Raw genomic sequence first — 72,089 nt, 5'->3', positions numbered from 1 at the left:
CACCCTGCCGCCTTCTCCTGCTCTGGCATATCACATGGGCCCTTATACCCAGGGGTGTGCCTCCGTCCTTTTGAAATTCTAATGATAAACAAACACTCTGCCGTCACAGCCAGACCTAGGGCTCTCATTACCCTGGCTGGGGACCAGCTCCGAATCCCAAACCCTTCAGCGTGCCTGGCACTGAGTCCAGCCCCTTCTCAACCCCCCTGCCACCTGATTAGATCTCCTTTGACAATGCGGTGGGATGTGGCAGGGACATCTCTCTCTTCTCAGTTTGGCCATGAATGCGGCTTCCTTTCTCCTGGGGCTGAGAGAGCCGCCTCTCCACCCTATGAGCCAGGCTCACTTTTCTCTAAATCCCAAACACAAGCGAAACTTACCATGATGTCTCATAGAGGAAGTACTGTACCTTGATTCCAGAAATCAGCGTTCCAAAGCCCAGAGCTTTGGTCTAGTTAGGGACAGCTCAGCCTGTGGAAAGTCAACGTCATTTTAAAATAAACCAAAGGATGGATGACAACCCACGTAAAGGCCTATTGAGCCTAACCCTAGGACAATCTATGATGACTTCTAGGCTGCCCCTCCCAGCAGCAAGTGGGTCCAGTTCTTCATATTTCAAGAATCTCCCGAGGTACCAGGGTGGGTCAGTGGATTGAGCGTCCAACACTTGATTTCGGCTGGGGTCATGATCTCAGGGTCATGAGATGGAGCTCCGCATCGGGCTCTGCACTCAGCAAGGAGTCTGCAATACGTCCTACTTCTAATAAACACTGGACATATTGATTCTATGAAACCGTGCCCCTCTGTCAAGGTGTCCACATGGTTCCTCAACACTCACTGTGTGCTAGATTCCAGCAACCTGCGCTTGCCCTCCCCACAATTTGAGATGAATTTATTCATATGCAGATGCTGAGCCACCCAACAACCCAACAGTACAATGCGTGGGTTCCAACAGGGAACCACCACAGAGATGTGACCTTCGTGCTCAGTGTTTTGTGAACTGCCTACTGCTAAGGTGGGATTTCAGAGGCAGCTCGCACCCAGCAAGACCAGAAACAAACCCCCTTCCGTCTTCCATTCCCTTTCTCCAGGTGGATGACTCTGAAATTAAAGAGAAACAAAAAGGAGATGTCAATTATATCATGTCCTGACAGTTAAACACACTAGAAATGCAGAAATGCAATAAAATAATAGCATGAGGGGGGCACTTTAGTGGCTTAGTTGGTTAAATGTTCAACTCTTGGTTTCAGCTCAGATCGTGATTTCAGGTCCTGTGATTTCAGGGTCCTCTGCATCAGGCTCCACGCTCAGCACGAAGTCTGCTTGAAGATTGTCTTCCTCTCCTTCCATCCCTCCTATTGTGCACACTCTTTCTCAAATATATAAATAAATATTTTAAAAAATAATAATCGTTTGATATTTTATTTTTTAAAGGTTTCATTTATCTGAGAGAAAGAGCACAAGCAAGGGGTAGGGAGAAGGAGAAGCAGGCTCCTGACGAGCAGGGAGCCTGAAGTGGGGCCTTGATCTCAGGACCCTGGGGCCATGACCTGAGCTGAAGGCAGATACTAACCAATTGAGCCACTGGACCATCCATCTGAGATTTTAAATGTACAAATTTTACTGTTGATTTTATTAGGTAAGATGATAAAAGTTAAAAGTTCGCATCTTTTTAAGATAAACCATTTAGGTGAAAAATATCATGTTGTTTGACTTTAAAATATTGCAGTAAAAAAAGATATATTTTAATGGCAAAATGTCAATGACAGTTAAACCAGGATTTATGTGATACATTATTTTTTCTATTTTTCTCCATATAAGAAAAATTCACAAAGAGAAGTGATTTTTTTTAAAGCAGTTCTTATTTTTTAAGAATCGGTTCTTTTGGGGGGAACCAAGTGTTGGTCTATTGTTCTCTTCTCCTGATTGCAAAATTATGCAGTTTATCGTAGACTTTTTAGATTAGGGCACTGGGGGGCTCAGTGGTTGAGCATCTGCCTTTGGCTCAGGGCGTGATCCTGGGGTCCTGGGATTAAGTCCCACACTGGGCTCCCTGCAGGGAGCATGCTTCTCCCTCTGCCTTTATCTCTGCCTCTCTCTGTCTCTCATGATTAAATAAATAAAATCTTTATTATTTTTTTTTATTTATTTATTATGAGAGTCTCACAGAGAGAGAGAGAGAGAGAGAGAGAGAGAGGCAGAGACACAGGCAGAGGGAGAAGCAGGCTCCATGCACCGGGAGCCCGACGTGGGATTCGATCCCGGGTCTCCAGGATCGCGCCCTGGGCCAAAGGCAGGCGCCAAACCGCTGCGCCACCCAGGGATCCCTAAATAAAATCTTTAAAAAAAAATAGAATGTTTAGGTTTTACTGAAAACCCACAAGGAAGAGGATCAAAGTCACAATGTCAGTACTTGGGACAACTCAAGGATGGCCACTGTCAATATTTGGATGCATTTCCTTCTTTCTATGCATATTCCAAACCATTAGGAATCTTACTACCTAAGATGAATCCATGTAACTTGCCAATATTTGACCATGCTAACTGACAAAACAGAAATTCATATCGTCCAACTTATTCCATACAACATTAGGAAAACTGGATAGCCATACGCAAAAGAATGAAACTGGGCCCCTATCTTATACCACACTCAAAAATCAGCTAGAAATGGACCAAGACTTCCATGTAAGACCCAAAACTATAGAATCTGTAGAAGGAAACATAGTGGGTCAGCCCCTTGGCATCACTCTTGGGAATTTTTTAGATTATTTTTTTGGATTGGACACCAAGAGCAAAGGCAGCAGAAGCAAAAATAAACAAGTGGGACAACGTCAAACTGAAAAGTTACTGCACAGTGAAGGAAAACATTTACAGAATGAAAAGGCAAACTACAGAGTGGGAGATGATATTCGCAAGTCGTATTTCTGATAAGGATCTAATATCCAAAATATATAAAGAACTGAACTTACTAGAAAAAAAAAAAAAAACACTTGGAGGAATTAAACAATGGGCAGGACTAAATAGACATTTTTCCAAAAAAGACATACAAATGGCCAACAACAAGCACTTGAAAAGGTGCTTAACATCAGTAATCATCAGGAAAATGCAAATCATAACCACAATGAGGTATCACCTCACACCTGTTAGTATGGCTTTTATCAAAAAGACCAGCAATAGCAAGTGTCGGCAAGGATGTAGAACAAAGGCAACTCTGTTAGTGAGAATGTGAATTGGTGCAGACTATGGAAAACAGTAGAGAGTTTCCTCAAAAACATTAAGTAGCAACCCCACTATATAGCCAAAGGAAATGAAATCATGGTCACAAAGAGATATCGGCCCTCCCATGTTCATTTCTGCATTATTCACAGCAGCTTAGATATGGAAACAACCTAAGCATCTGTCAATGGATGAATGGATAAAGAAAATGTGGTATAATATTTGGAATGGAATATTGTTCAGCTGGAAGAGGAAGGACGTCTTGCTCTTTGCAACAACATGGTTGAAACTGGAGGAGATTATGCCAAGTGAAATAACACAGAGAAAGACAAATACTATATGATCTTACTTATATAGGGAATCTAAAAAAAAAGTCAAAGTCACAGCAATGGAGAGCAGAATGATCGTTATCAGAGATTAAGGGGGTGGGGGAAGAAAGATTTTGCTTAAAGGGTACAAGCTTTCAGCTCTAAGACAAGGTCTGGGAGTCTGATGTATGGCAGGACAGCATGGTGGTGACTATAGCTAATAATACTGCATTGAAATTTGCAAATGATAGAGTGTCTTAAGTGTCCCTTACTACAATAAAAGAAAAAAAATGAAAGCATGTGACATGATGGATGTGTTTATTAATTGGATTGTGGAAAAAAAATAATTGGATTGTGGACACCATTTCATAATTCACTCATATGCCAACTCATCACAGTGTACGCTTTTTATATCTTATTTAAAGCTAAAAAAAAAAAAAGAACCCCATGGAGACTGTGAACATGGTCATATTAAAATGATAGCATTCTTGGGGCACCTGGCTGGCTCAGTCTGTGGAGTATGAGACTCTTGATCTTGGGGTTGTGAGTTCGAGCCCCATGCTAGGTATAGAGACTGCTTAGAAATAAAAATCCTTAAAAAAATGGGGGGCTCATGGATGACTCAATCGGTTAAGCATCTGACTCCTGATTTCAGCTCAGGTCATGATCTCAAGGTTGTGAGATCAACTTCCACATTGGGCTCCAAGCTGGATGTGGAGACTGCTTAAGACTTTCTCTCTCTCTCTCTCTCTCTCTCTCTCTCTTTTTCTCTCCTTCTCTCCCTTAGCTCCTCCCCAGCTCAGTACACGTAGGCACACTTTCTTACACCAAATAAAATAAAATAATAGCATTCTTTATATCATGATTCAAATCTTATTTTTTGTGTCCCTTAGCAAAGTTTGATGTTCCATTTATATGACCTAATAAGATCTGATTTCAGCTATACTGTAGATAGTTACAATTTTTTAAGATCGTATTCTTTTATTTTTTTTAAGACTTTATTTATTTATTCATGAGAGACACAGAGAGACAGGCAGAGACATAAGCAGGCTCCATGCAGGGAGCCCGATGTGGGATTTGATCCCAGGATCGCGGGATCATGACCCGAGCCGAAGGCAGACACTCAACCACTGAGCCACCCAGGAGTCCCTAAGATAGCATTTTTACATTATGTTTTAGGAGGTCATTTTCCCACACCCAGGAAAACTGTATACACACTCACAGAGACATAAACACAAACATACACATATACACATACGCATATAGCTGTTATTTTAAACTTTTGCACACCATAATCCCGTTACCCTTATTAGTTCTAGTGGCTTTTCCATTGCATCGCCAACTATGATCAATGATAAATTCGGCTTCCTTCCAGTGATTATATCTTACTTACGAAAGTGGCTAGAGCTTTCAGAAGAGCATTGAATAATAGCAATGCTTTGTTGTGTAGCAAAAGGAAGATAAATAAAATCTTAAAAAAAATTCTTCCCAAGAAAATAAGGGTGATCCCTCAGGTTCGCACATCATAGAGAGCTGTTATTTGGGAATGCTGGCCTGAGCGGACAATGGGATGCTGTGAAGTTCTGGTGTGATGGGAGGAACGGGATATGCAGAGCTAGGAAAGGCACTGAAAAGGTGTGCATGCTCACCTATTGGGAACTTGTCCTATCACACCCTGCCCCAGAAGTTTCTCTTCTGGCCCTAGGAGAGGAGTTTAAAAAAAGCTGGGCACATTTGTCACCCTGGCTGGTGGCCTGGGATGGATGCTTTTCCAGGCAGCACCACACCGGGGTCCCTCTGAGAGGTTGAACAGCCTTGGTAATCGTTCTTGATGATGTTGTCGAAATATTTGTGCTCTTGGGCACTGCTTGGGCTTGAAAGCCTAGTAGATGTCAGGGTTTCTGCGTGTGTGGAGTTGACAGTGTCAGCAGCTACAAAACACAGGAATTCAAAAACACGGAGTGACCATTCTAAAAACCCATACGACACACTATTTTTCCTACACACCTTCCCACCCTCTTGCCTGGGTATCTGTTGTCACTTCTCTTCAGAGTGGAAAACCCACTAGCAGCTCAGCACTGGTACCATCCGTCCCTTCCAGAGTCCAAGTGTTGCTCAAGTGTTCACTGATAAAAGGGAAAAATAGCTCTTGATAATCCTAATAGGCTTCTCGGTGGCCAATAGCAGTTTGAAAGAATTTAAACAATTACAGAGCAAGCTGGATTCTTCAAACAAATGTGAGTCGCAAGATTTGTCCCATTAATTTTTTTAAATGTATAAAAACAAAGTCATACTTAATTATGCATGTTGCTCAGCAAATTTCCTTAATATGAAAGTGACACAAAATAGAAAACTTATCAATAATACACGGGCACAAATTCAATATTTATATCGTTATTTTTTTTCCTGCAAGTACTGGATTGTCTACACTGCCCGCGGTCTTGGGTCTCCTTGGGGAGGGGAATCAGGGTGTTTTTCAAGTATTCATTTTTGTAATATAAATACTTGAGAGCCAATTAATATTTCAACTTTCATCCATCACTAGGGTATTAGAATGAATCTGACAATCAGATTTGCTGGAGAGGGCGACACATACACCGCAGAAGAGCAGGAGCAGAGAGAGACAAGAGGCATCCGTGCCCCTAAGGACTTCTCACTTGGGAGCCTTCAAGTCAAAATCTATCTTCCTCTCTCCCTCTCTCCCTCCCTCCCTCCCTCCCTCCCTCCCTCCCTCCCTCCCTCCCTCCCTTCCTTCCTTCCTTCCTTCCTTCCTTCCTTCCTTCCTTCTTTCCTTCTTGCTTTCTTTTAAAAGCTTTATTATATCCTGCCTCGTATTGCTCTGAAGGACAGAGGGCTTGGGTCCCCTCGCGGTCCCTAGCAGGGGACACACCCTGTCCTCCCCAGGCAGAAGCTGCACAGCCTCATGGTGGTGCTTCACCAAGGAACATTTACTGACACAAAGGGGTTCTCAGGAAATCTGGGCAAAATAGAAAATCAGGCTACACATAAATGCAGAATAAAGGGGAGAAGGGGGATGTTTGGGTGGAAAGCCAGAGTTTCATCATTTGAGCAATTTCCAAAGGAAAATATGAGCCAATTCAACAGCCCACCCCTCCATGCCCTCTTCCCTCTGCCGGAGTCTTCACAGGAAGAGACTTACCCAGCAAGACTGGATATCTACCCCGGGGTCTTGCAGAGCCCTCACAGAAGCCAGGTAGGGCCTCAGGAAACTTCTAGAAATGTGGGGAATGTTGCCTTGTGTGGGTGGTACTTCTCTCCTTCTCTGTTCCCCCTCCCCCCTTTCCCCTCCCTTCCCTGCCTCTCTCCTCCCTTCCCTCCCCTCTGAGACCTTCCTGATTAGACTCCGAGGAAACAGATCCTCTAGGATTCTATATGTTTTCTTTCACCACAAATCCCAGTACTTCAAAGCCAGAAAACAGTGTAGGGATCACCTTGACCAACTTCCCCCTTTTTACACCCTGCACCCCACACTCCCCGCAGAAAGGAAAAGAATAAAAAATAAAATGATAGACTATCTAGGACTGAATTTAAATCCTCGTCTTGCCAGCGGCTCTCACAATCCTGTGCTGTAGGCGCAAGTGGCTGAACCAGCACTTGGCTAATTGTGGAGACAATTAGCATTTGTTACTTCTTTTAATGAGCCAAGTGGATAATTGTTTCTGGCCAGAGCCACTGGGGACAAGACCAGTTGTCTGTGTTTCTAATTTCTGGGTTAAATCTATGCTAATGAAGCTCTCCCAGTGGAGGCAAGCCTGGGATTGACAAAATGTCCTAAACACCGCCCAAATCTTCTGAGGACACCAAATTCGAGACCCACAGCCACCCCTCCCCTCTTCCTGTGCATGGTGACTGGATGCTCCTGCAGCTCCCAAAAATTGGGGGTGGTGCTGAAGTTGGGGGGTAGGGCCACCTGTGCTGCAGGTACCTGGGGAGCACGGTTCACCTTGGCCCTGCTCAGCTCCCCTCCTCAGCATTTGGATTAAGGTTTGCTTGGTTGCATTTTCTTTTTACCTCTCAAGCTGTCTGACACCCCCAGTATAGGCTGCATTCTGTTCTTGGCTCTGGGGGGTTTGCCCCCACATGGATTTGATGAGGCAGTGAGCCCCACTGGCAATCCTAAGGAAGCCCTTACTGTGAACACACTGGTATTTCTGGGTAAAGTTTGGTAAAGGTTATGCATTTTGTGTTGTTTCCTGTTAAAACAATGTGAAGGGTTCAGAACACGCCACCCCAAAACATGACACTTGGGCATGTGGATTATTTTGAGGCAAAGGTGAGGGAGAACCAGCAAACACAGGAAAAGTTCTTTACCTCCGCCTGACTCCCTATAATAAAGTATGTGTTTCCCCTTTTGCAGAGGACATTTACATTTATAAAGGAAATTTCCATTAGTGAATATACCAGAAAGAGAGCCACTGGGTGTGGTCTTTCATCAGAGCCGCCCTTATCTGCACAACAAGGTCCCTGGGATTTATGGGCTATTTTCATTTCCTTTCCCAGCCTATAATCTGCCTCCTTCCACATCAGGCCACCAGACAAGCCCTTTCCTTTGTTCCAGATGGTGTGTAAATTCCAATCACCTGAGAATCATCTTGGGTCTCACATCTTTGTGAGCCCCCCATGGGTATATGCATAATAAAAGTTGGGGGTTTTCCTCCTATTAATCTGTTTTATGTCAACTTAATTCCTAAACTGGCCACAGAACCTAGAAGAGTAGAAGGAAGTTTTTTTCCTCCCCTACAGTTTCCAGGAAGCCAGACATACCAATTCCTTCTTTATTAAATAGTTGGATTACTCAATTATGCCAAAAATTGAGAAAATATTTGCTATGGATAGTTTCAAACTATTGAACTCTTAATTTTTTTGAAAGATTTTATTTATTTATTTGAGAGAGTGAGTGAGCAGAAGCAGGGGGAGGGGCAGAGGGAGAAGCAGGCTCTCCGCTGAGCAGGAAGCCCCAAAACTGACCAGGGAGCCCAAAGTGGGGCTTAATCCCAGGACCCTGAGATCATGACCTGAGCCGAAGGCAGGTGAGCCTGCCTGAGCCACCCAGGAGCCCCTATTGAACTCTTTTTTAAAAGTTGGCTGGAGGATGGATGAATCAGGTGTGTGCATGCATGTGTGGCGATGAGGGGCAAGGGGTTTCGGGTATATACCAGCTGCATCATTTGTCCGGGTAGTTAAACCTGCGCTTGTGACTTCACCTTGTTTTCCTTTCCTTCTCATCTGCAGCCTTAAAGCAATGGGGAAACAAGGCATTGCTCACTGCAGTGCTTGTGTGTGATTAATTGGCAACCCAACGAACTTTTCTAACATATCCATCACCTAGAAATAGTGGAACTGAGAGAAGGGTATAGATAAACTTTTGGAAACACCTACTATGTACTGGGTGCACCATCACATTGTCTCATTTAACTCTCAAGGGTGTCTTGGATACAGGTGTTAATATTGTCTTTTTAAAGATGTGGAATTGGGACGCCTGGGTGGCTCAGCGGTTGGGCGCCTGCCTTTGGCTCAGGTTGTGATCCCCAGATCCGGGATCAAGTCCCGCATTAGGCTCCCTGCGAGGAGCCTGCTTCTCCCTCTGCCTTTGTCTCTGCCTCTCCTCTCAATCTGTGTCTCTCATGAATAAATAAATAAATCTTAAAAAAAATAAAGATGTGGAATTTGAGGATCAGGGAGGTTATTGGTCTAAGGTTACACAGCTAATGGGTAGTCAATAGAGGATTTGAATCCATGCAATTGGGTGTCTTTGTGTGCAGAGTTCTGTCTACCCTAAAACTAAGACCCAGATGTCAGAAGGACCTTCTGGTCTTCCAGCATTCCTGCAAGCTCCCAGGGGCTCCCCTCCCAGAGTCTCTGCTGCCTAATTGCCTGGGAGTCTGTGTGAGCTGCTTCTGTTCCTTCCCTCAGTACACTGATGCAACGCAGCAGCTTCAGTTGGGTAAGCTATTCACTCATACCAGCATTTTGTGGGTTTAGCAACTTGACTAATAGTCAGGTTAGGGGGTGGGATCACAAGCCCACAAGCCACAGCTCTTTTCCTCCTCTCCCACCCCTCCTGATCTTGCCCCTCACTGCTCATCCCAGAGGCTCCTGATCCAGGCACTTTGTCCACACTGGGGATGAGAACATGCCAAGAAATACAGGATAGCCTTCCCTTGGGGGTTCCCAAACAGACTCAAAAGAGCGAAAACTATCCTGTCCTTAAAGAAAAGTAACAGATGGGCCATTTGTCTAAACTGCCAAGTATGGTCTCATCTATACGCTACAGCAATAAGGTGCTGACTAAACTTTCCTTTTCAGAGACTGGCTGTTCCAACCAGAGGTCAGGGATTGCTTCTCTGGGTAGAGAAAGCTGGACGCAGTATTTGAGATACTTATATTAAAATTTCTTTGTTTATCTGAAAATAAAATTCAGCTGGATATTCTATATTTTATCCAGCAGTCCTAAGACAGAGGCATAAGAAGAGTAGTTTAATTTCATGGAGGGTGGACTTAGAGATGCAGAATTTGATTGTGTTGCATTGCATAACTGTTGGGAGAGAAAGAGTTTCTTAAATCTTTTGGATTCATTTTCCGTGAGTTCATCATTTTAAAAGCATTAAAAATACAGCTGAGCCTGGGCACCTGGGTGGCTCAGTTGGTTAAGCATCTGCCTTCAGCTCGGGTCATGATCTCAGGGTCCTGAGATGGAGCCTCGCATCCAGTTTCCTTGCCCAGCAAGGAGCGTGCTTCTCCCTCTCTCTGCTCTTGCTCTCTCCCTCTGTCTCTTTCAAATAAATAAATAAAATCTTTTACGAAATACGGCTGAACGTGTTGCACTAATTGGAAAGATTGCTATCACAATATCCAAGGACAAACATTGCTATCACAATATCCAAGGAGGTTGTTAAGGAAGCTGAGGAAATTGCCTTTTCATAATGCTGTTAGCATTGATCAAAATGAGAAAAGAGCTCAACACCCAGGAAGTGCCCTGCTGAGGTAAAGAGGAGAAAAAGGTGAAAAAAAAAAAAAACAAATAGGGCAGATTCTTCTGCCTTGGAGCTTGCATCAGCTCTCGGCACCCCACAAAGCTGAGTTTTTTTGCCTCCTGGACCAGGTGAGCAGCCAATCAGCTCCTGAAGGGGAAAAAATGGAACTGGAAGGGCCCTGAATTTAGATGCTCAGTATCTAAATGTTGAGTGTGGCTGCACTAAGTGCATCAGGAAGGCTAATGCTTTGTAGACAAAATAGCCAACGTCTAATGCATGGTGGTGATCAGCAAACTAGTAAATGGTACAAGTACTTAGACTTCTGGTTCCAATTTCCTGATGCCCATAAATGCTGCTGGCCACACGCAGCAGGACCTTCACTTGCATTTCCTTTTCAGTTTCTAAAGCTAATGATTTTTCCCATTAGGTTTATAAAGGTAATGCATGCTCATTATGGAAAACACAGAATGTTCCAAAAAGAATGTAACGTTCTGTAAATATCTGTGAAATCCATCTGATCCAGTGTATCAAAAAAATGGGGTGCTTGGCTGGTTTACTCGGTGGAATGTGTGACTCTTGATCTTGAGATTGTGAGTTTGAGCCCCACATTGGATGTAGAGATTACCTACAATAAATTCTTTTTTCCAAAAGAGACTGTTAAAAAAAAAAAAAAAAAAAAAAACAACCAGTAACAATACCACCAAAGCTAGCTTGGTAAAGAATATCTATATTCCCAATACTCAAGACACTTTTAACCTCAGATCCATTTCTTTCCAGTCTTTTTTATTTTTGTTTTTGTTTTTTTGTTTTTCTTTTTCAGTCTTTTTAATTTTTTTTAAAAATGTTTTTCCAGTCTTTTTTAAATGCTGGTTTGTGTAGTGCGTACATTATTGTGTTCCACTTTTTTTTTTTTTTTTTACACATTGCTTAGAACTCTTCTTAAACATCGTCTTAAGTAGCAATGGCATACTGGAAATAAAGTTAACGGTGAGATTAGCAGAGACATGTAGAAGAAATCGTTAAAAACAAGACAGCATGCTCAGAATGGAGTCGCTTAGGCTAAGCCCTGCGACATGAAGCCGAAACCTAACTTAAGCCTCACATCACCAAACTAAGACTTAATTACGGTTTTTGAGTCTCCCAGAAATAGAATCTTAAGCCAATCCATCAGGAATCGCCTGATCCGCACTAGCCAGATAGATAATCCGCCGTCCTCTCAATGAAAGTGACCTTGGGATAGCCAACCTGATTTTGTGCCCAGCATCATTTCCTCCGTGCACCTCGCTTCTGCCTAGGAGTCTTTTGTTTTGTGCTGCTCCTCGGAGCTCCTCTCTGTCTGCTAGATTGGATGCTGCCTGACTTGTGGAGCCTTGAGAAAAGCTAATAAGAGCTTTACAATTTCCTCAGTTGAATCCTTTTAGGCAAGATCCACTATTCCCACAGATACCTGTGAATACTTAGGAAAGACACTCATCCAACTTTTTTCTTTAATAATACATTTATTTTTTATTGTTGTTCAATTTGCCAACATACAGAATAACACCCAGTGCTCATCCCGTCAAGTGCCCCCCTCAGTGCCCGTCACCCATTCACCACCACCCCCCGCCCTCCTCCCCTTCCACCACCCCTAGTCCAACTTTGATTATGATAACATCTCCCATTGGAGGCTGCAGACTTCGTCATGAGCTCTTTGAAGGGGTCGCCTTTCCTATAGATCCCAAAACACACGAGAAAATTAGCACTTTTCTTCGGTTTCTGGAATTAGGCAGTTCCACTTTCTGTCCCTCCTCCTCTTGGGATAGGAAATTTAGCCTCATTGCCTAAAAAAATCAAGTAGACAAATTCCTATTTATGCACGAACATGAATGTGCACAAATATGCACAAATATTTGTGTTCTTCATACTTTCAAAAGTATCAAATAAAAAAATCATTTAAATGTTCAGCATTAAGGGGTTTGGCTAAGTAAATTACAGAAGATGTAAATAATCCTCTCAGTAATGGAAAATTATTCAGCCATCAAAAACAACGATTATGAAGAACATTTGTTGATGTTAATTTTTGTGTTTTAGGTAAGTTGTATGCCCAACATAGGACTTGAACTTGTGACTGATATCAAGAATCACAGGTTTGCTCTAGTGAGCCAGCCAGAGGCCCCTACTGATGCTAATTCTTTGAAAACCTGAATACCCAGTTTCTGTAAGCAAGCATTTAGATTTTATATGCATATGAAAAGGGACTGGAGCCAAATTTAAGAATAATAATACCCAAGAGATGAGGTGGTAGGTGTTTTTCTTCTTACATTCTGGGTTGTCTAAATCGTCTTTCTTATTTGCGGTAATCCTGCCTTTGTTTGTTTTCTCCGCTTACCTTCCGGGGTTGTCAGGTCAAAGCATTAAACTGCCAGACCCCTGGATAAGCACCCCAGACTTTTCTCATTGTCAACCACATCAAGTATCCTACAAGCCTAAACACCCATGAGAGGGACTTTTGCCAATTGCAAAGCACTGTTTGTTCTTGGGCAAACTATTTAGTCTGGTTATCATTAGAAAATTTGTTTGCACAGACCTGGCTGTTGCAGCTCCTAAAATTGACTCTTGCTAATGCGACACGGAAAAAGAAAGAGTGCAAACAATGCAGAATTGGAGGTGAGCTCTTGCCTCTGCAAGTCCAGCGCGGGTGGAGGAGGGTGGCCCCTCCACCCGCACATGCCCTTTGATGGGGGACACTGGGGCGACACCCTTCCTGAGGGACACCTTTCCTCTTTTCTTTCCTATGCTTGCCTGTGGCTGCCAAGGCACCTCACAATGGGGTAATGGAGAATTGCAAGAAGCTGGAAAGAGTGAGGAGCCCCATGGGAGAGACTGAATGTGCCGGAGATGCAGGGAGGATGAGTCAACAACCCAAATTAACATATCCAGAAAGAAAGTTGAGCTTGAGTTGGACTTGAGTCAGTGTTTTCACACCAGTGGGTTAATCTGGTCTTTGAGGCCCAGTCTAGAGGTCATGTTTTGCAGGTGGAAGCCTGGTGCTCCTAAGTGACCCTTTACAACATGGGACAGAAATGCAGACAAAGACTAGGAAGAGAAGGCATGGTTCTGGAATCAGAGCTCCAACAGATGGGCCGAAGTCCTGTGTAGAGCATGGAGAGGGAGAGTAGAAAGAACCAGAGCATTGGGCCTGGAGTTCCAACCACCCCCCAGCCCCAACCCCCTTGTCCCATGACAGCCTGCATTATTGCTCGCCTGCCCTGTCCGAAGCTTATCCATGGGCGCCAGCAGCCATGGTGGCAGCCACTTTGCTGGGTCCTCTGTTTCCAGTGCCCCTGCCAGTGCGCTCAGGACAGGACCTGCTTTGCTCAGTGAAAAGTGAGCACAAGTGATGGGACATGCCACTCCCCAGCTGAAACTCTAAGGGGAAGCTTTCTTGCTCGAAGAATTTCTTCTTTGTCATGACAACCCTTCCACCCCGAATCAGCTACTCCCTCAGCATCTGGGTGTAGACGACCTAGAGCCACAACCAACTCTGCCAACGTGTAACTTGTGTGAGAAACGGAACTTTGTGGTTATAAGGGACAGGTCTGGGTGTTATTTTGTTGCCAAGGACCTATCTTAAAAACGCTTTATCCTTTTTTTTTTTTTTTTTTTAAAGATTTTACTTAGTTATTCATGAGAGACACACACAGAGAAAGGCAGAGACATAGGCAGAGGGAGAAGCAGGCTACATGCAGGGAGCCCGATGTGGGACTCGATCCCGGGACCCTGGGATCACGTCCTGAGCCAAAGAAGATGCTCAACCACTGAGCCACCCAGGTGCCCCCCAAATGCTCCCTCCTTAAGGCAGTTTCTTTGTCTCTGACAAAGCCTTGAATAGGCCTACCTTGAATGGCTCTTTTGAGAAGTGGATAGAGTAATGGTGGGAACACATTTGGCCAAAAAACATGGAGAAATAAAGGGTGACAATGTCCCCTGGACACTGTGTTCTGGCAACTGAAAGAGAGGGCCAGTGGCCAGAGTTCAAACTGTTTCTGTTTTGTTTTCCCCGGGATCATAATTTCTCCCTCTCCTTGGAAAATATTGATCTAGAAATGAAACACTTAAAACCCGTGCATTTTATTTTTTTGATGTGTTGGAGAAATGCAATCTTCCTGAGGGAAAAGGCGGTCACTGTGGTTGAAATGGCCCTCTTCTTGCTAGCCTGAGCCTGACCTCCCTCCAGCAAGAAATTGCACAATCCTTTGAGGCCTTCCACCCAGATTTCTTTATCGCAAACAGCCGAGCTAGGGAAACCTGCCTACATTGTATATAGCTGCTTCTGCAAAGAGTAGCTGAAGCTGCCTCGCTTATGTGAGGTGCACGACTGTCCCCCCAAAGACCTCACACTTACGGCTGCACCATGTTCATGGCCGATACCTTCCTGTCTGGCCCTTGCTTTGGCATAGTATTGTCTTCCTTACCTCGCCCCTGCAAGGGGACCTTGTTTTAGAGCCGGACTCTCCTGGGAGAGATCTCATTGCTAGATTCTTCTTCCAAAACCCCAGCCTGATCAGAGTTGTGGGACCAAAGTCTTTGCTTGCTCCCCATTGTCCTTGTCCATGAACATCTCTACCTGCTTCCTTAGGTCTTGGGGATTCTTTTTTTTTTTTTTTTTTTAAGATTTTATTTATTTATTTGCCAGAGCAAGCGAGCAAGAGAGAGAATGCAGGAGGAGTAGCAAGGAGAAGCAAACTCCCCACAGAGCAGAGTCCGATGTGGGGCTTGATCCCACAACCCCAGGATCATGACCTGAGCCGAAGGCAGATAGATGCTCGCTCGACTGACTGAGCCTCCCAGGCACCCTGGGTCTCGGAGATTCTCTTCAACTCTTATGGGTTCCTGCCCATGCAGAATTCTGCTCACCCATTAGGATGCATTCTCCTGCATCACAGTCTTTTCTAATCTCCCATTATACTTGATTTCTCTCAACCATGAAAACTACCTTGCCTTCACACATCCTTTTATTTTATTTTTTTTAAGATTTATTTATTTATTCATGAGAGATACAGAGAGAGAAAGAGGCAGAGACAAACAGAGGGAGAAGTAGGCTCTTCGCAGGAGCCCCACATGGGACTTGATCCCGAATCCTGGGATCACGACCTGAGCCGAAGGCAGAGGCTCAACCACTGAACCACCCAGATGTCCCCACACATCCTTTTAGTAAATTTTATAATCATGGTAAAAAATTTGGAAATTAAAGAAAATTATGGAGAAAGCAGTAAAATGGAAACATAACCAGGCCACAGGAGAGGACCATGGTAACGTGAAGTGCATCCTTCCCCTGCAGGGGGTGAGGACTAAACAGTGATAATCCTCAGGGTTGGTGGAGAAGCGCAAAGTCAGAATCATCAGAGGGGGTGGTACCTTGGAAGGCAACAGGGGAATGTAGACAATTGTAAGCTATTAAAATGGAAAATTGTCTACATTCCTTAGTGTGGTGATTCCACTTATCAGAATTTACCCCATGGAAATAATAGCAGAAATACACAAAAGTATCGCTTTGAGAAACCTCATTGCACCATCATTTTTAATTGCATAAAAAAATTGGAAGCAACCTAACGGTCCATCGGTTGGGAATTCGTTTAATCCATTAGGAAACATCCATCCAGTGAAATGCTGTGAAGTCGTTAACAAGAAGACAGAGTGCAGTTTGGAGATATAGTGTGATCCATACTGCGGTCCTGGAATTTTTTTTAAAATGTGCATTATTTTTACTTACCTAAAGCCAATTCTAAAGTCCCTTGCCTTGATCGTTGTCGCAAACAGAAAAAATTTCATATGCATAGAAAAATTTTTCCGGCATGAGGTATAGCGATGATTAATGGTGGCTATCTCACAGGGATGAAATTGAGAGATATTCTTTTTCTGATCTGTACGTTCCTGTATTTTGTAATAGTAAATAAAACCGTACAGTCCCATGCTAGAATAACAGTAACAAAAATCCTTGCCTGCAGCTGATTGAGTGGAATAATTTATACGTTTTTCAAAGGCCTTCCATAAAAACATAAAAAGCCTCTTTGTAAACAAAACTGTGTATTTCAATTTGCACCTAGAAGTGAGGGTTAGCTGGATAAGTTAAAGACAATGAAATCCACGGCGATGCTCAGATGAAAAAAATAGAATAAATAAAAACAATAAAAGAGGAAAAAAGCTAAGCGTGTTCTTTAAGGACAGTATTTTACCGTTGTACTCTACGGCACATAATAAGGTGTGAGATTATGCATTTTTGTAGGACAGTTGTTTTAGGAGATCATATGTTAAAATTAAAAGCCTTTTAGGCAGCCCTGGTGGCGCAGCGGCGCATGATCCTGGAGACCGGGGATCGAGTCCCATGTCGGGCTTCCTGCATGGAGCCTGCTTCTCCCTCTGTCTGTGTCTCTGCCCCGCTCTCTCTCTCTGAATAAATAAATAAATCTTTAAAAAAAAAAGCCTTTTGAATTTTATTCCAAAAATAAAAAATAAACTAAAAAATGAAATCCTGAACAAAGCAAAACAAAAGTATTTTTTTAAAAAAAACAATGAAATCCTAAGTGGGCCTCATAAACTATATATAAATGCTTCTGGGAACTCTGTGAATCGGAGCTCTGAGGAGTCTGGTGACCTGGAGTGTGAAGGGGTCGATGCTGAGTCTCTGCTGTTGCTGTCCCTTCCCTGTACCCACACCCTCCCACCCCCGCACAGTACAGCCTGGTCACATTTTGTGGCCTCTCTTGGAGGTAAAGTTTCTGCTTGTTTAAAGCAGTCAGCCCCACCCCCACCCCCCACCCCCGCCGGTCAACACCCCTCAATCATCACACACACGGACAAGAATTTGCATCGAGATGTTTGAAAGGTAAACAGCAGTGTTGCAGCTCTGGGCGCCGAGAGGCCGGGCCGGGTGGTGTGGACTCTGTCAAGAGGCCTTATCGCTAATGGCAGGGCATTCTCACTGCGGGGCCCTTGTCATCTGCGATCGCTCAAACATCCATCCAGTGTCAGTGCTGCAGCCGCAGAGACTCCCAAGAGCAGGATCACCAGCAGAGCCAGCCTCACGCAGCACGCACCGCTCCGAGCCTGAGCATCGGTCAACCTCTTGGCCAGGTTACATAGTTTAAACCTGCGGGGTGCCCGTGTGCTTCCTCCCCCACCCCCCCCCAACTCTGCAAGTGTTCAGACTAGTACTTTCTATGGTGATGGTCTTTTCCGAGTCACACCCCCCCCTCCACCTGCTTCAGCCAAAGAAGCCTTGGCTCAAAGGAGAACCCTCAACATTCACTGCAGACGCTCTTCCAGATGCTGTGGATTTGTAGGGCGGATGGGCTCAGTTTCCAACCCTTGCTGAAAACCTAAGAGAACATAGCGATGAGCAGCAAACCGACTCCCCCCCGACTTTTCTGGCGTGACCGGGAGCTGCAAAATTAATTAATGGCGTTTTCTCAAGGGAGCTGCTGAGGATCCCTTTCAAGTTTCTGGGTTGCAGGGCATTCACAGATGCTAAGTAGGGCTCAGCCCAGGCCCTTTGAGGTTTTTGTCTCACAGGCTGGAAGGGCAGCGTGATTTAGGATGGTCAGCAGGGGGGAGAGTGGTAAACCTCAACCTGTTCCTTAAACAAATAAACAAAACCACCCCAAGCTTGGACAAACCCGTGCCTTTTGCACCTGGTAGACCTAGACCTAAGCGGCAGAGGTTTGGGGTGGGGGGTCCCCAAGGGGCAGAAATGGACTCTGCTAGTACAGCTAGAATGACAAGACAATTCATTTTTGTTTAAAGCTGCTCTGAAAGAGGTTTATTTATTATTTTTGTTTTGTAGGGCTCTTGGATGGGGTTGGGGGCAGGAACTCTACCCACATCAATAGTCAGGTGTTTCTCTTTGCACTCACTTCCTTCCGTGAGCACAGACCACAGATCCTTAATCAAAAACCCTTCCTCATCTGCCTCTTGCTCTTCTCCCTGCAGAGTAGACACCCTGGTGCAGAGGCTGAGCTCTATCACCACTCTGCTTTTTCGGAGTCCTCACAAGGTCCTCAAACAACCCCCTTCGCAGAGGCAGAGGGTTCTGGGAGTCGGGATGAAAACTGTCCTTATGTTATTTCTTTTTTTTTTTTTTTTAAGATTTTATTTATTTATTCATGAGAGACACAGACAGAGGGAGAGGCAGAGACACAGACAGAGGGAGAAGCAGGCTCCATACAGGGAGCCCGACATGGGACTTAGGTTATTTCTGATGCTGGAGTCATTGCCTGGAGGACAGTGGAGTGAGTTGTAGAGGTGGGGTCATAACCCGGAGAAAGGCTGAATTCAGATCCTGAGATAGCTGTCTACGAGGTGTTGGCTTTGGTGTCTTGGGTAAATACCTCTGTGTAGTATTTTTCAACAGGTTGACTGGGAGACTCTGTATACAGCCCCATGGGCACATCACGCTCAACCTCACAGTCATGCACACGCATACACACACAGACGGACATGCACCCACACCCCCGCGCCCCCATACTACTCATCCCACACATATAAGGTTTCTATGCTCAAGTAAGTTTGGAAAATTCTGCAAAGGGCAATAAGGCTTTGCATCTTGTGAGTGATGATTCACAGCAAGAGCCCTGGGAAGTCCTGCAGTAAGGAGGCCTGAGCTGCTAACTTGCTCACCCGGTGTGGCCCAAGTACACTGGGCCGTGTCCCGTTTCCATACGCCCCGTGCAGTTTCAGTGAAGCACACTGAGCAAGCTGCTAGTGGAGTATAGCTGCCTGCCTTCTTGGACTTGCATTTTGCTTTCAGACTCTAGGGGTTATATCATTCTTCTGCCCCAAAGGGTCACTGACCCTTCATATTCCACTGTGTGCGCCCAGTCCAGCCACGTGCACCTGTGTGGGGGATGGGGGGCAGTTCCTCCCTGTGTTTATGGAGGGAGCCCCCACAACATTGATAGAGCCAATATTCCACGGGCTGGAGGTCACACAGACCGGCACCCCATTTCTTTGGTAACAATGTCCCCATTGGGCCTCCCCGCCGCTGAAGAGAAAATGCAGTGACAACCTTGCTGAGCACTCTTTCCCCCTGCCTCTTCTTTCTGAGGCCATGCTCCTCGAGTTCAGCTGGATGCATGATGGTTGCACCAGGGTGGAGAGCGACGCCAGCCTGGGGACCGACGACACCAGTGAAAGGCGGCCGTCCTGTGTGCCCAGTGGCGGGAAGAGATGTCCCGGAGCCTGCCTCCGAAGGCCAGAACCGGCACCTGGGATCAGGAGCCAGAAATCAGGATCCTCAACACCCATTGTTGAGCAGCATGTGGTGGCTCTTAAATTGAAGGGAAAGGGAATTGTTACTGTGCATCCTCCCTGACGAGAGAGAGAGAGAGAGAGAGAGAGAGAGAGAGAGAAACACATTTATAAAAGAGTTGCTCAACTCCACATTCAAAGACCCGGACAGAGAAGGGCAAAGCTGCCTGGGGCACCCCTGTGTACCCCTAGAGGTGAATTTCTGGGTCCCTCTAGGGGGGCCTTGTCCCTGAGTGGTGCTGCTGTTTTCTGGTGGACAAAAGCCACACCGCGTCTTTGCACCCGGAGCAGAATCCGTGAATACGGCCTACCGGGCCCGGGAGCAGACTCCAAGCGGGGTGCCCTGGGGGTACCAGCTCAGTAGCTCCAGAATGTGGTGTAAACGCACCTGTCTCTCCCTTCCAGGACCATGGAACATCTTGGTTATGGAAACAGGTATGAGCCAGGAAGATGGTAATAAATAACGCGTAATACACAGGATTAAAGGAACGCAGTGGAGACTTAGACAGACCCGGCTTTTATTTCCAACTCAGAAGCTTATAAATCTGCAACCGTAAAACGCTCTAAGCCTCAATTTTCCCAACTGTAAAATGGGCCTCCCTTTATGCTAGCTTCTCCTCCAGCTGTGGCAAGGCGTGAGTGAGGTAGACGTGTGAGCTCGCATTCAGTGCCTGCCACGTGGCAGGTGTTTCATGAATAAACTATTACGCACATGTTGGTCATATACAGCACACAGTCGGTGTCAACACATGCTTATTTTTTTAAAAACGATTTTATCTATTTATTCATGAGAGACACAGAGAGAGGCAGAGACACAGGCAGAGGAAGAAGCAGGCTCCATGCATGGAGCCGATGTGGGACTCGATCCTGGGTCTCCAGGATCACGCCCTGGGCTGAAGGCAGACACTAAACCACTGAGCCCCCCAGGGATCCCAAACACATGCTTATTTCTATGGGTTTCTAGGTAAGCTCACACTCACACAAAGAGCCGAAGTCCTCCCTGCAGCTTACCCGTCAAAGAGTCTTGATTGTTTGTTTTTCGGGAGATGTGTTTGCATTTATGATTCATGAGTGGGTGAAGGGATCTTGTCTGCATTTTCCCCGAGGAAGCCAGAACTGGAGTCGACGCTGTGCTTGTTTACTCTGCCGTCTATAGGATCCCCCGAATACTGCAGGATTGCCTCGCAAGGAGACCAGGCCGGGTCAGCACAGCAGAGGCTCGGACCCGCGGCCCAGGTGAACTCGCCAGCCTGCCCCAGGCAAGATCGGCCCAGCAGCTTTCAGAAGCAGAGAGAGGAAGCCCGTGGCTTCTCTTTGTTTTGTGGTTGTTGTTTGGAGCCGGTTGGAGGACCTTAGGGGAGATAATGGCCCAAGGAAGGCTTAGGCTTAGGCATCCCTTTGTTAAGGTTTATTTTGAGCCGCTGGGAGAGACCCTTTGTTGTCCTGTTTGCTCTCAGTACTTCAAAGCAGGAGGGGTTTTCTTGGGGACAGAAGAGGAGGTTACCAGAGCCCTAAGCAGCCGGAGGGAGGGTGACTGGAGTTGGTGAGTGGACGGGGCTCAGGGATTCCTTATTGAGAAGCAGCTAAGGGAGGGAAGCAAAAAAGAAACAATTTGATCTCGTACTTAACAGTAAGAGATTATCTGATACTTGAGTTCAAAGACTTGCTAAGGAAAAAGATGGGGTTGACTTCTGGAAACAAGCCACCTCACGCTTTGGAGTGCAAAACAATCACCTGGCGGGGCACACGGGGCGGTGTGGGGGGGTGTTGTTTCAAAGGCCATTCCCAGGACCCTTTAGAGGGGGACTACTGTTTTGTTAGGTCTCTAGGAATCTGCATTTTATTCTGAGCACCCCGGGAGGGTGGTGCGGGGTGGGGGTGGGGTCCTTGACAAGGCTCCCCTGACACAATCAGAGGTATTTGGGGTCCTGGGGCACCTCTGTTGCCTGCTGGCCAAAGGCAGCTGCTAATTTTCTGGATTACTTTGCTCTGGATTCCTAACCCCCTGTGGCTCCTGGGAAATGCTTGCCTGGTTAAAGGGAGATTGAACAAAGGGGGATAAAGGAGAAGCCAGACCCTTTTATCCCTCCTGGAGAAATAGCTCCCAGCCCCCTGGCAGCTTGGCTAGCTAAAGTCAGGCCTGCTGCGTTGGCCCTGGGAAGGAGAAAACGGGATTGGTCCCCACAGGTGAACGACTCAGGGCTTGGGCCTCGGGATCGCTGGGAGCTCATCCCCTCTGTGAGCCTGCAGTGCCCCCACATGGAAATGGGCCTCCCCCGAGCTGCCCTCCTGCAGGAACAGCTGCTCCACGGGCCCAGGTGCTCCACGGGCCCAGGACCTCGCCTGAAGAGTCAGGTGGATGCGCACAGCAGAGGTCTGTAAGCGGCAAGAGCTCCAAACTTCAAGAATAACTGGAAAGATTCAGGGTGTATTCAGCAGACACAGGCTGCTCTCAACTGGGGAAAGAGATATTATGAGCTTATAGTTACATACAGATTGCACCACAAACTTAGTCACAATTATAAGTAGCTTCAAAGTGATCAACATGATGCTTTGACATAACTTTCAATTCACTATGAGAAAGGGACAGGCCGGCGGGGGGAGGGGGGTGGGTGGGCAGCTAGGTAGGGAGTGATAGGCAGGGGGCTACAGGATCAAGCTCACAGAAATCCCAAAAATGCTGAAGTGTAAGGAAACCAGAGGGGTGCCTGGGTGGCTCAGTGGTTGAATATCTGCCTTTGGCTCAAATTGTGATCCCAAGGTCCCGGGATCGAGTCCCACATTGGGCTACCTGCATGGAGCCTGCTTCTCCCTCTGCCTGTGTCTCTGTGTGTGTGTCTCTCATAAATAAATAAGTAAAATCTAAAAAAAAAAAAAACAAAAAACAAAAAAAAAAACAAAAACAAAAAAAAAAAGATAAGACAACAAAATCAGACCACGCTGCCCTAGGCGTGTGTATTGGGGATGTGCGTCTTTTTTTTTTTTTTATGACAATCACTTGTGATCAACAAAGAATAACCAAGAATAACCAGACTCTAAGAAACGTAAGCCATTAAGGATGTTATCACCAGTCCTTCCTCAACCCAAGATGTCACAAGAATGCTAAGGCCACCAGCTCACTGGTCAGTTCTAAATAAAAGACCGTCAGAGGAGGCCTTGGTAACTCTGTCAGGACCCCTCTCACTCCTGAGAGCTTTTTCTGTATCCTTGCTTAATAAACTTCTATTGCTTTACTCATTTTTCTTCGTCCACGAGATTCATTCTTCGACTCCGTGAGACAAGAACCTTGCTGGCCCGCTTCAACTACTCACTAGGGAAATGGTGAGACTCTTTTGTGACAAGTGGGTAGGGGTGATGTGTTTTCCAAGTGTTTTGCTGACCTGATGTGTTGTTTGGGAAAGAAAGGATCATGATAAAATGTCTGGATTAAACTGAGTGAAATAGAGTTGTCTGTTGCGGGACTTTTCTTAGAAATCTGTGGATTTGGCCACGAGACCCTTTGGCAAAGGTCATCATTCAACGTCAGTGTTTCCTGGGCCAGTTTTGAGAATGCTAGGCCACATGACTCCAAAGGTCTCCTTTGGCTCTTACAACCCACAGGTGGCATAGAAGTGAAAAGGTGAGGAAGCACACAAACGCCCCTGTTTGTGCAACAGGAGGATAGACGGGATATCTGAAAACTTGCACGCACCTACAGACATAATAAAACAATAAATGTTAAAAAAAATCCATATGTACCATTTATAAAATAATTGCCTCTCCAGAGAATGCAACGGAGTAAAGAAAATGGGCTTTACATGTCCTCAAGAATCAAAATAAAAATCAGCCCTACTCATACTCCTCGTCTACAAACTACAAAAAGAAATTATGCTACCATGAGAAAAAAAAAGACCCTTTTTCAGTAAATGCCAAGTCTCATTGATGGAGAAAATAAGCCTGGTGATCTTCTGTGCCTTCTGTGTACTAAATCTCAAGACAGCATACATGGTAATACCAGCTGTGATTGGACTCCCGGGAACAAGGGGGCCACTCCTCGGAAGAGTGCAAATAGCATCACTTCTCCTACAGCAGCAGCATCCTGAGGTTTCCAAGGAAGCCAGGGAAGGGAGCTGAGATGAAATTATCTTCCACTTTCCTTCATTCTTCTTTTTGTTTTCCATTTTTCTTTTCTCTTTATAGGCAGTGATTTGGAAAACTCAGACTCCCTGTCAATAAAAGGTGACAAATAGGGATCATTACATGCCAAATTTAGTAAAAATAAAATTGAGAGAAGACAGCTTTAGTGAAGCTAGAATTACAGCAGGGTTAATTTAAATTTAAATTTTGCCAGGGAGATGAGAATATTCATTCTAGTTAGAAAATAGGCAAAGAACCTCTGATCTCTTCCTTACCTTATAATGTTAGCACATAGCAGAAATTCATCAACTGATATGCCTTAAATATGAAATAATATTTTACTGCAATGGAGAAAAGCTATTTTTTTCGAAGAACACTTGATATCAATCTCAAAGCAGTAATTAGCATCATACTTAGAACTGCAGTCTCTAGGAAGATCCGTGAAAGGTAAGACCAGGAGAGGATGCCTATGGCCACCACCCCTCTTCAACATTGTCCTAGACTTTGAAGTCAATGTAATAAGACATGTGAAAGAAATAACTTACAAGAGAAATTGTTTATTGTTAAGGGACTATATCTATCAGAAATCCCAAGGTATCCAACTGAAATTAGAATTAAAACTAGAAAAAAGAACATCTGATAAAGGACTGGTATTCAACATATTCAAAGAAGTCTTAAAACTCAACAATAAGAAAGCAAAAGACCTTACGCAAAAAAATGCACTAAAGACCCTAACAGACACTTCGCCAGAAAAGGTATACAGGTGGCAAATAAGCATATAAAAATATGCTCCTCATCATGAGTCATTAGAGAGTGCAAATTAAAACCAGGGTGACACAGCACTCCAGAACAATCAGAACGGCCCAAATCCAGAACACTGCCAACACCAAATACTGGCAAAGAGGTGGAGCAACAGGCACTCTCATTCATTGCTGATGGGAATGCAAAATGGTACATGATGGGGGAAGAGAGAGCTAGCTGAGGACAAAGCACAACCCTGGGACAGCACATTGACAAGTCCTTGAAACACGCACAGTGACCTTCTTCTACAGACTCAACTGCCTCAATACTAATACTCTGCTAAGGGCAAAAGACAATCTTAGCTAGACACCCAGGATCCTGTAAGTCTACTTTAACATATAAAAATTCCTTTAGAAATTTCCTTTATCTCTAAACCCCCAAGTTACGTGTTGGTGATCATCCCCCAAGCACATGGCTCTTGGATACACACCTGAAGGGTCTTGTGACTCAGGTTTTATTAGATGGTAATAAGTGACCTTTTCCCAACAATAGCCAGCACCCTCAAGGTCCTGGAAACCTTGCTTCCAAAATTCCTTAGAGAGTACGCTATCCTCAAACCTCTCCCAACTCCCAGGTACATAATCAGCCTCCCCTCACAGGCCCAGGGCAGCAGCTCTTCCTGCCCACGGGTCCTGTCCTCCTGCTTTATTAAAACCACCATTTTGCACCAAAGACGTCTCAAGAATTCTTTCTTGGCCATCGGCTTCTGACCTCACCCCACCAAACCTCACCTCTATTCCAAAACTTCGTCAGTACAGTACTTTGGAAGACAGTCTAACAGTTTCTTACAGACTAAACATATTTTTACCATATAATCCAGCTTTTGTATTTATCTAAAGGTGTTGAAAACTTAAAGTCCACACAACAATGTGCACACAGATGTTTCTAGAGGCCTTATTTATGATTGCCAAAACTTGGAAGCAAGAAATGTGTCCTTCAGTAGGTGAATGGTGCCTCCAGACCAGGGAATGTTATTCAGTGCTAAAAAGAAATGAATTATCAAACCACAAAAAGACATGGAGGAAACTTAAATTTGTATTGATAGGTGAAGGGAGACAATAGAAAAGATTACAGACTATATGATCCCAACTATATCACATTCTGGAAAAGGCAAAAAAAGAGACAGTACAAAGCTCAGTGATTGTCAGGGATTGGGGGAGGGAGACATGAATAGGCAGTGGATTAAGGACAGTGAAATCATTCTGTATGGCACTAAAATGACAGATGCATCTCACTGTAGCTGTGTCCCAACCCAAAGAATGGACCACACCAAGAATGAACTCTAATGTAAACTATGGACTTTGGGTGATAATAATATATCAGTGTGGGATACTTAAGTGGGGGAGACTATGTATGTTTTGAGGGCAGGAGTCTATGAGAACTCTGTACTTTCTGCTCAATATTGCTGTAACCCTAATACTGCTCTAAAACAGAAAGTCTTTTTTTTTAAAGTAGGTTGTAAGATGTAATTAAATGGTTATGAACAAGTTATTAACCTTCTTATTCCTTTGAAATTGTATTTATGTTAAGTAATTCTACATCCAATGTGGGGTTCAAACTCATAACCCTGAGACCAAGAATCACATGTTCTTCTGACTCAGCCAGGTAGGCACCCCTATTAACTTCCCTTAAAAAAAAAAAAAGATTTATTTATTTATTTATTTATTTATTTATTTATTTATTTATGATAGACATAGAGAGAGAGAGAGGCAGAGATACAGGCAGAGGGAGAAGCAGGCTCCATGCCGGGAGCTCGACACTGGCCTGGATCCCGGGACTCCAGGATCGCGCCCTGGGCCAAAGGCAGGCGCCAAACTGCCGGGCCACCCAGGGATCCCTATTAACTTCCTTATTAATGACCATTAATGACTTAGAAGCAGAAAGACCCACTGCATATATGTGTCTACATGTGTGTATGTACATACAAACATATATTATGTATACATGTACAAATATATAGGTATGTGTATATATACATATCATATATCCAGGAATAAACTTAGCAAAAAAATATAAGTACTTATTCAAGAAAAGCAAAAGTAAACTATAAAAGACATCTAAAGATAAAAAACTGGAGAGATTTGGAAAAAGCTGCCATATTTCTGGAGGAAAAATTTATCTGAGTTGTAAATATCACATTTTTATCCCAAATTAACTATAGGTCCAATGAAAATCCTCTAACTTTCTATTGGATTTTTTAAATATATATTTGAAGGCGATTTCAAAGATAATCTGAAAAAATAGACAGAACTCTTAACTCATATTATAAACCTAGAATGATTAAAAATAAGCACAACTAAATAAAGGAGGCTGCTCAGCCAGACAGGAGACATAGAAAACTTGACATGAAAACAGTAACATCATAAATTAGTGGAGAAAGAATTATTTGATAAATAATGCTGGGAACAGGGTTAGTCACCTAAAATGCTTTAAAAAGTAAAATTCGGTCCTTATCTGATGCAGTCTAAAATAAACTTCAATTAAAGTAATAAATTAAAGAGCTTTAAAAATAAAAATTAAAAACTGTCATATATCCAGTTAGGAGAAGCTATCTAGAAGCACATGCATGAGAGGATTTATAAATGCGAAGATCGATCCTTTAAGAATCAGAAAAAGTTAAATGCATAAAAAAAGAACTCTGCAAATGAACTTAAGCTACAGTCAGGATCTAACTTATAGCCTAGAATTCTTTTAGCGTCTACTAAGAAAAAATAAAGACATAAAGCATTCAAGAAAGGATGTTAGAGCCAAGTTCAGGAACAAATAGGAGAAAATAGGAGATAGGAAATCATGAAGGCAAATGCACATATTAATAAATTAAAAGGGAAAAAGTTTGACAAATACCTCTTTCTCTGAGAAACAGTTAACAATGCAGAGAACACTAGACCATATTCATACCACGAGCATAGGGAGGCTGTCCATTTTTTTGCCCATTGCATCCTCAACACCTGAGAAAATGCCCAGAATTTAGTAGGTCCTTGATAAATAATTTCTGAAGGAATGGAAATAGATATACCATTTGAGAAAGATAATGAGAGGATTAAAGACAAGATAATCATACAAAATCAAGAAGAGAAAAACGGAGATGACATGACAGGAAGGCTAAAACCTACAATATTTCCTTAAATTTGAAAACCTTCACGAAATAGAAAAGAATGTTTATCATAAGGAAGTCAGCAAGAAAAAAAACATCCTAAACTAATATCCACGGGAAACTTGGCGTCAATGATGTCCACGTGAGAAAATGGGGCTAGGCTGCTCAACATGTGACAAGGATTTCAAAAATTGGAGAAACCACCAATATCCATGCAATGTAAACTGTCCCAACATACATTTTTAAGAGTGTGCATGGAGGTGGGTGAAGGGAAGAATTCATGCTATAAATGTGATAAGGAATATATTTATGGCATTATAAACGTTAGCTCTCTCTAAGCTCATGCTTCAAATGTTTTGACTACCATAAAATAGAAGTTTTTTTTTTTTAATGTGTCAGGAAATGCCATAAAGAGTGATGAGTGAAGTGACAAACTTGGAGACCACTGGCCATGCCATCAGATCATCAGAGAAAGAAAAACAGGGCCTGCAGGACGGCAGCTGGCATTTCTGGAAGTCTCCCTATACTTCTCAACCTGTGTAAGTGCTTCCTGGGTGTTGTCTCATGAAAAGAATCCATGCAATAAAGAGGAGATGCAAACATTATCATCACATGCTTCAAACATCAACACCACCAGAGACTTCAGAAATATTAAAACTCAAGACCAAATTTGGAAAGATGAAGATAAAAGATAATACTCAGGGTCAACCAGAGTGATAGGAAATAGCACTCAAATACAATGCTTGTTCAAGGTGGATTTTTTTAAAAATATTTTATTTATTGATTCATGGAAGACATACAGAGAGAGGCAGAGACACAGGCAGAGGGAGAGCAGGCTCCCTATGGGGAGCCCCATACAGAACTCGATCCCAGGACCCCGGGATGACAGCCTGAGCTGAAGGCAGACACTCAACCACTGAGCCACCCAGGCATCCCCCGTTCAAGGTAAAGTTGAACAATTTTTGCAGGGGGCACTTTGGCGATTTGTATCACAGGCCTTAAAAATGGTCATAGCTCTTGTCCCCCAAATTCCACTTTTTGGAATAACGCCTTTTATCCAGTAATACTGTCTCTTGGAATAACCAGATGCACACCCAAAAATGCACCAAAGATGTTCATTGTAGCAAGGCTTATACTCAGATACATGGGATCATGTCTGACACTTTATTGTTATAAGTGTCTCAGAATGCTTTTGATCTCATTTTCTCATTTCATTCTCAAAAATCTCTTGATGATAAATTTATTATGCCCATTTCAAAATTTCAAAAATGGTACATTAGGAACTTACTTAAAGTCGGAAACTTAGAAATGGGGCTCATGGACTGAGCCCAGGCTTCTGAGGCCTGGTCCGGTGTCCTTTCTGCAAGATCACATGGCTTCTATCATGCTAGGGTCTTAGAGGTGAGTCTTAGAAATGACCTGGTTCACACAAATCCCTAAGTTGGATGAGTGGCTTGGGCTCACAACGAGTAAGTCGGCCCCATGAGCCAGTGATGGAACTTGGCCGCTCTTACCTAATACAATATTCTCAGGTCTGCCTTAAGTGTTTCTCTCAGAACAAGGTATGGAATGATTTCAAGTAGTGCCTGGACCATAAAGAAAAGATGTGGGGGAAACTAAGAGGCAAGCAAGATCTTCCAGAATATTGTTTCTGCAGTATATCCAGCTCCATCACTACCTCTCTGCCAGCATCATCCAAAGTTCCTCTTCCAAATGTCCACTGATGCAGGTATGGCCTCATCTCTGACCTAGTGAATATTCTTTTAGCAGATTGGTAGAAATACTCTTTGGGAAATATGAGGTCAAGGATTGTCAGTTCCTTTATACCAGTGAGTCTTAAACTTCTTTGTGTTTAAGAATCACCTGAGGGATCCCTGGGTGGCACAGCGGTTTGGCGCCTGCTTTTGGCCCAGGGCGCGATCCTGGAGACCCGGGATCGAATCCCACGTCGGGCTCCCGGTGCATGGAGCCGGCTTCTCCCTCTGCCTGTGTCTCTGCCTCTCTCTCTCTCTCTGTGACTATCATAAATAAATAAAAATTAAAAAAAAAAAGAATCACCTGAAAGCTTTGTGAAAAATGCAGAATCCAGGGCTCTGTCAGTAATGGTTCTGATCCAATGGCTTTGGAGAGTAGTTTTAAACAGTTGGCCTGGCTCAACCAGAGGCAAAAAGTCCAAAGAGCCAACTGAAGCAATGTTTCATACTTCCTATTATATCTTGATTTATAATCATAATTTTAGGCAACTCTCCTGAGCCTGATGGGCGTTTTAATCCAGCCATTAGGATGATTTTCTTCCTGTGTCTTCAATGCATTTTATTTTTATTTTTACATTTTAAAAATAATTACTAATATATATTTTTAAAGATTTTATTTATATATTCATGAGAAACAGAGAGAGAGAGGCAGAGACACAGGCAGAGGGAGAAGCAGGCTCCTTGCAGGGAGCCCGATGTGGGACTCGATCCCGGGTCTCCAGAATCATGCCCTGGGCCGAAGGTGGCGCTAAACCACTGAGCCACCTGGGCTGCCCTCTTCAATGCATTTTAAAGCACTGTTGTTGCTTATACTTCCAAGACCTAGACTTGGTCAGTTTATCGATGCTGCCTGTAACAGCGGACTTAACTCCACTCCTTCCTTCATTTTGGTGTTTGGAAGAGAAATTACATTATATGCCCATATCAGCCATTAGCTCATGCCACAGGCAATTCATTCATCCAACACATGTTGAATGGCAGCTCCTAGCGGTGCAGAAACTATATTATAGGACTGAAATGGACTTTCTTTGTGGAAGACTAAGATTGATATGGCTCCTGACCAGTACAGCACCACCCACTCTTCCAGCTTCATGGGTGTATGACCAGTACCATCTCACGGGTCCCCAGGAAGTCCCGGCATTTGGTTTAATGCTCTGCTGTCATGGTCTTGAAATGTTTAATGCCTTTTAAACAGGAGGCTCTGCTTCTGCTATCCACTGGACCCTGAAAACTCTAGAGCCGACCCTGCAAATTATATAGCAGGTCCTGCTGGTTAGACTCAGAAGGTTGCATGTGAGATATTCAAGAAGGGAAATTACATTTGGGGCCCTGGTGGCTGGTGGTGGCACGAGGACTGCTCAGCCTGGGCAGTGTGTCTTTGCTGCACAACACTCTTCTGGTTGAACATAACAATGCTTCTCTTGTTTTCCCAGTAATGAGTCCAAAATCAGTTTTATTTTGGAACATCTTAAGTGAAGACAGAATAAGTAAGTTCTTAGAATGGGAAGACCCCAGGGGACAGGTAAGATGTCCAGCTCTTCCCTGCCACAACCGCTCCTATCTCTCCTATTTTAGCCTGTGAAGGTCAGAGCTTCATTAGCAACCAACGCTCTTGAATATAAAATACAGGTGTGGCTTTGTACCACGCAAATACGGCTGCGTTCTCTGATTGCTTGGCTGTAGAGCAATCCACCCAGCACAGCTTAAACAAAGAGCAGGAGCACCTCCAAAACCCAAAAGAAGTTACAGCCAACCCAGCCCTGAGAGGCCCTGGGATCGAGATTTAGGAAGCAATTGGAGCCCAGGTGACCACTCCCTCCAACTCTGTCTGGGGAGCCATCTGGTCCCTCTCCCCTGATTTTTGCCACATGCCATCTCTGTTTCTCCTTCCCTCTGAGGACAAGCTCTTTCTATCCCACTTACACATGGCAGAAATGTAGCCAACTGAGCCACAGCTTTCATGACCTCCCAGCTCAAGTGACCTTCATGAAGCACACAGAGCCCCGAGGTACCAATTCTAAACTTCTAAGAGAGGAAATCAGATTGGTGCTTTGATCACGAATTGCCATCTGAGCCTGGCAATGGTGTTAGTGGGAGTGACCAGAACCACGATCCACTCAGAATGGTTCATAGGAGCAGCCTCTGTGGGAAGGAGGCGGATGAGAAGTCCGTCCAGTGGATTCACATGCTACCTGGGGTCACAAAGGAAGGGTGGGATCAACATGAAGTTTCGGATGGTGCCTAGGCTCTGGGGGAGGGTGGGCTATGGGTGGAGCCCACTCCAGCTATAATTTACAAGCAGTGTATAGTTTTGGGGTTGCGGGATGAGCTCACATGTGCTTGTTTGGGTTGTGCTTGCAAATAAAGAAGCTAATGAACTAAAAAAGATCACGAATCAATGGTACTGCATCAAGATCATGAATCAATGGTACTGCGTGATGAGCAGAGGACTATGACTAATAAGAATTTAAGGACATTGAGGTGGAAAGTTTACTTTTTATCTGGATGGTGAGTGCACAGGTGTTTATCTTATTACTAGCTTTCTGCCTGCACATGTGTGTGGGTTTTTTTTTAAAGATTTTATTTATTTATTTATTTATTTATTTATTTATTTATTTATTTATTTATGACACAGAGAGAAAGGCAGAGACGTAGGTAGAGGGAGAAGTAGGCTCCAGGCAGGGAGCCCGACGTGGGACTTGATCCTGAGACCGTGGATCACGCCATGAGCCAGGGGCAGGCGCTCAACCGCTGAGCCACCCAGGTGTCCCTGCACATGGGTTTCTCACACATGCACACACTGCCCTGAGGTCAGCCAGAGCTAGTAATTCCCTAAGGGAGGGCTAACTCAGAATTCCCTGAGTGACTGAGGCTCTGAGCCGGCCCTCTGAGGCGCAGCTCAGGGCTTCAGTGACCCTGCCTAGGGTGTCATCCAGGTGACCTGGGGCAGTGACCAGCAAGCCTACTGGGTAAGACTCCTGCTCACTGTGCTTTCACTGTGGCCTGGGAGCACTGCTGAAGAAGAAGCTTCTCGACAGGGCACTCTGCCTTCCATCCACTCTGCCTTGGCGGCCGGTGGCTCCTTTCTGCCTTGCTTCCTTCGAAGGAAAGGTGCATTCCTCACGTTCACATGTGTACCCCTCCTGTCCGGACTCAGGTTATCCTCCTAAGTTCCTTGTAACTTCTTCATGTAACCCAGGTACCCCTAGTTGCATGCTTCCTGGCAGACCAGGGGTGCTCTGACTCCAGGAAGGGAGGAATGCTGATGTCAGAGCGCCAGCCTCCTCCCTCGTTTGTCCCTTGCTCCCCTGACTCACAGTTTCAACCGTATTCTGTGGTGTGGAATGGGATAGATAAGGAAGGTGCTGGAATGGGGCCGGGGGCAGAAAAGTCACAGGAGGCTAGAAGCTCCATCTCTGAAATCAGCCCATCAGCCATCTGGAGAAGGCTGTGCAACTTCTTTCTCCTCCAGTCCCCTGCATTGTGGGGTGATTCAGGGAGCAGGAGATGCAAGCACTTCGTTCCCAAGAGCCGGGGCCCCAGACAGGGGAGGGCAATTTGGGGACCGGAGTCAGGACACGGGGAAGCCTCAGGCACTGCTGTCCCGCTGCTGACGGCCTCACTCAGATTGCTTTTCACCCCTCTTCATGTTTCCTGGTCTTGATATCAGACCCTGAGTGCATAATATGGCATAGCGCCTGCCCCCCAATATTGGCGGTGGCTGTCCTGCTTAGTTCTGGGGTGTTCAAGCAGCTGGTGCGCTGCCAAAAGCCGGGTCCTCTCGCCCACCTCGGAGGGGCTCCAGGGAAACACGTGACGTGATGACATTGCAGGGGACACAGCGCTGGTGGATCCCTCCCCACACCTCCCCGAGGACAGGTAGTGAGTGACCTTCACCCTCACCCTGTCCCTGCACCTGCCCAGGACAAACCACGCATTTCTTTATCCACAGGCCATCCAGTCGGCCTTCGGGGGCCTAGCACCAACAGCCTCCAGGCAGACGCTGACCCGAGGCCCACGCAGGCCCTGGGATGCATGAGTAGGAACTCACTTCTAGAGACGGAGTCACGAAGCTTTGGCAGCCCCGCCACGTGGGCCCTGGCTTCCTGGTAGTTTGGGAAGTGAGACTGCAAATCGTGTCCCTAAGCTGCTTTGAAAACTCTCATGACTTCAGAAAAACAAATGCCTCCAACAGGCGACATCCTTGGTGCACTCAGCGGGTGCCCTCCTCCCACCCTGCCCCCCAGGTCTGATGCTAACCCAACATAATCCCAATAGAATACTCGAATATTCAAACAGAATGAGACAGAGCAGGGTGACATCAGGCGGTATTTTTCATTCTCTTTTGAGTCTTTGCAAGGGATCCAGCGATGTGTCCTTCAGGGCAGGCAGCTAAGTAACCCACTCTGCCGCCATCTGTGTCTGTCCGTCCGTGGACTGTCCTCCCGCACCCTGGCCTGCAGAACTTTGTGTTTGCCTGTGGAGGACGCAGCTCTCTCCCGGTCTGCATAAGAGACGAAGCCCTGGCTCTTCCAAAGGGCCACCTGCCTAGAGCACACCTTATTTAAGAACCTTAGCTGTTTTTCTGGAAGCTTTGTTCTGAGAGTAGCCGTGTCCCACTGTCGAAGTTAATTTTTCTCATTGCTTCGCTCGGTTGAACCGATTGACTGTCAATGGGAAGGCAGGTGTTATAAAAGTGTGGTTTCCAGAACGGGGATGATGATCTTGCTTCTTGGATCAGAATCCCACACACCGGACCCCAGATCACGGATGCTGCCCCAGGCGTGTGAACGAGCTCTGCGGTGGTGGTGGTGGTGGTGCGTGTGTGTGGGGGGTGTTCCATGAAGAATCAGGCTGCCTTCTGCTCCTGTGACTTACTCCGGGAGCTTCAGGGGAGTCTGAGTTGTTGGGGGGAGGGTCCCACTGCAGTGAGACGCAGGATCCAGTCTCAGTGTAATAATTCAGCAATAAGCACGTGGTCCTTGATATTAGAGAAAACGGGCATCTCGTGGGTATGGGGAAGGCGTGCAGAAGAGGTTGTCAAGAAGAGCTCTCCCTTTTGGCAAATCCCAATCTACCTAAGACATCCCTTCCCTCCTACTCATCTGCAGAAGATCTGCTGCAGCTAAGAAGCACTACTGTTGGGTTGGAAAGAAGCTGCCCTCCATCCATCCACGGGTCCTTAAAAAGAGCTACCTCCCGTCGTTTCCACGAATAAGACATAGAGTAAAGGGGGTGGAGAGGTTTGAGGCTCATTCATCGGCTTGGAAGTCCCCCCATTCCAGCAGCTCTCGCAGCACCAAGGTCCCCTCTGCCCTCTAGATGTTCCCGAAGCCTTTCTGGGATGTCTGTCCTGACCTTTTTTCCTCTCCCAGTCATTATGCCAGTTGGACCTTCGGTAACTCCGATGCCAGTAGCTGCCTGCAGCCCCAGCTCCGATAGCAATCAGGGCCCCAGGAGGTAAGTTTTACAAGAAGAAAATGCAACAGTTGTCTTGCATGGAGTGGATGGTACAGCAACCAGGAAATCTGGGATGTCATTCATCGGGGGCTTTCAGGCCAAGGAAGAAACTGCTGTGGCCTCCGCCTTTAAGCTTTGAATGTCGTCGCAGGGAAAACTATGTTGGTTTGGTGATAGCAGCACTTAGCTCTCCGGGTGGGGTGGGAGGGTGCTGGAAATGCACCAGGCTTGCTCAGGGGACCTCAGCTCTCACCCTGGTTCTGCCCACAGGACGGGCTCCATGTGGGCGGTCCTGTGAGAAAATGTGAGCCTAGTACAGAAATTCGTGTTCTTTTTTTTTTTTTTTTTTTTTATGATAGTCACAGAGAGAGAGAGAGAGAGAGAGAGGGGCAGAGACACAGGCAGAGGGAGAAGCAGGCTCCATGCACCGGGATCCCGAGTCTCCAGGATCGCGCCCTGGGCCAAAGGCAGGCGCCTAACCGCTGCGCCACCCAGGGATCCCCGTGTTCTTTTTTAAAAAGAGTTTATTTACTTGAGAGAGAGAGAGAGAGAGGATGCACGCATGAGCAGGGAGAGAAGCAGAGGGAGAAGGAGAGGGTAAGAATCTCAAGTAGACTCCGTGCTGAGTGCAGAGCTGGAGAGCAGACTCGATCTCACAACCCCAAGACCATGACCTGAGCCAAAACCAAGAGTCAGATGCTCAACTGACCCAGCCACCCAGGCACCTGCCCTTGTTCAGAAATTCTTAAAGCGTTTCAAGATGGGAACAGCAGGTCTAACGGGGTCTAACCCAAGCACGGGGTTCTTTTGAGCTCAGGGCCCTGTGTACCTGGATGTGGTGCAGGTCTGGCAGGTGCCCTTGGTCTCTCACTGCATGTATGACCTGGGGTAAGTCCCACACCTCAATTCTTCACCTGGAAAATGAGGACCCTGGAGGAAGAGGGCTTCCTGGTAAGTTCTCCCCAGTAAGGAGGGGGGCCCACAATGAGGGCAGTGCTTGCTGTACCAGGAGGGGCAAAGGTGCCAGGACCCTGAGCAGCCTCAGGAACAGGGACGAATGATGGCATTTTAGGGCTGGGGGAGCCCAGGAAATCACACCCTGAGCCACCAACACCTGAGAGACCAGGGAGGACCAAGCAAGACCCCTGGTGCTGACACAGCCAGTGTAGACAGTGCGTCTCCTCCGATCAAGCTGCTTTGCTGGAATACCCCAGGTTGGGGGCTTCACCAACAGGCATTTATAGCTCATGGTTCTGGAGGCTGCAAAGTCCAAGGTCAAGATGCTGGCGGATTTGGTTTCTGGGAGGACCTTTCCCTGGTTGGCAGAAAGGCTGCCTCCTTGCTGTCCTCACGTGGCAGGGAGAGTGATCTCTGGTCCCCCTTTCTCTGCTTATAAGGACGCTCATCCCATCATGAGAGTTCCGCCCTCAAGACCTCGTTTAAACTTTGTCACCCCCAAAGGCTTCACCTCCTAATGCTGTCACATTGGAGGACAGAGCTTCAACACACGTTGTAGGCGACACACGCATTCCGTCCATGGCAGGAGCACAGCCTCGACGGGATTCCTGACACTGAACCCCAGAAGACACGGGCAGTGCACGCAGTCCCCACACGCACCACCCCCAGACAGAGGTGGTGCTGGGAGCCCCAAGCTCTACGCCTCACGGGGCAGGTGAGCCACGGCCAGGCAGCCAGGCTGGAGAGGGATTGCCTAAAGCTGTCCTACCAATTTTTCTCCCAAATGGCCAACCAGATAAATCCCTCAACCTTCGCTGGAAGAATGGAGAGGGTCAAGCCAGGCAGGAATGTTAAATCTGTTCATGTTAATCTCTTCATCTGCAGGGAAATCTCCAAAGCAGGCAGTGCACCCCAAAGGGGGTTAAAACGGGAGTTGTCATGATGCCCTTGTTTTTCCCAAGGACCCTTTGTTTTCATGGCATGTTGCTCCTTTTTTCTGGAACACCTTGCTCCTCCCCCATCTACCTGGATGGCTCCGATTTATCCTTCAGGACTCACTTGGGATCCTTCCCCTCTCCGGGGCTCTGTTAACACCCCGGGGTTTACTGCATGCAAAGCCTCTCAAGGAGCTCTGCTTTCTCCTCATGTTTTTCTTCCAGGACATTCTTGCAGACATCATTCCGTCACCTCATAGATGCACACTGTGCATCTGGCACACAGTAGGCACTTCCTGATTTTTTGTTGAATTGATAAATGAATGAGCGAGCTTAGAGGCCATCAAGGAGTTTGTCTTCCTAGCTGAGGCAGCAGAGGGCAAATTCCTGTCTCGCCCTCCTGTTGCAGAGCAGAGGCAGGATGTGAGTGAGTGAGCAGGACACGGAGACCACCAGTCCGGGGACCTGGATGAGACTCACAGGGCCAGAGGCCCGCCACCCCATTTCCCCCTGCACGGTGCTCCCCGCTACGGGATGGTGAATAACCAGTGCATGCGCTTCCTTTCAGCGCTGTTTCGGGGGTGACTGAAGGGAGAATGAGACTCAGTTTTAAAAGAGTCAGCATTCGACCTTTTTAAACCTAGAAGTCGTTGTGGAGCGAGAGCCAACAGGACCTGCTGATGCGTTGGATGTGGGGGGTGCGGGCAAGAGGCAGAGGCTGCTCGTGGCCTTGGCCTGGCGTGGAGGGGCAACGCCTGCACTGTTGCATGGACCGCAGAACACGAGGAGAGCAGATTTAGGGGTTCTCTGCGTGCACCATACAGGAGAGCGCTCCCCTCAGACTTCACTGCCCAACGCCTGCGTCAGTCCTGCCTCTGGGTGCAAGGATCTTTCCATCCTGAAGTCTTCTTTCCCCAGGCTCTGAACACTGAGCTCTGTCCGTGCTGTGGAATATTCTGGGAATCGTTCCATCTTTAGGCCTCCCTGTGGGGTCAGCTGTGGCACCCCTGAGATGGCATTGCAGGCGACTCCTGCCGCCCGCCACCCCAGCTTCCAGCGCTGACCCCGTGCCTCCCCCATAAACCTCCACGGTGGATCTCCGCTCTGAAGGCTTCCAGGGGCCACAGATGGGGAATGAGGCTAATTTATGTACATGGAGAAAAAGCCCACCAAGTGGTTTGGAGTCTCAAGGTGGTTGGCCAGCACACTGTCCCCCTCGCCCATCAGAAATGAAGGTGGGGACGCCTGGGTGGCTCAGTGGATGAGCTTCTGCCTTGGACTGGGGGCGTGAGCCTGGGGTCCTGGAATCGAGTCCTGAATCGGGTTCCCTGCAGGGAGCCTGCTTCTCCCTCTTCCTATGTCTCTGCTTCTCTCTCTGTGTCTCTCATGAATAAAAAAATAAATAAATAAAATCTTTATGGAAAAAAAAAAACAACAAAGAAATGAAGGCGTTATCAGGTTGTGCAGGAGGATAGAGTACCAGGTTAGATGGCGAATCCTGGGCAGTCGCTCAGGCCTTCTTCCCAGTGCTGACTTCTTTTTTTTTTTTTTCCCAGTGCTGACTTCTGAGCTGGTCCTGCCACAGACCCACAGTGTAAAACAAAACCACAAAATACAAACACACACAAAAAACCCCAAACTTAAAAAAAAAAAAAAAAAAAACTTGTGCAAGATTTAAAATTGAAAGCAGGATTGCTAATTGTCGGTGAGTGAATGAGTACTTGCCTTTACTCACTGACACTTTCTTATTGTGACCTAGGAAACGTCTCCGTCTCATGAGCAACATGCTGCAATTTATCCTCCAGATTATGTCCTAATATAATGACTAAGGGGCCACTTTGGTCTAATCCAGGTTTCCCTGGCCATGTGCTTGTGGGGAAAACCAGGGTCAAGATAATGGTCACAGGCACTTTTCCTAGGGATCTGCTTACACTCGCTCTTCTGGGAACTCATTCCCTTGCCCTAGGATGTCCCTCCCCAATTCTTTCAAGAGGACCCCGGGGTGGGCTCAGCTGAAGTCAGCAATAATGGGGGCTTGCCTCCCTCCAGGATCCTGGGCTGTGTTCTGTCATTGGGGCTGCAGAGTCCAGAAGCCGCTGCCCTAAGTGGCCCCAGGGGGGCTGCTGTCTTCTAGTGCCTGCCAGCGCCAAGGACCCAGGTCGGCCTGAGGACCCAGCCTCCTGAGGGGCAGCGCCTTCCATCACTCCTGGACACCTGAGCAGGCTCCGATGGAGTGAGGGGGGCAGTTACTTCCCAGGACAAGCCATGGAGCACCCAGAATCCAAATCTGGGCCAGTCTATCCTGGACTTCCTGGTAATTTTAAATTTTTTCTTAACAAAACTTAATTTTTTAAATTTATTGTACGATTACATAATCATTGTCCAAAAAATTTTTTTTAAGATTTCATTTATTTATTCATGAGAGACAGAGAGAGAGAGAGGCAGAGACACAGGCAGAGGGAGAAGCAGGCTCCCTGTGGGGAACCCGATGAGGGACTCGATCCTAAGACCCTGGGATCACGACCTGAGCCGAAGGCAGACGCTCAACCCCTAAGCCACCCAAGTGCCCCTAGTTGTCCAAAGTGTAAGAATCACAAAATAGAAAGAAGTGAATTTAAATCCCCTATAATTTCCTCTTGGTCAGTGTTCATAACTGGTTCATGTCCTTGGTTGTTTTGTTTCATTTTGTTCTTAAGTTTTAGCTGAAAAATAGGAGCAAGGAGCTAAGCTCTTTTTTCCTAATCAGAATTGTTTACAAATGTCCTTAAAGTTTTCCAATTACTTTTGTTTTGTTTTGCTTAAATTTTAGTCACATTTTCTAGTTTAATCGCAAACTTCGTACAATAAAGCCACTTTTGTAATTCAGGGTTTTCCTATGTGTGAATAGTTATTTTTACAAATTGTCCTTAGGTGCTTGAAAGAAGGTGCACTTTTGTTTTGAGTGTAGGCATATTAATCCTTATTCCTTAATCAATCGTATTATTTTATTATCCTAATTTTCTATGCCTCTTAAACTTTTCCATCCCTTGAACTTAGAAAGAAAACCTTACCTTGCTTTGTTAAAATCTCCTACTCCAAATATTTTTGTAGTGAATTTCTTCTTAGATTTTTTTAACAGTCTTTGCTTTAAATACTATTGTCAATGTTATTTTATTTGGCACATAAATATTTGTGATCATCATAGTTTCATTGTAATTATATCTTTCCCAATCTGAAAAAAAATCTTTCCTGTTTAATGATTTTCCCTTGCATATTCTTTTGTCTAAGATCATTTTTTAAAATCTTGCTTTCTTGTATTTGTGTGTGTCTAACATATATTTGCCCATCTTTTAACATTTCTGTTCTGTCCTCTGTTTTAGGGGAGTTTTATATCAATAACTCACCTTTAAATTTTCTTTTTGATCCAGTCTTAGAGTCTCTGAATAGGAGATTTTAATTATTTTGTTAATTGTCTCAAAGTATGTTTGCTTTTACTTTTGCCATCTTACTTTTGTGTTTTTTTTTTTTTTAAATCCATCTTTGATTTTTCCTTCCTTTTTTGGTCTTTTTTATTTTTATTTTTTTGTCTATAGGCTGTTTTTTTTTCTTGCTATAATTTGGAACATATATATCCTATTTTTTCCCCAAGGTGTTTTCTTAAATTTATATAATTGATGTATAACACTGTTTAAGTTTGGGATGTATAATATGTTGGTCTGATACATGTGCATATTTTGCAATATGATTACTACAATAGCATTAGCTACTTTTTCATGTCCTTACTTTTTAAAAAATATATTTTATTTATTTACTCATGAGAGACACACAGAGAGAGGCAGAGACACAGGCAGAGGGAGAAGCAGGCTCCCTGCAGGGAGCCCCATGCAGGACTCGATCCCAGGACCTGAGGATCACCACCTGAGCCAAAGGCAGATGCTCAACCACTGAGCCACGCAGGCACCCTCATGTCCTTATTTTTAATTTTGCTAACATTACCTCTAAGTCTTAAGGTACTTCACCGTCTGTCCAAAACCTGATATCCCCTGACTTGACTTCATATCTACTAAAATGATATTCCTCTGCTGCGTGAGAATCAAGCTGCCGAAGCCCACTCGAGCTGATCCCCATGACCCCACCCCGTCCACTCTGGTGCTGACAAGATTCCCTTCTCAGAACCTTTACAGAAGGAAGGGCCATTAGCCACGTTTTGTTGTGAGTAGGTGTTCACCAGGACCTTTGTACCTGGAGAAAGGGTAAGGTATTTCCAGGTGACCAGGAGCTGCAGATTGCTTCACTGGTGGGTGCATCCTTTGCAAAAATACAGATTAGCAGTGGCTAGGAGAAGGAAATAGCCCTGTTCGCCTCAGGGTGCCATTCCCGTCATGCCCAAGCTCACTGCCCGGCACTTGCTGGCACCCCTGGGAAGGGCTTGGCTCCCTCTTGTCTGACCTCAGAGCTCCGTTTCAGAAGCCACATTGTGCATCAGCTAATGAGAGTTCCTCAATCTGTCCTCATCTGCACCACCATTGGCAGAAATCCCTCCCAGACTGGGGCCAAGCTTTAATTGATATTCTTAGCTTCTGGTGCAGTTGCAATTTTGCAATTTTGCATGTGCCTTCATGGGTCTTTTAGCGGGAGAGGATGAATCAGGCAATCAGGCACCTGCTGGGAGCTACCATATGATTCTAGAAGTCTGCAAGTTTGGCTCTGAATGACAGAATGTGAACCATGGCTTCAATGTTTGTTATATAAAGCTTATGGCCCTCATTTCAGCAGATACTACAGTCCAGCACTTTCCAAACAATGTGTTGAGGAGAAAAGGATCCTAAAGTATGCTGTATTAAAAAAATAAACAGAGGAGGAGGAGGTCATAGCAACCATGTTGGGGGGATCGGTACACTCCACGCTTCTCGGACATTCGAAACACACTGCAGTGTATTAAGGCCTAGGAGCATCCTGTAACAAAGGAATTGACTTAACTTTGTTTAGAGCAGCACATCTCAATACTCACTTTGAAACCTTTTTTGATAGGGCCCCTGGGAACGTCTAACAAAACCGATGTTTTTCCAGAATACACACGGGGATGGATGGGTCAGAGCAGGTGCCAGAGAGGGTCAGGGAGAGAAGGTGGCCCTGTTTCTCTGGCTCCTGCCCACGTGTCACCAGAGCCCTGGCATGGATACTCAGCTTGTCGATTCTTCTGGATTATTTATATGAATTACATCGCCAGAAAACAAAAATGCCTGGAGCATATTTTCTTAACCTTCAGCAGACCTAATAGTACTGATTTGTGATTAACAGCATGTTTTCAAACTTCGCAGAAAATTAATCTGGGAAGCTTTTGTTTAAGTTGTGTCTCTGCATCTTATAAGAAACAGCAATGAAAAACACGGTCTTTTTTTTTTTTTAATTGGAGTTCAATTTGCCAACATATAGCATATCACCCAGCGCTCATCCCGTCAAGTGCCCCCCTCAGTGCCCATCACCCAGTCACCCCAATCCCCCGCCCACCTCCCTTTCCACTACCCCTTTGGAAAACATGGTCTTTTACCGTTACTCAATATCCAAGAATACTCTTTCAAGATGGATTTCATCATAAGTGTGGTTTCATTACAAACACTGATAAATGTGTCTGATTTCCTTTTCAACTATTCAGTGTAATCTGTGTTTTTCTTTTGGTCTTGGTTACCAGGGAACTCAGGAATAAATACGGTGCTCTTTCTCCAAGTTACTTTCTCAACAATATCTGGAAACGTCAGCCTTCTCGGTTGATTTTGCATCATCTCTGGATTTTGTTTTCAAGCTTTATGAAGGCATAATTGACACATAACATTGTGTAAGTTTAAGGTATACAGCGTGATCATTTGATGCACTTCTATATTGCAGAATAGCTACCTCGGGAAGGTTAGGAAGCCCATTCATCCCCTCACATAGGTACCATTTTTGTGTGTGTATGGTGAGAAATATTAAGATCTACTCTCTTAGCAACTTCCGAGTGTACAATGCTTCCGAGTCACCATGCTGTGCATTACACCCCAGCACTCACTCATCCTATAAGTGGAGGTTTGTGTCCTTTGAGCACCTCCACCCAACCCATCCTCCTCTGCCCCTGGCCACCCCAGTCTTCCCTCTCTTTCCTACATTTGGGCCTCTGAATGTTTAAATCCTTAACTCTCCTGTCTTACTTTATGATTATTTCTTATACGATCCAGAATCCCTTTACCACAAACTGGTATTTAGATTCTCTCTCTTTGTATGTCGATAAGGTCAAGGAGGCAATAAGTAAAAATCAATTTGATTCGTAAAGAGGAAGTAGAGAAAGTTTTGACATTTCCCAGTACAAACACTAAAAACACATGCCCAGCATTGGAATGCATGAATGAACAGCACAAACAGTAATGTTAACAAAGAGAAAGAATCCAGTAAATCTCATTTCTCAGTGTCAACAAAATCTCGAACTATTCTGATTTACTGCTCTGAGCTCTAAGATTAATCTGATATTGAATTATTTTCATTTCCATGACTGGAGCCAGCTGGAGTTATGGCCTTTTTTTGTTTTATTATGGAAGTTTTAAGCATACCTCACACTTGGAAACTGTAAACGTCCAAGTGCCCAACTACTGCTTCAATTTCAACAATTACCATCATTTTCCTCATTTTGTCTAACGTTGCCCTACTTCCCAGTTTTTAATTTTTTTTAAAGTAGGCTTCACACCCAGTATGGAGCCCAACGCAGGGCTTGAAGTCATGACCTTGAGATCAAGAGCTGAGCTGAGCTCAAGAGTCAGATGCTTTACCACCTGAGCCACCCAGGTATCCCTAGTTTAAAAAATTTTTAAGGCAAATCTCAAACACCATGTTTTTTTTTTTAACATAAATATATCTCTAACAGATGACTTTTTTTTAGCATAACCACCATGCTATTATACCTTAAAAATTAACCATAATATTTAATATTATCTTAAATATATTCCATAATTAAATATTTCTAGTTTTCTCAAAAATTTCTTTTTCATTTCCAGAGTCTTCAAATCAGATTCCCCACAAGGTGTGCATGCTGCATTTGGTTGTTATGTTGGAGGCATTCTGAAGTATCACAGCTTTCTACCATTTGAAATGAGAGGTGTGTAAGGATATACAAGTATGTGCCTTGATTACTTAACTTATCAAGAATTCTAGAGAATACATCATAAGGCAATTTTCTTTTTCTTTTTTAAAGACTTTATTATTTATTTATGAGAGACACGGAGAGAGAGGCAGAGAGACAGGCAGAGGGAGAAGCAGGCTCCCTGTGGGGAACCCGATGTGGGACTCGATCCCAGGACCCTGGGATCATGACCTGAGCAGAAGGCAGATGCTCAACCACTGAGCCACCCGGGCACCCGACAGTTTTCCTTTCATTCTTAAGCAAGGGGAGGGCAAAAAATAACCCCCTTGACTCGCTTAGGGTCCCTGGCTGGGTCTGAAAATTAAGATGACAGAGATAGATCATCAGGAGAAAAGCACACACACTTATTTAATATAAGTTTTATATGACACGTGGAAATGAAAGCCCAAAGGAATGATTGAGCTCCAGTGTGCAGACCCCATGCTGGGTCTGAGGAAGAGTGGGCAGTCGTGAAAGAAGTGATGGGGTTGAGGAGGAGCTAAGTGTAGTACTCTGGATGAAGCAGCAAGGTTTGTTTGTTGAGATTCTTCTCAACATCGCTGTCTTGGGAGCTAGGGTGCTCCTCTCCTCCTGCACAGGAGGTGAACCTCATACAGAGAAGCTGTGATCTGCATCCGGGAAGAAGGGGAGAGAAGGTCAAAGTGACCTTCTTGCTTTTATTTTTTTCCCTCAAACTCCTTCAGCTTCAAATATCCATATGCCAAGGTGCCATATTTTGGGGTGGCTCATCTTGAGCCATTTTTTAAAATTAAAAAAACCCTTCACAATATTGCCAAAATTCATGCCCTATCTTTATTTTATATAACTGCAAACACAATGCACACTGAGTTTCACATTCTGCCAATGTGATACCAAACCAATTCTATCTTGCCAGTGTCTGTATAATTATCATTTGTAACAGGTGCACATTATTTCACTTTCTTGGCCACTATTCTATTGCTTTAGCATTTTTGTAGCATTTGCTCAAATCCATATGATGTATTGGAAGGGGAAATGCTAGCCAAGGCTGAAAATGTTTGGTGCCACCTGCCCCCGCCCCTTCCCCACCCTGCTTTTAACCCTGTGTTTGACACTACTTTTAGGTCTATGGAGGCAAAGAAGTAAAAGGCAGAGGTGGGCTGCAGGAGTAGAGAGGGGGTGGTGGTTTGCCTGGGATGAGTTTGAAAGCATTGTTTTTCTTCTCTCTTCTTGATTCACATAGGGCCAGCCTGAGAAGCCATGTGCTCACCTGAAATTAGTTATTTTACAGAAGAGATCCAAACTGCCAGTTCTGTATGTCCACTACAAGCCTGGAGTGTGCAGGCACCAAGTAGCAAGGATAGACCATGCCCTTCTGCATCAAATATTTGATGTCAAACTATGTGATATCCCATTTATCATTAATTAATCACCCTAGAATAATCTTGTGTCCAATGACTGGTCTTGCCAGGTACAATATGCAAGGAAAAACATCACCTCGTGCACTGTGGTAAACAATGTACTACACATAAAATGAAGTGGGATGTTGACAAGGCTCATAAGCTTTGTGGTGACGATTGTAAGCAATAATATTTACATGACATTATTTTTTTAGATTTTCTTTTTAAGTAGTCTCTATAATCAACATGAGGCTTGAACTTACAAACCCGAGATCAAGAGTCACATGCTCCACTGACTGGGCCAGCCAGGTGCCCCAATAAAAATAATTTTTATTGTTATCAAAAAAATTTTTTTTCTAAGAATGTTTTGTATAGACAGATGTTTTGGGCTGAAATTTCTCTTTAGGATTAATTTTTAGGAACAAGACTATTAGATCTCAAATGAGACATTTTTTAGAGAGAGAGAAAAGAGAGAGAGAGGGGGAGAGAGACATGTTTTTTTTTTCAAAAGAATGATGCTGGGATCCCTGGGTGGCGCAGCGGTTTGGCGCCTGCCTTTGGCCCAGGGCGCGATCCTGGAGACCCGGGATCGAATCCCACGTCGGGCTCCCAGTGCATGGAGCCTGCTTCTCCCTCTGCCTGTGTCTCTGCCTCTCTCTCTCTCTCTGTGACTATCATAAATAAATAAAAATTGAAAAAAAATATTAAAAAAAAAAAAACAAAAGAATGATGCTAATCACCAAGACTACAAATGTAAATACAAGTCTCAGATACAGGCATATTTATGTGCTAGCCACAGAGATTTTTAAACAGCAGGCACACAGAAGTTTGGGGAAAGAAACACTGAAAATATTTTCGTCACACCCTGAGTGCTTGAAATGAAACCTCTCCAATACATCTCTACAATTCCATCTTAACAATAGGAACCCTGACAATAGAATTAATTAACTCAGTTGGGTGGGACCTACACACTGGAAGCTCCCAGAGAGAGTTCAGATAGAGAGAGACCAGTAGACCAGTAGACCACTGGGAGATGAAGCCATGGTGCAAGTTGAGGAATGGATCAGTATCTTGCATGTTATTATTTTGAATCTGCAAAATCTAGTCCAACTAGAAAGTTACCTAGTGATATCATTTTTATTTATAAAGCAACAATGAACAGTCCTGCAATATCAGCATAATTGAGCCAGCGTAATTAAGAAGACTGCGAGCGAGGAAGACAGCTGGCACATTTTGCATTCAGATTGACACAATTCCAGCCATAAGCATAATTGATGTTTGTTCGGGAATATTGAGCTATGTCACAGAATCTGTGAGACGATGCTTATCTGACAGCTATAGGAAGTGCCAAGTCAAGTACTAGGCAAAAAAATATGTTCCAGACAGTAACAGATGTTCTCAGATCAAATATTTCCGTGCAAAAATCATGTAGGAGAATCAACTGATAAAATAGCAGAGACTATTTCAGTGGCTCACATCATGGTAAACACACACACACACACACATACACACACAGACACCAAGAAGCAGCCTCTTGTCTGAGTCATTTCCCCACCTGCAGACTGAGGTGCTCACATTCCTGAAGTCCTGGCTCTAGATGCAGTTCTGAGCAGAGGTTGTTGTGTTGTCCCAGAAGGGACTATCTTGCCATTGGGGAGGGATTAGAAGATTTGCTACCAAAGAAAAAAGCCAGAAGAAGAAAACACAAAGAAAACAAAGGAAGAAAATCAAGAAAAAATGAGAAGCGTAATGAGGGGTGGGGAAGGACTCTGGAATCATTGTTTGACCTAGTTCTCCTCTCAGAGCTGGGTTGCCTCTTGAGGTGGAAATCTTGTCTCAAACTAAAGGCTCTTGGTGACGACAGAAATTTCACGGCATGTGGACTTCTTCCAGAGTTTTGGGTGAGAAATCAGGACTCACACAAATCTGACCTGCAGAGGTCCGCATTCTGGCAGAGTCTTGAGGTCCTCCCCTACCTCAGGACTCCTCTACCTCCTACTGGCACTCAGGAGGCTTGAACCCTGGTCCCTTCCTTCAAGAACTCTCTCTCTAAGCTTGTGAGTGCTGAAGATGTTCCCCAAGATAAAGATATGGGGAGGAGTCCCAGGCAGGGGGTCTTGGCCATCTTTCTCACCCATCCTCCTCTTCTCTTTCCTCTCACTTCTTCTCCCCTTCCTTGAGTGGAGATCAGAAGCTCCACGTTCCTTCCCTCACCCTGGTACAACAGTGGACGCTGCCTCCCTCCATCTGTGAACCTGCTAGTGGGTCAGGCTCTGCTAGTCTGTGGTTTCCTGTTTGTCAGGAACATTCGCTTAGGGGCCTCCCCAGGCCTGGGGCCTTAAAGCTCACTGCCAATCATGGAGGTTCTGGATTGTTCTTCACCACCCAGTTTCTCAACCAAAACCTGGAATGGGGTGGTTCCTCTTTTCAGCTTCTTCTTCTTCAGGACTCTGCTCACCATACAGCATCAAACATCTAGTCAAATCTGTCCCTAGGACATATTCTCACACTAGTCCACATTTCTTCATTTCCAGTCACTGCCCTGGCTCATCTCTTGCCAAAATGACTGTGGTGTCTTCTAGCTAGTTTTTCTGATCCTCTCACTTATTTCAACATAACAAACTATTTGATCTTTTAAATAAATGTGAATCTGGTCATCTTAACCTTCTGACTTTTTCTCTTGTGTTTTCCCACCGAGTTTAGAACAAGATTGAGCATTCCCTTTGCAGCTGGCATTCTCTTTGCCTGGGACACACTTCCCAAGTGATTCATAAGGCTTGATAACCTCACTTCCTTCCAATCTTGGCACGTGTATCCCTGCAGCAACCCCATACATAATTGCAGCCCCCATATCCCTGTTATCCCTATTCTCCTTCCTATTTCTTTATAACGTGAATCACCAACCAACCTACTACAGCTTTGCTGCCTTTTTGTGATCCCCCTCCTCCCATCCATGCTGTGCCCCCATCATGAGCTCCATGAAGCAGAGACATCATCGGTTCTGTTTCTCGATCTAGTCTCAGCACCTGGACCCATTCCATTCATGCCACATTGTAGGGACTGGACAAATAATTATCAAATGCTGAATTAAATTAAGATCTCAGTAGTAAGTGGTGGACTCAAGATTTAAATTCAAGCATTCTGACCCAAGATAAGTTAATATTTACCCTTAATGAGCTTTCATGTAACATAGCATCCATGAGCTTAAAATAAAACACAAGATACATTTTGAAAAGAATCACACACGTGGGAGAAACCATTATCAGATCACAATAAGTTCATGAAAGATCACATAAACACACTTGGAGTAACTGAAAAAATAAAATCATTTTGTAGTATTTATAGAGGACAACTCTTTACATACCACTGAAAGGAAGCTCAACTCCATGAAAACCCATGCAATGGTTTCGGATATTACCAGAAAATACCATGTGATGAAAGTCTAAAGAGAAACACAAATTTACTTATTAGCTTCTGGAGAAGAGACTTGTTGAACTTAAACAAGCAAACACACAACTATGACAGAACAAAGAAACACGTGATTTCCACATTCTGTACACAGATGCAGATGGCATTAATTCAAGGAGTTCCTCAGAAAAAAAAAAAAAAAAGAGTTCCCCCAAGATCCCACTGGTGAAAGGGAAGAGGGGAGAGTGTGTTTCCACTCTTATTTCAGTCTGGACAGGCTGCGGAATGATGTGTTTTGGGCCAGAGTCTGTCCTGAGCAGAGTTTCCATTGCAGAAGGGGAAGAGGGTGGATGTAGGAAGGAAGGCTGATCACATCTCCAGCCCAAGATGTAACGTGTGGTCACCACGATGGCAGACAATTTCCATGATGTAAGAGGGAAGAAGAATGTCACTTGTGGGGAAAGGAAGGACTCCCCTCAGTGGACAGGTCCCAGGCAGTGCAAAGATTCTGATGGAAGCCTCCAGAAGCTTAGAAGCAGCTGCACAAAGTAAGTTCCCCCCACCTGAAGGGTTGGAGAGGGAATCCTTCAGAGACAAATGGCCTAGTTATTACCTTGTACAGCCATACTTGGAAGACCTTACAATACCTTCTACAAAGATAAAAATGACCGCAAAATAAAAAATAAAAAAGACAAATTTCTCTATCCCAGTGCACCAAAGTAAAAAAATTAATCACATTAAAAAAAATCCTAAACCATTTGGAAATTTGAAATAAAAAAAAATAATTTCTCCCAAATAGTAATTTGGGATTTTTTATCAAAATCTACAATACACTGACCTTGTACCCCACACATGTGTTTCTTAGAGAACCCTAGAAATATTCACTAGTATGCTAAGATGTATCTCCTCGGACATTCATGGCAGCTTTGTCTGTAACTATAAAAACTTTTGGGGGAAAATCCTGAGGACCTTCATAAGGGTAAAGTAACAAAGTCATGTGGCCATTACAGAGACTTTGGTGACAATGTCTGACCTGGAAGGAGAGCTGAGTCTAAGCTCCTTAGGTGGGGGGCGTGGGGGTGGGGGGTGGTTTCTATTCTATTCACATATAGATCCTAAGGTCCTGGAACAGAAATAGACCCCAGTCCTGCCTGAGGTCACCCTGGGACAGAGAAGGCATCAGGAATGAGGGGGTGGGAGTAATAGAGGGAGGCTGTCCTTTCTTGTTCCGAATACTCCTGAGTTCTTTTTTTTTTTAATATTTTACAACAAGAATATATTTTAAGATTTTATTTTATATTTGAGAGAGAGAGAGTGAACAAGAGAGAGCACAAGCCAGGGGAGGGGCAGAAGAAGCAGGCGAAGCAGACTCTCAGCTAAGCAAGGAGCCCAACACAGGGCTTCATCCTAGGACCCTGAGGTAATGACCTGAGCCGAAGGCAGACACTTAATGGACTGAGCCACCCAGGCATCCACAACAAGAATATTTTTATTCACGTACTTTCAAGAATAAAAAAGATAAAGAGAATAAAAGAGAATTAATGGTTAATTAATGGTCAATTAATAAATCCACCCCAAGCTGGTTCTTTGAGGGTTTGTTGAGGAGATCTTTGGTAAGTCTCATGAAGAAAAGCCATGCATAAAAAGCAGAAATAGAATTTTTTTTTTTAAAAAGTGGTATAAGCTACGTGAGAAGACGACAGGATGATGTGCTAACTGACCTGAAACTTGATCAAGAGACATCTCTCTCCTGCCCATGTATTAAATGAAAAAATTTAACCCAGGAGAAAAATGAAGACATTTTTCATGATGAAAAGAAAATTTAAAATCAAATCACAAAAAATAAAAATAAAGTATGGTTCCTTCCCCAACCTCGGACTCAGAAGATTTCACTGGAGAAGTCATATGAACTTTTAAGGGAAAGAGATTTCTACTTTATAAATTCTTCCAGACAAAGATGACCACGATACTATTCTTTTCATATAATAACTTATTTTCCAATAACAGTAGTTTTGCCAAAGATGGCATATTATTAACATGGATGCAAGCATTCTCAATAAAGTACTTGCACATAAACTCATAGATATATGACAGTATTTCCATGCATCACTGAAGGCTTATTTCTGGGAGATAAGAGCACTAAAATGGTAGGAAATCTATGAATGCATACTCCAAATTTAAAAGATAAATGCAGGGAAGCCTGGGTAGCTCAGCGGTTGAGCACTTGCCTTTGGTCCAAGGTATGATCCTGGAGTACCAGGATCAAGTCCCATCTCGGGCTCCTTGCATGGAGTCTGCTTCTCCCTCTGCCTATGTCTCTGACATGCTCTCTCTCTCTCTGTGTGTTTCTCATAAATAAATAAAAATCTAAAAAAAAAAAAAAAGATAAATGCAGAGGGGACTCTGGCTGACTCAGTCAGTAGAGCATACAACTCTTAATCTCAGGATTATGAGTTTGAGCCTCACACTGGGCACAGAGATTACTTTAAAAAATAAAAATATTTTTTAAAGATAAAAACAAAAATGTCAGTAAATGCCAAAAAGTGTTTTTTTAAAAATAGTTTTTATTTATTTATTCATGAGAGACACACAGCGAGAGGCAGAGACACAGGCAAAGGGAAAAGTAGGCTCCCTGCGGGGTGCCCAATGCAGGACTCAATTCCAGGACCCAAGGATCACGCCCCGAGCTGAAGGCAGAGGCTCAACCACTGAGCCAGCAAGGCATCCCCCAAAAAGTCTTTAATAAAGTTCAACAATCATTCTTATTGGGGAAAAGAATAATCTCTGAAGGTAGCTAAGTATTCCAGGATTATATCTTACACCAAATATCCAGTGTTATGCTTTAAAGGTAAAGAGCTAGTAGCATTTCCAATAAAATCAGAAATAGAGTTCCACCATGTTCTATTACCTAACATTGCTCCAGAAGGTCTAGAAACAATAAAAGTTACAGCTTTTAGAATAAAAGAGACAATGATATTGTTAGTTGCCTGTGATATGATTGTATGTACCTAGAAAACTTGAGTCACAAATTTGAAATTATCAAAATGAATAGAAGAACCCATTGAAAAGGCTGTACTTCCGATCATGAACACAAATCAATGGCTATGAAATATAGTAAGTCTGACTTATAAAAACACTTTGAGTTGAGGTCCTCAAGGATGTTAGTAGCAGGTGACTGATGAGCATGGGTAAGAATGGGCACCTCGCGGGACTTTCATGAAAGGAAGGGACAGTTGGAAGGTGACAATCAAAACTGCCATTCTCCAATGGGCTTGGTCCCAAAACAACATGAACTCTTGTGATGTTCTCAAATCGCTCTCTTTGTTGGTTATTGTTGTTACCCATTGTGTCTCCGTAGAGATTATCTTTTAAAAAACAGTGAGAAAACTGACCTCTGTGCTGGTTCTTGGCCCATCCCAAGATGAGTCAACAGACAAGAAGGTGCCTCACTCAGCACCCAGAGCACCAACCCCAGAAGAGTGGTTGGTGTGGTCCCCTCTGAGCCCAGCCCCCAGTAAGGGATTGGGGTGACAATTTGAGCCCAAGAGTGTGGTCCCGGGAGCTCAGCAGGAGAAAAGTCAGATTTCTTGATGTTTCTCTTGGAAATCTCAGACAAGCTCAGTAACTTCAGGAGATGAGCATCTCTTAAAGGTACCTCCCTGCTGCTGGTTCTGCAACCTCCATCCAAGGGTGGGCACCTTCAGCAGGTAACTGGGATCAGAAGCAGTGGTTGTGTCCTTAGTTTCAGGCAGGAAGACTATTCTTGTCCAACACTGTCTGAAAGAAGGATTTTCAAAACGGTGTGCCATGACCTGAGGACAATAGTCTATTTAATGGATTTTGAGCAGCATTAAAAAAAAAAAAAAACCTACATGGGAGAGATGAGAATACAAAAAGCTAGAGATTATCACCAGCAGTAAGGCTGTGAGTGTGTGTGTGAGTGTGCGTACTGGATCATGATGTAAAAGGTATTTCTTACTGTGGGTCACAACCACAAAGGGGCTGAGAAGCACAGCCAGCTCTCCCCGTCCCTTGGGAGTCATGTCTCCTGTGCTTGTCCCTTGTCTTTCACCACCAAACATCTCCTTGGTGGCAGCACCTGGAGCTAGACAATGGGAATGTTTGCTAACCCATTGTTTCAAGGCCCGAATGTGGCTGACAGGTGACTTCACTTTGGACACTCACAACTGGGTAGCAATGGCTGCAGAAGTAACTGGCTCTAGGTCGGCAACTAACATTCTCTGTGTGAAGTCAGAATTGCTCCTTTTCCCCTCATTTTGGGGACCTGTGACCATGGAGCTCCAGGACAAGAGGCAGTGGGGGCAAACACATCCCTATACAGCTGGAGGCAAAGAAACAGGAGTGGTCCAGGCCACACCCTTGGCCTCATCCTTGTGATCATTTTCCCTCCCATCCCTGCATCTCCACCACGCACACATTATGTCTGCTTTGCCTTCAATATATTCTCCAGAATCCAACCACTTCTCAGCATTCCTCCTGCAAAATGGCGGCTGGAATAGATGATAGAAGTTGGGCCAGTAAACCCATCTGGAACTTGCAGACTCTGGGCAATACAGCTTGTGCCCTTATTCTGGTTATTCCCAGTGAACCTGGTGACCCTGTGAATCGAATGGTAGCACACTTGTAAGAGCCATTCTATCCACTATTTTATTGAACTGAGAACACATCCTCTTTCTCCATTAACGACTTCTGTGAAACTGGCTCTCTCGTGAGACCAGGAGCCCTCAGCCTTGAAGCTCTTCCACTTACACGCAGGGTTTTGACTCTGGGTTTGAGTTTTGTGGCAGAGACTTCCACTTCTGCCTCACGAGCCTGAGCAACGTTGAGCTGCCTCAGCTGTTTGGAGGCTGGAAGAGACCTTTCCACATGACCAGGGAAAGCAGCCTTGTTTGTGCTGTGCTGTGGTTTCTCTCTCTCTCTCTCTCTCTTTCTCTCTTTTCAGTTATTCTCTGAGTCATGCTGTGTTTTTGTGACCCATAGTAACACCCTGATAAATATCTCTAGAAGTTACATCGTTCCAGTCAATGACATAAAATGAAGCAGTACGCCATGACTCCTTCTGCAAAGTCTAGAAAATCAGCACTGGTTTTTGGGGGAGGATCTGTTAAAATGCTCTTCAGATGGGGAGCTAAACTTGTGTGTGTAGCCAGTGGGTGAGAACAGGCCAGTGGGGCTGCTGGCCACCATGGGCTCCCCCCACAATCCTGCTTTATCTGTAGGAGCCCCTTGGTTGAGAAGCTGTGACTACGGGGAGGGTCTTGGAGCAATAAGGTCACACAGAGCGCACCCGGCTGCTCTCCAAGACATCAAGCTCAGCACAGCACCAGCTTGAGGTTTTATTCTCTACCATAAGTTTCTTTGAGGCTTCCAGCAAGTCTCTGTTTTACAGACTAAAATAAAATTGTACAAAGATGTCAATTACTCAGAAGTCACAAGCTCTTCTGCTTTTCTTTGCTCTCCACTTTGCCCCCACTCCCTGTCCCTGGTCCTGTGCCAAATATTATTATAGACAAACAAAGAATCTTACAAACAATATGCAAATCAAGACTTTAAAAAAAAAGACTACTAGAAAAATTGATTAAATAGTAAGCATGTTCTCTGTAGAAAATGTGTTCGGTTGCTAGGTATCCAGTGAGTCTAGTGGTGCTGGTCCTTTGTGTTTGGACAAGGAGTTACTTGCTCATTGATAAAGGTTGGGTTCTGGGCATCTGTAAGACCCCCAAGCAGGAGTGCTGGTGGATGTGGGCCGTGTGCAAGGCACCTGTTGGAGGTGAGGTGGCATCCTGTGGGCCTGGAGCCTAGGAAGTTAATTGGTTCTGATGCGAATCTAACCTTGCGTTTGATCCTACTTGTTTCCATTCCACCCCGTCTTGTGTTCAACGTAGAGTATGCTCAGAGCTCCCCAGTCTCCTGTCCTCATGCTGTTTGGCTCAAGTGTAATTTCTGAGATGCCTTCCCTGAATCTTCCAATTAGGTCCCTGGGTCTTTGAACTCCTAACAATGCTGATTTAGCTCCTTCCGTGTTACTTAGCACATCTTATGGCAACCGCCTCCACCATCAGATTATACATTCTTTGCAGGCATTTTACCTTAATTCATCTTGGTATCCCAAACCGGACATAGTAGCCGCTTGTATCAGTTAGCTATTGCCATGTAACAAACTATCTCACCTGTCGTTTAAGACAACGATCACTTATCATTATAGCTCATGGGCCAGTGGACCTGCTGGGGATGGGCTGCTGACCTAGACTGTACTTGGCTGATCTCCGCTAGGTTCCTTAATGCATGTGGGGTCATTTGGGGTGTCTGCTCCGGACTAGGCTTGGCTGGGGCAGTTCTGCTTCCCATGTCTCTCATCTTCCTCATAGAACCAGCAGGCTAGTCTGGGTATTTCCTTCTCCCAGGGATAACAGAAGAGCAAAAGGGCAAGAGGAACCAGTCAGGGCCCTGAGATGCAGGCTGGATCCTGGTAGCATGCTGTCACTGCCACCCCATCCTGGTGGACAGAGCTAATCTCACAATGGAGGCCACACTTGAGGCGGAGAAATACCCTGCCTTTTGGGAGGATAGGGTACTGCAAAGACACGTGGCAAAAGATGTGATAAGGAGGGAGAAGGAGTGAGTTCATTCACACCCCAGAGCCCATAGCTTTGGCAGGTTCAGGTTCAGCTCAGCCCCAATTCTGTTCTCAGTCAGAAGGGATTTTGGATTTCCTAGTTTGGTGCAGACTCAGCATCGGTCAGCAGGCTTGCTTCCATGCTGCTTGTCTGGTTAGTGTCTGGCATCCAGCCCAGGACATGCACCCTGCTTTGAAATGAGCAGGAGAGGACTGCAAAGTCCTGGAGGTTAGCACCTGCTGGTTTTTGAGAAATGTCACCTCAACTGCCTGCCTGTGTCATAACATGTGCCCTGCGCTGAGATCCCTCTTCGTATGTTCACCCACCACTAAGCCACCCATGCTGATCCTCGCTGGGTGTCCTTGATGTTTCTTACCAAAGGCTAAGAGTGAGGGTTTGTCTGTCAGCCCAGGTCCTCAGCTACCCCTGCACCTGGGTCTTCTCTTGGGCCCCACTCCAGTGGGACTGTCAAGGGTGAGGTCTTGAAACTCGGGTTTTGAGTGTCAAGTTTCTAATGCTTTGTTTTGTGGTAGCTGAACAGAAACCAGACAAGAGTAGACCTTGTGGTTTTATTTTTTTTTAAGTAAAAATATTCCTTTATTTAGATTTTATTACATTTATTTTTTTTATACAGACATCTAGGTCTTTACAAACAACAACTTACTAGTCATTCCAGAAAGGTATGTGGACAAAACAGGCAATTACAAGAGGAAGAAACACAGATACACTAACAGAATCATGTATTGTGACTCCTCTACCCATAATGCGACTAATCATTATTTAGTTGCTATATTCATCTATGTGCTGTCTTAACAAATTCACATATTCAGTGGCTTAAAACCACACAAATTTATTATCTTACGGTTCTGTAGGCCAGAAGTTTGGCAACAGGTCTCAGTGGGCTAAACTCAAGGTACCAGCAGGGCTGTGTTCCTTTCTGGGGGCTACGGGGGAGAATGTTTCCTTGCCTTTTCTACTTTCTTAAAGGCTGCTTGCATTCCTTAGTTCATGATCCCTTCCTCCTTCAAAGCCAGTAAACAGGGTCAAGTCCTTATATTGCATCCCTCTTCCATTTTAAGGACCCATATGATGTTCCTGGGCCCACGCAGATAATCTGGGATAATCTCCCTGTCTTAAAGTCCTTAGCTTAATTGCATCTGCAAAGTCCTTTTCCAATGTAACAGAACACATTCAGATTCTGGGAATTAAGACACTGACATCTTTAGGTGGCCATTTTTCTACCCATCATAGTTGCCATTGTCTTGAAAGAAATCAGGATATACCCACAGTGAATTGAGCCTATGTTGGAGGGTAAGGGGAACATACTAATGGTTTATTTTTTTTATTTTTATTTTTTTATAAATTTATTTTTTATTGGTGTTCAATTTGCCAACATACAGAATAACACCCAGTGCTCATCCCGTCAAGTGCCCCCCTCAGTGCCCGTCACCCAATCACCTCCACCCCCCGCCCACCTCCCCTTCCACCACCCCTAGTTCGTTTCCCAGAGTTAGGAGTCATACTAATGGTTTAAATGGAGAATGCAGAATTTGAGATGAGAACCCCTCCTTTTTTGTCAGATTTTTTACTGGCATTCTATTTTGAAGATAAACCACAATTTAAATATGTGGGAATGATAGGAGAAATCATTTGCCATTCAAAACCCTGAGAGGAACTATCCAGATGAATCTGTTGATTTTTTAATCTGAACAGAAACCAGAAAAGCTATTTTGTACTTCTATCTTTCTATATACTGTTCTGCCCTGGTACTTAGGAACTACCAATCATAGGATCTTGTGTTTTTAAAAACATCTTCCATATATTTTATTTCATTCTATTAAAAGCCTCATGGGATGGAGGGGATTTTAAGCTCAGAAAACCAAAGAGTGACAGAGTGTATGCCACTTTCCTGAAAACAACCAGCAAGCCAGTAGCAGAGTCCAGATTAAAGGCTGGTCATCCTGCTTCTAGTTTAGAGTTCTCATTCCCGTCCTCTGATTCCTCCAGTGGTTAATTAAAAAACAAAACAAAAACAAAAACAAAAACAAAAAAAACAAAAAAACAAAAAAAACAAACTCCCCAAAGCTGTAAGTTCTGGAGGTGACATCATGGAGAGGAGTGAATCAGTCAGTGATTCACTTCACAAGTGCTTAATTCCCTGAATCTGAAGCCGACAAATGCTTATAGGGATTCCAATGGTCCTCGTCCCTTACCCTCCTTATACCTGTTCTATGTGGGACATTGGGGAGATAGTGTCAGATGGGTCACTATGCCCTTAGGAATCCCTACAACAGTGGTTCTCAGAGTGTGGTCCCCAGAGCATCAACATCACCTGGTTACCTGGGCTCTGCCCCACATCTAGGGAATCAGAAGCTCTGGGAACTGGTCCAAGTCACCTGTGTTTTCAGGGGCCCTTCCGGTGATTCCAATGTGCACGCGAGTTTGAGAACTACTGATCTGGAAAATTTGAAGACATCACCAGCCTACTGGTGACTGTTGTGGTGGTATAAGGGGCCGGTGAAGTAAAGTAGACCTTAGAGGCATCAAGACATCCTTCCACGTCTACAAGGACTGCCATCAGAGTTGGGGCGAGGGGACAGTGAGGGACAGATTCATGAAACGACATTTGGAGGGCTTGATCGTTGCGATCGTTCTTACACTTGGTGGACTTGCCCCACTGGGCTGAGGGACAAGATGATCCACTGAAATCCATTTGTGCTGTAGGGCTTGCCCACTCTCAGTTCTCACTAGCTCCTGCCTTCCTGGGTGGAAGTCCTCAAGGGTCCCTGTGAGTAGTTAGTGATCCTCGGTTTCACTGTTTTTGGTACTGAACCCAAAACAAAACATGCCAGGGCACGTGATGTTTGATGGTAAGCGACACGGTTGGTCTGCACGCAAGGCGCTGGGGATGGGAGGGGCTCCCAATTACTCCTAAGATGCCAGGAAGCAGGAATGTCAAGGTGAGTCAGCAGAGGCGGGGAAGCCCAAGTGAAGGTGATGCTGGCAGCTTCACCTGCTACTGTCCACTCTCTCCCTACAGAATCAGCCCGGGCCTCCTCTTCCAGGAAGGCCACCATCACAGGCTGGATTAGATCCTCATCCATGTGCTCATCTCTGTGGCAGCAATTACGACTCAGTGTTAAACTTTTCTGATTGCTGATTTATCTCTCCTCTGCTCTGGATCCCTGGGCAAAGGGTCCATGAGTCCAGCCTCTGTAGTCTAGCAGGTCCACACCCTCAGGTTTAACACCATGATGGACCATAAGTCGGTGCCCTGGAGATGTTTGTTGAAGGAACAGTGACTCTAGAAGAGCTTTATGGACTGTCTCCCTGACAGGTGGGAGCTGGGGATGCTCTGAGCGGGAAACCAGGTAAGGACACCTCTTACCTGTGCTTGCAGCTCGAGTAACTCCTGGACGGTCACTAGCACCAGCCTCCTCGGGGAACACCAGGTCACAACCAGGGAAAAGTGGACAAAATAAACTCATGTGTCTAGGAAGACAAAGAAAATCCAAAGAAGAAAGATAAAAGGGCCTCAAGGAGTGCAGGCTAATCAGGGAACCCAGCACAAGATGCTAGACCTGTGGCTCGCTAGCTCTTTCTTTTTTGGTTAAGATTTTATTTACTTGAGAAAGAGAGAGAGAGAGCACAAGCACTGGGGAGGGGCAGAGGGAGAGGGAGAAGCAGGCTCCCCGCCAAGCAGGGAGCCCAATGCAGGACTCGATCCCAGGACCCTAAGATCATGACCTGAGCACAAGTCAAATGCTTAACCAACTGAGCCACCCAGGCACCCATGTGACTCCCTCTTTTTTAAAAAATTAAACTTTTATTCTGCGAGCATTGTAGAGTCACATGCGGTTGTAAGAAACAAGGCAGGGAGAGCCCACATACCCTTCCCTCAGTTTCCCCAGAGGTAGCCTCCTGCAACGCTGTGTTACAGCATCACAAGCGGGATAACTGACGTTGGTACCAAACACAGGTTTTATTTCCAATTCCCAGGTTCACTTGCACTTATATGTGTGTATTTGGTTCCAAAGACCTTAATCACACGTCTCATGGCCCCCAAATCCCAGCTCAAGGCGACAGCTGAGCTAGTTTAACCACCGCCTCCCACTTCTCCTTCTCCAGCACCCCTTCTCCAGCCGAGCACCCAGGACTGGCAGGGGCTGGCGTGTGCAGGGAGCCCACTCCCTTCCTGGCTCCTTCATGCAAACCCCAGAGCTCCCGGCCCTCTTCCAGCAGATCTCCATCTCGTAGGACCTGCTGCTCCATCCTCGCCACCTCATCTGGGACATGGCTGCTTGTACCCAGAGAAGAAAGCACAAAAAAAATCTCCTTAAGGATCCTAAAACTCCCTCCCATGAGGTCATGGGAGGATGGCAGGCCATGTATAGGTTCTGTGAGTCCCTGGAAGGAAAGACGGGGCCCCTGGTACCTGCGCTTCCCTCCAGAGCACCCTCATCAGCACAGGTGAAACCCTGGCCACTGCCTCTGCAAAACAGGGCAGGAGTGCCCCAGGCCCCAAACCCACAACCGTTACAGAACCTGTCCTCTGGGAGCTGTGCCCCAGCAAAGAGGATGGGCTGAAGGACACCCCATTTACCGCTCCTGATGGGGGCCTGTGCTGGCCACCCCCCAGGGACATGGCTGCTCCGCCAGCTGCACTCTTGTGCTTACCGAGGGAAATTTCACATCCTCACTACCCACTATTGCTTGAAACTCCAAATCAAGGTGAAGCCCCGTCCAGAGGAACCTGTGTCCTCCCCGTGATCGGGAAGTGACACGCGGGCACCCAGATTGCGGCCGCGCACCTCTGCAGGGTGGGAGCCGCGAGCCACACCCAGACACGGTGGGGCACCCTGGATGCAGGAAAAGCCGACCTCCGCAGCAAGGTAGCCGGGGACGAGGAGACGTCAGGGTGGTGCTCCCGGGGATGGGAACCCGGCCGCCACACCTGCAGGGCTGTCCACACTGCACGCGCCTGGGCGGCTGGAGCATGGCCTCTGCTCAGCTCACGGCACATGACCGAGGAGCACCCACGGGTTCACGATGGACACCCAAAGTCTGCATCAGCCGCGCTCCTGCCCAACGCCCCCCGCAGTGGCTCCCACATTGAGCAGTATTCACTCCTTTAGACTCTGATCACCTCCCCATGAAGGAAAGTAAGAAAAGGGTCAACCATCGGGAAATAAAATCCACATGCACAGCTGCCACGTCGGTTGGAATTGCTGCCAAGAAGTTAGGCGCCTGTGTGCGCGTGTGAACACTGCGTATTTGCGCCCGTGTGTCTCTGTTCACCTTTATATGAACACGTCTAGGTGGATGTGGGTAGACGTGTCGGTCTGCACCTGAGTGTGGCGGCACGTGTGTGCCCGTGTGAGAGTAAGTTTGCGTCCGCAGGCATCTAGGTGTTGCCGTGTGGCTGGCTTTGCGTGGCTGTGCACGTCTGTAACCCGTGCTTGCCTGTATGTGCGCATGTGGACGTGTGTGGGGGCATATACTTTGCAGGGTGGGGGCGGAAGCCAGAAGAGAACTATAAATAGAAACATTGAGCCAAGGGCCGAAGCCAGAGCTGGAAATGAGGGCAGAGTGCCCTCAGACGAAGGATGCCAAATCCAGGGGATCTTGGCAATTCCTTGGTTTTCTGGCTAGGACACCTGCTAGGAACCCCAGCCCCAACACCACTGGCACCAACGTCACATAGCTCGGTTCCTTTCCTCCTGAGGAAGTGAGATGGAGACCTAGTCCTTCAGCTCCGATCTGTGGTTGCTAAATGCCTTCCTAGCCGGGTCCCCCATGTGAGCCATCGGCCCTGCACTTCCCCTTTCTCCACAGCCCCTGCGTCTTTGTGATCTAAGCATCGAGCCTCTGTGGCTGGGACACACCAAGATACGCTGAGCCTCTGATGTGGTTGCATGGGGTTTGGGGGATTTATAGCAGGGGCCGGAAACCTTCCAAATGTCACCAGCCAGTCAAGTTGCCAATTCTTGCTGGTCTATCTAAGCAAGATGTGTGTGTGTGTGTGTGTGTGTGTGTGTAGAAGGAGAAAACTGAGAGACACAAATGGGATTCACTTTCAAGGAACAGGCAAAGGAGAAAAGAACCATTCCACATATTACTAACAATCCTTCTGCACCATCTTTGCCTGCTTCTTGTTTAGGTCCAGATTTTGGGGCCAGAGTATCTTTGTCACATAGGGAGTGTATCAGTTATCCTTTTGCCACAAAAATACGGTGCAGAGATGCCTGGGTGGCTCAGCGGTTGAGCTTCTGCCTTTGGCTCAGGTCGTGATCCCGGGGTCCTGGGATTGAGACCCGCATTGGGCTCCCCGTAGGGAGTCTGCTTCTCTCTCTGCCTGTGTCTCTGCCTCTCTCTCTGGGTCTCTCATGAATAAATAAACAAAATCTTTGAAAAAAAATGCGGCTCAAATGTCATTCCCAAGCTCCGTGTTCTGTCTTTTTTATCATTCCATTTATTCATATTATTATTTTATTCCTTTTCAACAATTGGGCCTCACTCAATCAGATGAGTCCTTATGGGAGACCAGGACCTTTGTAGAAACAGCATGAGAGGGACCCTATGTGTGTGTGTGTTGTGGGGAGGGCAAATGCTGGCTTTGGAGTTGGAGAGAGCCACATTGCAAGGAATGTAGGCAACATCTAGGAGACAAGAATGGTTCCTGGCTGATGACCATCAGAGAAACAGGGACCTCAGTCCTACAACCCCAAGGAACTGAATTCCACAAATAACTTGAATGAACTTGCAAGTGGGTTCTCTCTCAGGGCCCCCAGAAATGAACACATGCTGGCAGTCACCTTGTGTCAGTCTTCTATGACCCTGAGCAGAGAACCCAGCTGATCCTCGCCTGGGCTTCTGACCTAAAGAACTATACACTATGAAATCGGTTTTTTCTTAATGCTGCTAAGTTGGTGATATTTGTTATGTAGCAATTGGACATTAAGGTAGCCTAACTACTTTCTTTGAAGGAGAAAAGAAAAACTCAGTGGGAAAAACACAAATTAATATCTCACTAAATTAGCCCTCCATACCTGATTTGATATTTGGTTTCCCACAGTGGATAGCAATTGCCTAAATTATCGTATCCTCCCCAGCAATGAGTTTTATCATTTTATTTTAATCACTGACAAGTGAAAATGTCAACTTCTTGTTATTTTAATGTGCATTTATTTCCTTGCCTTCTGGTGAGAAATACCCTTTTTATATGCCTCTTAGCATAGCGGCTGTGAGCTGTTAGGATCATGCTATTTTAATTTCCAGCTGGATGCATTTTTCTATTTAATTTTTACGGGTAATTTCTCTGTTTCTACAGAACCCCTACACATTAGGTGCTATAAAAATATTTGCTGAATGAATGTCTGAATTAAAAAAAAATAATGAATGAATAAATAAGTCTTCAAGAGCAGAGGAGGGCTTTTATTGCTGAGAAATCCAGGCTTTTGGTGTCAGGACGGGACAGCAGGTGGCCCAGTGGAATCAGCTCAGGAAAGCAGAGACCCCTCTGACATTCAAACATCCTTGGCCATATCATCCTCCAAGGAAGTTGGTCAAGCAGTAGCCAGTGGGGAAGAAGCCAATACAGAGCAGACCAAGAGACGAGAGTGGAGAGAGAAGGGGAATCACTGTGGACGGGCTTCTGGCAGGTGGTTGGGCTGCTCTGGGATGGATGGCAGTGCAGTCCACTGCTTTCTGCCATCAGAGATGCAAGACTACGTCAGAGTATTGGTTTGTTGGAAATATATTTATTATCTTTTAAAAAAGATTTTGCCAACTATTATTACAAAAGTAACATATTTGCTATTTTAAACACTTTGAAGGGTTTAGAAGTCTATCAAATACAAAAAGAAAAAAACCCTCAATCTTACTTTTCTCATAAAATGCCCTTTGGTTTTGTTTGGTTTTAGTTTGTTTTTAAAGATTTTATTTATTTGAGAGTGAGAGACAGAAAGAACATGAGCAGGGGCAGAGGGAGAGGGGGAAGCAGGCTCCCTGCTCAGCCCTGGGATCACGACCTGAGCTGAAGGCAGGTGCTTAACAGACTGAGCCACCCAGGTGCCCCATATAATGCCTTTTAGATTATGAACATAATAGTGAAAAGAAAAATGGGCTGAGCTATTAATACTGTCTGCAACATACTTTATTTTCAGTTAAGAAAATATCATGGTTGTATTTTCAGAGATACAAATTTTAGATCAGGAAACTTGGGTCCCCAGAGGTCTCCATGGATAGACTTTAGGATACTCTTGGCTTCCAAAATATTAGGTATTTTTTCAAGGGTTTGTGGACATTCCCTTGGACTCTGAGCAAAACATCTTTTACATCATTTTCAAGTCTTTTCTGACCTCATGATCATTTTAAAAACTTGAGATGTACTTGACGTATAACATTGTGGAAATTTAAGGTGCAAATACACTTGCATGTGGCAGTATGATTGCCTCTGTAATGTGAGCTAACACATCTGTCACATCACATAATTATCATTTTTTTTTTTGCAGTGAGAGTATTTAAGATTGACTTTCTCAGCATCTTTCGAGTATGTAAGCAGTTTCATTAACCATAGTCACAAGGCTGTGCATTAGATCCTCAGAACCTACCCAGCTTCTGTCAGTTTGTACCCTTTGACCGGCATTCATTCTCACCCAACCACCCTTCTACTCTGTTTCTACAAGTTCAGCTTTTTTTGGATTCCACAAATAAGTGAGCTCCGACAGTATTTGTCCTTCCCTGTCTGGAACTTTCTTCACTTAGAATAATGCCCTTAATGTCCATCCATGTTGTCACGAATGGCAGGATTTCCCTCTTTCTTATAGCCAAATAAGATCCCGTTACATACATCTTCTTTACCCATTTATCCATCAATGGACATTTGGGTTGTTTCTACATCTTGGCTGTTGTAAATAATGCTGCAGTCAACATGGGGGTGCATATGTCTTTATGGGATCCTGTCTTCATTTCCTTTGGATATGTACCCAGTAGTGGAATTGCTGGATTGTAGGGTACTCCTATTTTTTAATTGCTTGAGGAATCTCCATATTGTTTTTCTTAGTGACTGAACCAATTTATATTCCTACCTACTGTGCACAATGGTTCCTTTTCCTCCACATCCACACCAATACTTGTTATTTCTTGTCTTTTTGATGATAGCTACTCTAACAGGTGTGAGGTGATATCTCATTGGGGTTTTGATTTGCATTGTCCTGGTGATGAGTCATGTTGAACGTCTTTTCACATGTCTGTTGGCCATTTGTACATCTTCTTTGGAAAAATATGCATTAAGTTCCTCTGGCCACTTTTTAATCAGATATTTTTTGATATTGAGTCACATGACATTGTACTCATTTCATTAAATTCTCATGCCCTTTTATGAAATAGCTTCTTGATGCTGAATATTTTCAAGATCAGAAACTCACTTTATATTTTAAGCAACTCCAATGGTGGATTAAGAGAACTTACTAAGTAAGTCAAAATGCTGATAAAAATCCCAACTTGTTTGTCCCTTTCTTGCCTACTGAGTAGATCTGAGCAGGACATTATCAGAGTTCTTTTGGGATTCCTTTTGAGTCTGCTCTACTCCCTGGCCTCACTGTTGTCTCTCTGTAGATCTGTTGTTTCTATGGTAGTGTGGACGGCATTGGTCTTTCTTTCTTTCTTTCTTTCTTTCTTTCTTTCTTTCTTTCTTTCTTTCTTTTTAGTGATATTGAGAAGTGATTCATATACATCACTGTATATATGTAAGGTGTAGAGCATGATTTGATTACCACTGGTCTTTAAATGCATCATAGGCCAATCATCAAAGCTTCAGATCTCACTTACCAGGTCTGTGAGAACAACCTCCCCTCAGAGATTTTCATGCTGTCCTCTCCCAGAGCAGTCTTTGTGTGTGTGTGGTTCAGGGAACTGCCACCACATGACTGGCAGGCATGGCTTGGGCATCTGCTGACTGAGCCTCCCAAGCGGGTGTAGGTTGTAGGAGATGGATGGGGTGGAGATGTCCAGGAAGGAATTAGGGTAACAGATGGAAATGTAGCATCTCCTTAGGAAATATTAGTTTGAAACATTTGTTAAATGTTGTGAAATTGTCCCTTTGTGTGAAAATGACATAGCGTGTTAGCCTGGGTCCAAGGACTGTTAATTCAAGCTGTGGGCACCTCTTTGGGGATGGGCATGCGTTCTGCTTCTCCATGCCAGTGGTTTGTGACATCTGAGGTGGATGACTATAGGTTCGTGAACAGATACTCTTGAACTCGCAAGTCGGGGCAAAGCTGATTTGTCTGTTCAGGTTCTTTAAGAAGCAGAAGCCAAAGATGCCTGGATGGCTCAGTGGTTGAGCATATGCCTTTGGCTCAGGGTGTGATCCTGGGGGACTGGGATCAAGTCCTACACTGGGTTCCCTACCTGGAGCCTGCTTATCCCTCTGCCTGTCTCTGCCTCTCTCTCTCTCTCTCTCTCTCTCTCTCTGTTTCTCATGAATAAATAAAAAAGTCTTTAAAAATAATAAAAAAGAAGCAGAAGCCAAACTGGGATTAGGCGTATGAGAGATTTATGGGAGGATATGCCTGTGAAGGAGAGATAGAGAGGGGCAGGGAGGTAGGGAGAGCCTTTGGATTGATGCACGTCTGACACCTGGGACAAGAGAGAGGGAAAGAAGGCATATATAAGAAGGACATTGGACTACAACCTCAGCTGGTGGGGGCTCCCGGGCAATGGTGCCCAACAGAGGAACTCCCAGTTCTGGTCCCTGGCACCATGTTTAGTCACGGGCTGAGTGCCACCTTGGGACAGTGTGGCCATGGAACTACCACTGTGGAGGATCCAAAGCTGGAGGTGTGTGTCTAGTAAGCAGGCTCGACCAGCCCATCTACCTGTAGTAGGTTCTCTCCAAGGGAGATGGGAGCACCTCCCCTTGGACCTGCTTGTCATCTCAGTGGGGAGCCACTCTGCTGAGATACTATTGTCAGCACTAGAACAGACACCATACCCATCCTGGCTGAAGAGGAACTGGCTTTGCCAGAAGCACACAGAGTTCTTCTGGAGACAGATGTTCATCTTGTGCCTTTTCTCTGCAGTGACCCAGTAACTCAGCACCCTTACCCGGAACTGACTCTGTGTCTCGCAAGTTAGAAGCATAGGCTGCTGACCCGTGCTAAATGCTTTGCATGTGTGATTGTATCTACTCTTCAAGGACACTCTAGGTCTGGGCTGTTGTCACCAGCCCGCATGCAGGGGACACATCTGAAGCCTGGGGATGGTGCGTGACTTTCCCAGAGCATGCCTGTGGTCAAGAAGGAGTTGAGACCAAAACCAAGCTCTCAGGCCTCAGAACTCTTGTACCCCACTTCCATCATAAATAGGCGACTCATGTTTGTCTGATGAATGAAACATGTTTGAAAAAATGCAAACTCTTGGGGCACCTGGGTGGCTCAATCAGTTGAGCGTCTGCCTCAGGCTCAGGTCATCATCTCACAGTCCTAGTATGAAGCTCCACATCGGGCTCTCTGCTCAGCAGGGAGCCTGATTCTCCCTTGTAGTCTCCCTCTGTGCTCTTTCTCCACCTTTTTGAATAAACAAATAAAATCTTTTTTTTTTTTTTAAAAAAAAAAAGGCAATGTAAACTTTTGGTAGTATAAATCCTAATGGTGAGGACACAGAGGTGGAAGCTGGTGTGAGAGACACCACAGCAGGCTCTAGGGAAGCAGGTAGATCGCAGAAATCAGGGTGAATCTGAAATTCATCCATTCACAAAACACACTTCCAGCAAGGTCCTTGTTTGGGGGGTGCATGGGGCACCGGGGACACACAGGCCGGGCTGTCTGGGCTCACAGTCGAGCAGGGGTAGAGTAGCAGCCTCCTGGAGAGATAGGAAAGCGGTGCTAAGGGAGGATGGAGGAGGGAACACCTCATTCCGCCTCCAGAGACCAGGACAGCTTCCTGTGCAAGATGAGAAGCTGGCAAGAATCGAACAGGAGAAAGGTGTGAGCAGGTGCACAAGGTGGGGGGGAGACTCACGTAGGGGGCACCGCGTGCACGAGCCCGGAGGCACATTTGTGGGAATGCCCCGCGGTGACAGCGCCGTGTTGGCCACACACAAAGCCCGGTGCAGGGAAACGAGGCTGGAACGTGGGCCCGGGTCACACCAAGATGACGTCCTCTTGCCTGCAGGTGAGGATCTTCACCCCGGGGTGGTTTCTCATGGACGACTTGGCTGAGGCAGGTGGTTGATCGCTCGGAGCTGGGCTGTGGTCTCTGCCATCAAAGCCGTGTGTGTGTGTGTGTGTGTGTGTTATGGGGCAGGGGGCAGAGACTTGCACTCAACAGATGAGCACATACGCACGCAATGAGAAACAAGAGGCGGCCACTAAGGTAATGACCAGAAGGCTTGAGGACACATCTGGTTTGAAAGGACCCACTGGAAGAGGCTGAAGGACAGAGGCTGGGAGTGCGGGCGTCCATCCAGGTGGGGACCGGGGGTCTGAAGAAGGTCCTGCCCATGGGAACAGAGACAAGCAGGCCTGCCCAAGGGCCGATTCCCTGGGGCTGAGATGAGAGGGTGGAGGAACCCGAGGCTCCTTCCCCAGATGGTGTCCCTCGGGGCACTACCTCCCTCTCGCCCGATGGCCGGGGCCCAGGGCTGTCCCCAGCCAGTGTGAACCGCAGTAACCAAGTCCCACAGACTGAGGGCTCTGAACAACAGGTGTGTGTTTGCCACAGCTCTGGAGGCTGGAATCCAGAGTCAAGGAGGTTCCAGGTGAGGGCTGGCAGGTGGCCTCTCCTTCATGGGCTTGGGGTGGGGAAGGGAGGGGCAGAGACCCCTGTCTCTTCTTACAAGGGCCGAACCCCTCATGACAACCCCACCCTCCTGACCTCACCCAACGCTAATCGCCTCCCAGAGGCCCCACTTCCACATAACATCATATGGAAGTTAGGGCTTCCACATTCGAGTTTTGGGGGGCACAGGCCTTCAGTCTGTAACAGGAGGCAGGGCTGCCCCACAACCAAACCAGGCAGAGGCTGGAGGAGCTGAGCAGCAGAGGTAAGCCCCTGGGGCCGTGGACTCGAAGAGAGAGAAAGAACCAGAACCAGGGCAGGAGAACAGCCCAGAACAGCAGGAGCAGCCTCTGGTGTCAGAGAGGGATGTGTTCAAGGCCTGGCATGAGTCAGCGGGGGGACGAAAATCTTCGTGGACCTCGGAAATTGTGCCTCGGGTCATTGTCCTCTGAACAGAATAAAGTGAAAGAATATGTTTAATGATTAGCCCAATAATTTCATGGCTTCCCCAAAGAGCTCCCCGCCACCATGCGTCAGAGCACCTGTTCCCGCATCCCTGCCAACACTGGTCCTGGTTGGCTTTTTTGGTTTTGTTTGTTTGTTTGCTTATGTACAATTTTTATTAAAGTATGGCGTTGTTTTACTTTCCTCCTCGGCTGGCATGACAAACTACTGCAACCAGATAGTCATCCTTTCGCAGCTCTGGAGGCTGGAAGTCTGAAACCGAGGCGTTGGGCAGGGCCACGCTCCCTCCAGAAGCTCTAGAGGAGGACCTCCTTGCCTCTTTCTAGATCTAGGTAGTCATCTGTGTTCTCAGTGCTCCTGGGCATGTAGATGCATCACCTCCTTCCCCAGCTCCATCCTCACATCACCCTCTCTTCTGCGTGTCTGCTTTTCCCCTCTGAAAGGACACTAGATTGGGGCACCTGTGTGGTTTGGTGGTTAAGCGTCTGCCTTTGGCTCAGGTCATGATCCTGGGGTCCTGGAATCGAGTTCCGTGTCGGGTTCCCTACAGGGAGCCTGCTTCTCCTTCTGCTTACGTCTCTGCCTCTCCCTCTGTGCCTCTCATGAATAAATAAATTTTAAAAATGCACACTAGATACCTGACTTAGAGTCCACCCTACTCTAGAATGTTCTCCTCTCAAGATCTTTAACATAATTACATCAGCAAAGACCCATTTTGCAAATAAGGTCATATTCACAGATACTGGGGGTTAGGGCTTAGATGCACCTTTTTGAGGTTCCACTGTTCACCCCGCTACAGACATCCATATGTAAGGGTTCACAAATCATAAGTGGACAGTTCAGTGAATTTTTGTACATGGAGTGCATGCATTTAACCACCTCCTTGAACAACTCCAGGACCACAAGGCCCCCACAGACACCTCCTCCCGTCCCCTGCTTCCTTCTCCCCAGAGCTGGCCTCCATCCTGACCTCTGTCGCATTCATCAGCTTTGCTTGGGTTTGAGCTTTATGTGGTTAGAATGCTGTCTGCCGGTCTTGGGGGTACAGTACTTCTCCACCCTTGGTTTCTTCTAGTAGTTACACACAGAAACTCAAGAGATCACTGAATAGCTGACAAAGTAACGGAAGTTAATAAAATAGCCACAATCACGGTAAGCACACTAAAGTAAGTGACTTTTCTGTTTAGAAGCATTAAAAAATATAATGTTAAAGATATAATGTAAAAAAAAACCCCATTTGTAACAGCACCCATAAATAGAATAGCCAAGAATATCCTTAGTAATAAATATAAGGGACCAAATAAATAAAACCAAAAATCGAGCTGAAAAACAGTTTTGTTTTACAAAGGAACAACCAAGGATCCCTGGGTGGCTAGGTGGTTTGGCACCTGCCTTGGGCTCGGGGCGTGATCCTGGGACCCCGGGATCAAGTCCCACATCGGGCTCCCTGCATGGAGCCTGCTTCTCCCTCTGCCTGTGTCTCTGCCTCTCTCTTTCTCTCTCTCTCTCTCTGTGTCTCTCATGCATGGATAAATGGGATCTTTAAAAAAATAAATAAAAATAAAAAGGAACAACCATGGCTTGCATTGGAAAATGCTGGGTTTTAAAGTCAATACCTCTCCCAGTTGGAACTGGAAGAGTAAATAAGTGGAAATACCTAAAAAGTCCTCTACGGAAAGAAAAATGAAGGAGAACTTGCTCTACCAGATTTTATATGTGTAGTAAATCCGAAACGAGCGATCCTGAGCATAGCTGGTACAGGAAGCAGCAGCCGATCAATGAACAGTGAATGACCAGAAACTAATCAGTATTTATCATGTGTTAAATGAGGTGTCACTCATCAATGGGAAAGGAAAGATTTCTCAATCAAGGATGACACCATAGTTGGCAAGATATTTGGGGAAAATGTTCGCTTCTAACTTTACCACACACTAAAATAAACTGCAGATTGATCACAGCTCAGTTATTTTAAAAAATAGGAAAAAAAATAGCTCCTTGGTTTCTGGATGGAGAAAGGACTTTCTAAGTTTAAACGCAATGAAAGGCAATCAAAAGGCAAAGATAGATTTGAATTCATAGAAAAATTACATGTCAAACATCACAAAAGAATGGATAGCCAATTAGTCTTAAAAGTTTTTTTTTCTTAAGTACACAATATTGAGAAAGGGTTTAAGATGTCAATAAGTAAGTTGTTCATATAAATCGATGAGAAGAGCTGGAATATTCCATTAAGTAAAGGGGACTAGAAAAAGGATAAAAAAACTCATAAAGGTAAACACGAGAAGCTTACAAACAAACGACAACTTAGTCAATCTTACTAAGAATCAAAGAAAACCAAGTTGAAGATAAAGACCAATTTTTGCCTCCTGACCTAGTAATACTAGTGTTTGTAAAGATGCAGATAAGACATGCATTTTCTTAATCTAATGAAGAATCTTTTTGAGAATAAATTTAGCAGTTTGTGTCAAAAGCTCAAAACATTCTAATAAATGTGGAAAAAACCCACAAGGGTTTAAACTATACATATATATAAATTATATACATATTATATATATATATATTCAACATAAAGTCAATAAAAATACTAGGGAAAATGAATAAAATACACCTTGTAGTGTTATTCTCATATTTGGTGTTCTCTATACTTTTCTAATTTTCAAATGACTGTTATCTTCAGGGCGAAAAATGATTGATAAAATAAATGGAAAATGCTAAGTGCATTCTCTCTACCACCGAAGGAAATCACCGTCGCTACGTGGTAACAGGATCAAGGGTGTGAAGGCACCAACAGTGGGAAACAGACAAACATACCTCTTTGTTCATAATAAACTGAGTGGCAGCACATAAACCCAATCAATAGGCAGTTATTTGGTGATCTCCAAGTAAATAAAATCTCCCACTAAATGGAATTTACTCTACTTCATTCAGCAGAGAAGGTCATGTTTAGACTAAAAGGTTAATGAGCAGGACTGTTTCGGGCTGAACAGCCAGGGGAGGACACTCGTCCAAGAAGGACCCTGTGCAAGGACAGGGAGGTCTGAGCCAGCTGGTGAGATGGGTGGATGAGGATGTGGACACGAAGGTAGGGGGCTGGACCACTTAGGGCTGCAAAGGCGTTTATTTTATTTTTTTAAGATTTTATTTATTTATTCATGAGAGACACAGAAAGAGAGGCAGAGACACAGGCAGAGGGAGAAGCAGGCTCCCTGCGGAGAGCCCGATGCGGGACTCGATCCCGGGTCCCCAGGATCACACCCTGAGCCGAAGGCAGATGCTCAACCACTGAGCCACCCAGGTGCCCTGCAAAGGTGTTTAGAAGGTTCTATATAGAGTGGGGTAGGAGCAGTGGGAACACTGGATTTCCAGTGA

The 72,089-nt window shown here is 45.3% G+C and overlaps 1 long non-coding RNA gene across 1 annotated transcript; it reads left to right on the top strand.

Moving 5' to 3' along the window:
• The first annotated feature begins 43,916 nt into the window (after positions 1–43,916).
• On the top strand, positions 43,917–45,469 carry LOC119865861. The gene is made up of 2 exons (XR_005378284.1): positions 43,917–44,023; positions 45,270–45,469. It is a non-coding gene; the product is annotated as an uncharacterized LOC119865861 (long non-coding RNA).
• The last annotated feature ends 26,620 nt before the right edge of the window (positions 45,470–72,089 follow it).

This window comes from Canis lupus, chromosome 25 (assembly GCF_011100685.1).
Source record: "Canis lupus familiaris isolate Mischka breed German Shepherd chromosome 25, alternate assembly UU_Cfam_GSD_1.0, whole genome shotgun sequence".
NCBI lineage: Eukaryota > Metazoa > Chordata > Mammalia > Carnivora > Canidae > Canis > Canis lupus.
Note: the sequence above shows the minus strand (reverse complement) of the source record. Positions and strands in the feature narration are given on the sequence as shown.